Here is a 72,089-nt window from a genome sequence, read left to right as displayed (position 1 = left end):
TTCCTTGAACCAAAGTTTGTAAACTTTGATGATCAAGAGAAATGGAAGTGGCGTGAGCCAAGTCCGCGAACTGGCGGAAGTTCTCGACCCGAGAATTTCTGCTGGAGTTTGTGAACTCCTTCCATGAGCTTAAATCCGCGAACCCAGTCCGCGAACTTGAGCAGGTTATATCTAAAACCGGTTGTTCTTGAACTCATGTTTATTTAAACTAAGGAATGATTTTGCAAACCGTGGCTATAAAGTTCATGAATCGATTTGAGTGAATCAAACCGTTTTTGCTTTGATTGTGTCTTGTGTAGTTACATAAGATCTAAGCAATTGAACAACTCTCTAACTAGTTCATTTGAGTCATTTGAACTAGTTATGGTGAAGAAGAATATGGTTGATATGAAAGTAATCATATGGCTAACCATTTGGTTAACTATTGTTGAACCAACAAATGTTAATGTTTGGGAACAATTCGTAAACCCAAAATTGGACATTTCATTTGTGTGTAACAAGCTAAGTTTTCGATCCAACGGTTGAGAAATATTAGCTTGAATCTAATCAGGTTTTCATCTAACGGTGAATATTGAATGCTTTGTTACCAAGCTAGCATTGATTTCAAACCCTGATTTGAAAACTATATAAGGGAGAACTCTAGCAACTGGGAAACCTAATCCCCACACCTTACGTGTGATACTAGTTGCATAGCTAGAGTCGATTATCCTTTAACCTTTGGTTTCTTCTTCTAAACCAGGTTAACGACTTAAAGACTTCATTGGGATTGTGAAGCCAGACCGATACTACTTTTCTTGTAGTTGTGCGATCTGATCTTGCTGTTTCTATCGTACGAGTATAATTGAAATAATTGGCTTGAGATTTTATATCTCCGATAGGCAAGATAAAAAAGTAATAACAAACACTTCGTCTCATCGTTTGTGATTCCACAATATCTTTTTTCACTGCGTCGATTAAGATTATTGTGAGGTAATCAATAATACTAGGCCGTTCTTCGGGAATATAAGACCGGTTTATTGATTGGTTCCTATTCACCTTGATTTATCAAAATATGGAACAAAACTCGTAGGTATATTCGTGGGAGACGGATTTATCTATTACCGTAGACTTTTCTGTGTGATACGTATTTGTTTATTAAAGTCTTCGATTTTGGGTCATAGCAACTCTTAGTTGTGGGTGAGATCAGCTAAGGGAATCAAGTACGTAGCATCCTGCTGGGATCAGAGGCGTAGGAGCATAAATGTACCTTGGATCAGTGTGAGATTGATTGGGGTTCAACTACAGTCCAGACCGAAGTTAATTGGATTAGGCTAGTGTCTGTAGCGGCTTAATACAGTGTGTGTTCAATCTGGACTAGGTCCCGGGTTTTTTTTTGCATTTGCGGTTTCCTCGTTAACAAAATTATGGTGTCTGTGTTATTTCTATTCCGCACTATATTTGTTTGTATAATTGAAATATTACAGGTTGTGCGTTGTTCAATCAATTAGAGTATCCGACCTTTTGGTTATTGATTTAAATTGATTGACACTTAGATATTGGTCTTTGGTACCATCCAAGTTATCTCTCTTTGATAAAGACTTGCAGATTATATTTGCTTGAGTAAAGATCAAATCGAGAGATTGAGATATAAACCCTTTGATATAATTTTTATCTAGATTTGAGTCTGACTGTCTAGTTGATTCTGTAGAAAGTATATTGGAGTTTGTCCATACATATTGCTAAGCGAAATCTTGGGTGTGGTTGTTGTACCCCCGCTTTTTCAATTGGTATCAGAGCAGGCAAACACGTTTAAGACCTTACAAGTCTGTGTTTGTAGCGATCTGAGGATGGACGATAGTATCTCTGATAAACGCGTCACCAAAAATAAAGGCTCTGTCTTTTCTAATTCTATTAAAGAAAAGATTCCTCAATATCGAATATAGACGAACCATGTGTTCCAACAAGACAAACAGGCTCCGACATAAGTATTTCCGATTACCCTTCAAAAGAGTTTATTTCTCTAAATGAACGGGAAACAACTGAAGAGAGTGTCTTGATTCTAAGTCTTTCTAGAATCCAAGATGATAGATTTAATCGGTTAAAACATCATGTCGGTGTTCTACTTGGTGTAATTAGAGACTGCAATTTCATAGAAAATACTGAAGATCATTCTTCACGTATGACTCTTGAAGCTAGCCTCAAAAAGGATGCTTTGGAAACTGAACATCGGTTGAGTAAACTCTCTATTAAAGGATGCTCTAAGCAGTCTAATATACCAAGTACTTCTGTTAAGCCTAAAAACGTTCCAGCTCCAGAAGTAAAATTTGAATCCCTTCCTATTGCAAAGAATGTGTCTGAATTACCTATTGATCAAGGATGTTCCACGTCAAATGGAAGGAAGAAATCTCCTAACGAGGTTGTTAAGACTGCTTTGTCTAATCACTCTTGTGATCAGAAAGTATGCCTCTTTTGCAATGAAAAAGGCTCTGCTAAACAAAAGAGAAACTCTAGGTTGAATAAAACCTCCTTGGTTCAACTTCAACACACCTTAGATTTAATTCCCAAAGGTGTAACTGACATTCGTATGTCTAAACCAGTTGGTTTTCGTACTTACCCTGTGTATGTTACCAGGAAGGTCAGTTCAATGAGTTCCTCAAATGCTCTAAAGCAGAATAGTAGTCTTAACAAGAATCGTCCAAGGAAGGATCAAGTCGTTTCCTCTGGAAATAATATTTCCCTTAACGTGAGCGAAATTCCAGGAGAAAGAAGAAAAATTGATGATAACCTGATGGAGATAATTGAAGGATATAACGAAATTGTCGACAGGTTATCATCCTCCGCAAGTCAAAATTCTTCTGGTAAGAACTCCAACTATGTCTCGTATTTTGATGACAGTAAGTTTTATGATAATTTCTCACATAAAAGAGAATCTCTCTTTAGATTCAGAAGGAAAAAGAGACTCGATCATAAACACAATTATTTTAATGAGATCAGAGCTCATACTTGTGCTAATTAATCACAAGGGTTAAGAACTTGCTCATAAAAATATTGTTGAGCAAGATGTGTAAAAATCAGGTATACTATGGCAACTTGGTGTTCTGCTTAGTTGAGCTATCCTCTTATCGTTTATAGCTAAACTAGTGCATGCAGACAATATTGCCTAGAATGTATTTTTGTTTTATCGTTTCTCTCTTTGCATTTCTTTTGCATCTTTGTGAGATGCTACAAGTGTGCTCTAAGTTTCCCCTATGGTAAGGAATTTGTTGAGCCATTTCTCGTGTAGCAAAAGTTCTTTTGTTGTTTTAGTCTTTATGGGCCATGTTGTATTCGTATGTGTACACGGGTTACCATCACGAGTCAACGGTTTGCAAACCATAAAGGTATTCTTCCCTAAGAAACCATATAAACACCAAACCTATGAGTCACGTTTGCATACTCTAGGTTATTTTGGTTTATCAAGAATGTCATCCTCTTCACAAACGTGTGGTTTTGCTAAAGGCTTTCTTGATAAAGGTATTGGTTTTGAATCCGAAGGGAGGAAGAAAAGAACCCTTGTAGATGAAGATCATCCTAATGCCTCGTGTTACTATGCATATACTCATGACAATGTTGAGAAGGATGATATGATTTCTGCTGAAGTGGTCCATGACTTTCTTAAGTATTTTGAGGAAGCAAAACTGCAGCTCGTTGATACTCTGAAAAATCTTGATGTGTTGAAAATTGAGTTGAAAAAGGTTTCAACTGACCTTGGTCTCATAAAATCTCACATCAATGATCTTCGTAAAGAGAATATCCTCTCTGAAGATGCAACGGATGCTGCTAATCACAAGCTCAAAGACGCCAAGACTCGTGAGGATCCTGAACCGTCTATTTGATCTTAGTTCGTGTTCAGACATGACACTGGAGTCTGCTTTTGTTCCTTATCTTGTTGATTTCTAGTAAATCTTCTTTTTTTCTTGTTTTTATTAGAAGAATAACTAGAGTTTGGAATAGCCATTATTTTGATTACACATAGCTATGTCCAGCGTTTTCATCTTCATGTTTTTAGATTTATTGGTTTAAATTCTAAACTTGTTTGGAAGATGATTTTTGCAGTATTAATCTTTATGGTTTTATATATTGCAATATTTTTATGGGATTTGTGTGTTTACGTCCGTGAACTTGATCGTCCCATATCTTGTGAAAAGTACAGTCTTTCGTATGTCGATATGCATGTATTGATAAAAGAATGAATGGACTTTTGACAAATACAAAAGTTAAGCCTATATTGTCAATTATTGATGGAAGATAGGTTAAAATCTTTTGTTTCCAAGGATTATGTCTATTGTATGTCATTGTGCGAATAGTGATGGAAAATAAAATGATTCCTTGTGTATTCCGCAGTAATTGATCTTCCCTGATCCATATTTTATGTATTACTGTGAGGCTCTGTAAAGTGTCTTATGTTGAGCATTAAACAACCAAGTTGATTATTTTTTATTTGCTATGTTGTTGTTCCGTAAGGTACTTTATGTCGAGCATTTTCAACTAAGTTAATCATATTGTTTGGTTACTTAGTTGTTGCTCCGTAAGTTTTCTTATGTCGAGCATGACCAATTAAATTGATTACTTTTGTGATTAATTTGGTTGTGTATTTCAATTAGATTAATTATGGGTTCTCTTGTTATTAATCTAATTGTATTTTTTAAGTCCCATAAGTTCACTTATGTTTGAGCATTTTTCGATTAAATTAATCATGGGTTCTCTTGTGGTTAATTTAATTGAACTTTTTGGATTCAAATTCATATTTGTATGTGATTTGTTATGTCCAAAGAAATCCTTCTTTTCTTTCGAAATTAAGGTCGCTCTTGTTGTTCTTTCAGGAATGACATTTAATGGGGTAGAGTTCTTTTGAACTTGCGCTTAATTGCCATATCTTTGTAGGGAGTATGGATGTGGAATATTATAGAGGTTATCTTGTATCTTTATAAACTCCTTGATGAATGCATTTAGCTTCGGCTTTATGATTGCGTCTAAAGAACAAGTTGATATTTTTGCTTTCTTTTGGTCAAGAAATGTCTCTTTCGGAAATTTCATTAGGTTCACGTTCTTGTACCTTTGCCAATTTTATTGACAAAAAGGGGGAGAATTCACACTACAAATACATATGGTTTTCGGATCATTATGTAAGGGGGAGTGGTTTCCTTGTGAGATGGAGTATTGACTAAGGGGGAGCAATACATATCACCATAGTACTGTTGTTGAAGTTGTGATACAATTGAACTTTGACGTTGTGTAATGATACTATGACACTGTATAACAATAATTGAGAACTATTGTTTTCTTATTGTTATAGCTACGGATTTTCAACAACGATCATGCTAAACTTACAACCTTTGGGATCATTGGAGTACTTAGAAGTGATGAAGATTTCGAGTAATGTTCAAGATTAGGCATGTGGAATAGGAGCTACGAAAGTTAATTTATTTATTTTTTGTATTCCATATGTATTAATAGTTTTTCCACTAAAATTGACAAAGGGGGAGATTGTTAGAGCATTGCTCGGTCGAACTCGCATGCGTTGCTATCTCAAGCATGTTTGTCAATGTTAGTGATCAAAACTATAAGTCTTGATTTCTAACCTACATAGCTAAAGGTCCGGGACTAGGATAGAAAGTGTAGTTGAGCTCAACAACTCCATGGCAATCATCATACAAAATGAAGGACTACTCAAGGAACTTGTGGATCTTCATCGACTAAAAGGTATGTGGAGACTTGAACTTATATGTCACTCAAAAGTATATCTATTTTATCTCCTACTCTTGAGACAAAAGTCGTTTTGATATATAGACTTTCATCATGCACATTTGCTATTTCGAGCCGAGTTTATCTCGCCTATCTATTTCTCGAAATATGTGTTGGTAAGCATTCACTTTGGCTGAATTCATCTTTACCTAGTGACGAAATTCATGTTATGTTTCAATCACTTTGAAAATTGCTCTGACGAAAAATGGTATGTGAATAACGGCTATATCCGTCCTCTAAGAATGTTTCAATGATTGAAATGAGAGTTTAGATTACATAACCATTGGTAGGATATAAGCATTGTTGTGGAAACACATATATGTATAAGTCCTTATTCCTTGAACCAAAGTTTGTAAACTTTGATGATCAAGAGAAATGGAAGTGGCGTGAGCCAAGTCCGCGAACTGGCGGAAGTTCTCGACCCGAGAATTTCTGCTGGAGTTTGTGAACTCCTTCCATGAGCTTAAATCCGCGAACCCAGTCCGCGAACTTGAGCAGGTTATATCTAAAACCGGTTGTTCTTGAACTCATGTTTATTTAAACTAAGGAATGCTTTTGCAAACCGTGGCTATAAAGTTCATGAACCGATTTGAGTGAATCAAACCGTTTTTGCTTTGATTGTGTCTTGTGTAGTTACATAAGATCTAAGCAATTGAACAACTCTCTAACAAGTTCATTTGAACTAGTTATGGTGAAGAAGAATATGGTTGATATGAAAGTAATCATATGGCTAACCATTTGGTTAACTATTGTTGAACCAACAAATGTTAATGTTTGGGAACAGTTCGTAAACCCAAAATTGGACATTTCATTTGTGTGTAACAAGCTAAGTTTTCGATCCAACGGTTGAGAAATATTAGCTTGAATCTAATTAGGTTTTCATCTGATGGTGAATATTGAATGCTTTGTTACCAAGCTAACATTGATTGCGTACCCTGATTTGAAAACTATATAAGGGAGAACTCTAGCAACTTGGAAACCTAATCCCCACACCTTACGTGTGATACTAGTTGCATAGCTAGAGTCGATTCTCCTTTAACCTTTGGTTTCTTCTTCTAAACCAGGTTAACAACTTAAAGACTTCATTGGGATTGTGAAGCCAGACCGATACTACTTTTCTTGTAGTTGTGTGATATGATCTTGCTGTTTCTATCGTACGATTACAATTGAAATAATTGTCTTGAGATTTTATATATCCGATAGGCAAGATGGAAAAGTAATCACAAACACTTCGTCTTATCATTTGTGATTCCACAATATCTTTTTTCGCTGCGTCGATTAAGATTATTGTGAGGCGATCAATAATACTAGGCTGTTCGTCGGGAATATAAGACCGGTTTATTGATTGGTTCCTGTTCACCTTGATTTATCAAAAGACGGAACAAAACTCGTAGGTATATTCGTGGGATACGGATTTATCTATTACCGTAGACTTTTCTGTGTGATACAGATTTGTTTATTAAAGTCTTCGACTTTGGGTTGTAGCAACTCTTAGTTGTGGGTGAGATCAGCTAAGGGAATCAAGTACGTAGCATCCTGTTGGGATCAGAGGCGTAGGAGCATAACTGTACCTTGGATCAGTGTGAGATTGATTGGGGTTCAACTACAGTCCAGAACGAAGTTAATTTGGAGTATGCTAGTGTCTGTAGCGTCTTAATACAGTGTGTGTTCAATCTGGACTAGGTCCCGGGGTTTTTCTACATTTGCGGTTTTCTCGTTAACAAAATTCAGGTGTCTGTGTTATTTCTATTCTGCACTCTATTTGTTTATATAATTGAAATATTACAGGTTGTGCGTTGTTCAATCAATTAGAATATCCGACCTTTTGGTTGTTGATTTAAATTGATTGACACTTGGATATTGGTCTTTGGTACCATCCAAGTTATCTCTTTTTGATAAAGACTTGCAGATTTCTATTTGCTTGAGTAAAGATCAAATCGAGAGATTGAGATATAAACTCTTTGATATACTTTTATCTAGATTGAGTCTGACTGTCTAGTTGATTCTCTAGAAAGTATATTGGAGTTTGTCCATACAGATTGCTAATCGAATTGTTGGGTGTGGTTGTTGTACCCCCGCTTTTTCAGTTTGGAAAACAAGTGAAAACGTGAGGGTACCAAAATACACCACCAACTTTTTCTTAGGAAGTCTGTATGGACTAAACTCGAATACAATTCCGGGAGTTCAACTTAATGAATCTCAATCAAGGATTTATACTAAGAACGTAATATCTTTCTCTCAAAATCAGAAAGTTTACAGAACCAAGTCCGTGAACCTGACTATGTGTGAGAGTACTTGGACGATCTCAAAAATCAATATTCAAGAATCAATCAAGTCGTAGCCAACAAAAAAGGATGGATGTATCTACTTAGATTGTTATAACCTGTGATATGAACAAAGTGTTAAGGAATAATATTCAATAGTTGTGAATGCTTTGTATTGGTATATTATATTACTTGATAAAGCGGGGGTACCAAAATACACCACCAACTTTTTCTTAGGCAACCTGTATGGACTGAACTCAAATACAATTCCGATATTTCAACTTAATGAATCTCAATCAAGAATTATATGAAGAGATTATATATCTTTCTCTCACAATCAGAATGTAAACAGAGACAAGTTCGTGAACCTGATTATTCCTTGAGAGTACTTAGACGTTCCAAAGATCAATATCTGATATCAATCAAGTCGTATCCAACAATTGCGATGGACTTATCTACTTGAATTGATTTTACGTACAACCTGTGATAAACAATTGCGATGGACACCAGAAATTTTGTTAACGAGGAAACAGCAAATGCAGAAAAACCCGGGGACCTAGTCCAGATTTAAACACCAAACTGTATTAAGCTGCTACAGACTCTAGCCTATTATTAGAACTTCATACCAGAATGTAATTGATACCAAATCTACCGTCACATCGATTGAGTTACAATCACGCTCCTTACGCCTCTTGAATCCTAGCAGGACTCCGCGCAGTTGATTCCCTTAGCTGACTAATTTACAGCCTAAGAGTTGCTTCAACTCAATTGAAGACTTTAAACCAATCTACCTCCCATGGATAAGCCTATATGTGATTTCTGATCAAAGATCAAGGTGAGTTAGGAAATCGATTACAATAGACAAAGTTTAGCAAACCTCGAAATCCGGTCTTATGACTGCCGAAAAACAGCCTAGATTATTATTCATCTCACAAGTAGAAACTTGTGGAATCACAAAGTCTGAGACGAAGAAATTTTGTGATTTATATTTATATTATTTTTTGGAACAAATCTCAACAATCAAAGAAAAATCAAGATTTACACAAACTATCAAGATAAAGATAGTTAGACCTGGATTCACGAATCCCTAGGTGAAATCTTCTTAGTCGCTAAACCTAAAAAGGTTTAAAGGAGAGGACGACCCTAGTTTACTACTAGGACACACAAGAATAGTGTCAGGGATTCAAATATCCCAGTTGTTTGAGGTTTTCCTTATATAGACTTTCAAAATCAAGGTTGCTTTAGATTTAAGCTAAGGTAGCTTTGGAGTCAATCAATCAATAATCACCGTTAGATGAAAAACTTGACTTGAGATTAACATAACTAAATATTCACTCTGGTTAGGATGAACCGTAACCGAACCGTGTACGATGACATGTTCATGAAGGTTAGCCGAAACTAGCCAATTGAACGATAAGCTTAACCATTTGCATATAACACTTTAAGACTTTTACCTTGAGTCACAAATGTGATCAATCATGCCTAGATAGTTTTTTTAGAGAGTTGTTCAAATGTCGATATCTCATAGAAACAATTCTGATGCATCTGAAAATATTCGACAGGGTAAGTACGTGTACCTGGTATGTGTATTATACCTGTTCGTGAGTATTTTAGTCATGGTACGTGTACCAGGTATTATGCACTTAAGATAAAAACGGGTTCGGGAACCCAAAGATCTTTTATGGTTTGCATACTGGGTATGTGTACCTTTTCGGTTTAGAAACCAACAGTTCTTTTCCGGTTTTCATACTAGGTATGCGTACCTTCCTGGTTTACGAGTCAACATGCTTTTTATGGTATGGATACCGGGTATGCGTACCAAAAAGTCGCTGTCGAACTATAGCTACGCCGGTACGTGTACTGCGGCTCTGAACTTATAACAGTTCTCCCAGTAAGTGAATTGGTATGCATACTGTCTTGTATCCAGATTTACAGTAGTTTTATATCTCTCTAATTAACGATTTGAAACATTCCCGAATAACATCAATGACACATATCAAGGATATTTTCAAATGATTAAATCTTGAATCATAATTAGGTCATAAATAATAAAAAAAATTAACCAAATTCATCAACTATGAACAAATGTTCTTAAGCTTAGCATATTTCGAGAACGATTATCAAGATTGAAAAAGCGGGGGTATAACAACCACACCCAATAATTAGTTTGGCAATATGTATGGACTAAACTAAAATATAATTCCGAGAGCACCAACTTAAAAACGAGCTCTATCAAGAAATATATCAAAGAGCTTTATCTCTATTTCTCAATGCAATCAGCAAATCGAACAAATAAAAATCCGCGAGCCTGATTGATATGAGAAATAACTTAGACGGTAACAAAGACCAGTGCTCAAGTGTCAATCAAGTTATATCCAACAAACAAAGTCGGATTTATCAACTGATTGAACTGCGCACAACCTGTGATATTTCAATTATATAAACAAATATAATGCGGAAAAGAAATAACACAGACACCAGAAATTTTGTTAACGAGGAAACCATAAATGTATTAAGGCACTAGCATACTACAAGTTAACTTTGAACTGGAATGTAGTTGATCCCTAACCAAGTTTCACACCGATTAAGGTACAGTCGCTTCCTTATACCTCTAGAACCATGCCGGATTCTGCGCATTTGATTCCCTTAGATGATCTCACCACAACTAAGAGACCCAAAGTCGAATACTTATAAACAAATTTGTCTCACACATATATGTCTATTCTTTATTTGGTTTTTGTTCCTTCTTTTGATAAATCAAGGTGAATAAGAACCAATTGATAATCCGTTCTTATACTCCCGAAGAGCAGGCTAGAAATATCAATCACCTCATAATAACCTAACATATTAAAAAAAAATTATTACAGAATCATAAGAGTCTAAGATGAAGAACTGTTGTGATTACTTTTTATATCTTTCCTATCGGAGATAAATATCGAGCAACTCTTAGAGAAGATAGTACTCAACACAATAGCATAAGTGAGATCAGAATACACAACTATAGAAAAAATAGTTGGATCTGGCTTCACGAATCCCAAATGAAGTCTTCAAGTCGTTAACCTAATATGGTTTTGGAAAAACCTAGGTTAAAGGAGAATTGAGTCTAGTTTGCAACTAGGACACAGGAAAGTGCCGGGATTATGTAACACCCCGTGTTTTTAGCATGGCGCATGCTGAAAGATGCACCATGGCCTGAGATGAAGCTTCATCCAAAGCTTCCGTTGCTTGGTAAGAGGTAGATTGGCTTAAGAATATTGCGCCAAAATAGTGCATTATGTTTGGCATTTGGCTAAGGTCCAAATATCGCATCAAATGATGTATTAAGCCAATTGGGTAGGTGGTATCGAGTTTGCAGCGTAATCACTGCGGATTACGAAGGCTATTGGCCTAGAGCCAATATCGCACAATCATTGTGCATCAGGCCAGAGAGGGCTGGCCGGACGAATGTTGCGCAATTCATTATGCGTAATCATTGTACGCAATCATTGTGTGAAATCATAGTACGCAATCATTGCATACGAAATAAATCATTGCATAGGAAAGCAAACATTGCATATTAAAGCAATCATTGCATGTCAATTTGGTCCCCAATTCCAACTTGTAGAAATTGCAAGTTAACATATATAGGGAGGGGTAGTTGGTTGAAGGTGCATATGCGGACTATGTACAAAGTAAGCTTCATAGCTTAGCGAGAAGAGTATAAATGATGCCTAAGGCTCATTTATAGTTCCGTAGCCTTGCCAAGAGGGAATTTGATGCTTAGGCATCACTATGCCATATCGCGGACCCGATGATGCATAATCATTGTGCATCTTGACGGAAAAACCTATACAAACCAGGAAATTATCATTTTTCTAGGCCACGACCTTGCAAACGAGTTGGTTTAAGTTTCGATCACTTGAAAATTGCTTATAAGCTAATAGTTTGTGTGAGACAGTTATTGTCGTATTCTGAGAATGTTTCAATGATTGAAATGGGAGTTTAGAACAATTAATCATTGTCTGGGTATAACATAGTATGCATACCCGTATGCAAACTGTTGTAAGAATGATTCAGGTCCGGGAACCAAGTATGCATACCCGTATGCGAACGATTTTAACTGTCAAAGTCTGGGAACTAAGTTTGCGTACCTGTTTGCAAACTGCTTCACCTGAATGCGGTCAGGAACGACATTATGCGTACCGTTTGCGAACTGTCGGAAAATATCAAGTCCGGAATTTAGTTAGCGTACTCGTTTGTGAACTTATGTGGTTAAGTTTTAAAATCGGTTAAGTATGATTTCATACTCATGAATAAATACATTTATATATTAAAGAATTTCATCTTTGCAAACCGCGGCTAAAGTGTTCATGATCTGATTCTTTTGAATCAATCCGATTTTGCTTCAATTGTATCTTGTATACTTCTATGAGAATATAAACAATTGAAAAACTCTTTGAGTAACACAATTAGATTCATTTGATTATCATTTGATCTATAAATTTTAAGATGAACATGGTTAATACAAAAGTGTTCATATGGCTAACTTCGGTTAACTGTTATTGAGCCAACTCAATATACACGTTTAGGTATGGTTACCCATATCTAAATGAAGGTATATTTAATTTGTGTGTAACAAGCTAAGATCATCTAACAGTGGAGAGATATTGCTTTGGTTTTAATCAAACTTATCTTGAATCTTAGATCAGGTTTTCATCTAACGGTGAATGTTGATTACTTTGTTCCAAAGCTATCAAACCCTGATTTGAAGACTATATAAGGGAGAACTCTAGCAACTGGGAAACCTAATCCCCACACCTCCTGTGTGATACTAGTTGCGGCTAGAGTCGATTCTCCTTTAACCTAGGTTTTTCCTAAAACCATTATAGGTTAACGACTTAAAGACTTCATTGGGATTATGAAGCCAGACCCAACTATTTTCTTCGTAGTTGCGTGTTCTGATCTTACTTGTTCTATCGTATTGAGTACTATCTTCTCTAAGGTTTGCTCGAGATTTATCTCTGATAGGTAAGATATAAAAAGTAATCACAAAGCTCTTCGTCTCATTCTTTGTGATTCCACAATAACTTCTTCTACTACCATATAGTTAAGTTATTGTGAGGTGATTGATATTTCTAGGCTGTTCTTCGGTAATATAAGACCGGATTATCAATTGGTTCGTGTTCACCTTGATTTATCAAAAGACGAAACAAAAACTTCGTAGGTATTATTGTGGGAGACAGATTTATCTATCAGAATAGACTTTTCTGTGGGAGACATATTTGTTTATCAAGTCTTCGACTTTGGGTCGTAGCAACTCTTAGTCGTGGGTGAGATCAGCTTAGGGAATCAAGTGCGTAGAGTCCTGCTGGGATTCAGAGGCGTAAGGAACGCGATTGTACCTTGATCAGTATGAGATTGGTTAGGGCTCAACTACATTCCAGTCTAAAGTTAACTTGTAGTAGGCTAGTGTCTGCAGTGGATTAATACAGTGTGGTGTTCAAAACTGGACTAGGTCCCGAGGTTTTTCTGCATTTGCGGTTTCCTCGTAACAAAACTTCTGGTGTCTGTGTTATTTCTTTTCCGCATTATATTTATTTATATAATTGAAATATCATAGGTTATGCGTAGTTCAATCAATTGGTAAAATCCAACCTTTGGTTGGTTATTGAAATTGATTGACACTTGAACATTGGTCTTTGGTACCGTTCAAGTTATTTCTAAAAATAATCAGCCTCATAGATTCTATCTGTTTGATTTGCTGATTACATTTAGAAATAAAGATATAACTCTTGGATGTATTTCCTTGATTGAGTCTGACTGTCTAGTTGATTCTCTTAGAATTATATTGGAGTAAGTCCATACAAATTGCCTAACAAAATATTGGGTGGGGTTGTTAGACCTCTGTTTTTCACTCTCCCCACAAAGATATATGATTAACCACCAGTTCAATAAGAACTACCCCTGTTAGTTTTTATTCCCCTGCAAAACAGAACAACAACAACAACAACCTTTACCAGAGAAAGGTTGAAACCGGATTTTAGCTATTACGTGTTAATAGTAAAAGCATAAAACGGAAACGCATATGTTATGCTAAATATATAACTTATATAAACACAAATTGATAATAGCATCATTGTGACTTTCTCACATGAGTTTTGATCAGTATTTCTTCATGATCCTTTGATAAAAGCTACCTTAAAAGGCTAGAACTAAATCATGCTAAATCAAAAAGTCATACAAATCATAAGAGATCACCATAATATGAGATCGGAAATTAGGGTTAGTGAAAACCGAAATAACATCTCATAACCGAAAGCAGATCATAAAATATATTCATTCACATCAGCAATGCAATCGAAACCATTAAAAAGAATGACTCAAAAGATTTAAATACAAGCTTAATCATTTATATTATTCATAGTTTGAATATAATTTACACAAGCATTGAAATAAATCAACAATTGATTAGAATATTCTTAAGATTAAGTATTACATAAACTAACTTAATCCTTAGAGGTATTTTGCTTGATCACCGAAGATTCTTCAGTATTCAAACTTTTGGGCTTCCTTTTTTCTTTCAGTTGATTGAATCGCCTCTTCAAAAGATTGAGATCCACAATAATCTTCAGAAGTTTTAACTCAAGCATTCCTCATTCTTTACATAAGCTTCTAACTATTCACGAGCAATTTCGGAATTTCGCATAAGCATAAACATGAGTTCAAGAGATAGTTGATTTCTCTTATGTTTTCTTGAAAAGTAGAACTTAATATCGGTTGGAAGATAAGTTTCAAGCTTCTGTAGTTGAAATTTGATATCAATGGTATCTTCACCCATCTTGAACCGTAATCTTGTTTTCAAGAAATAAACGTTTTTCAAGTAGTCTTATATATCAAATAAAAACCTGGTTTCCAAGTTTTTCGAAATACCAAAACAAGTCAGTATTTTATTTGATATCAAAATCGGTGAGGACATGCTTAAGTTCAGAAATAAAATCAATGAATATTTTTCTGAAACAATGATATCTAGAAAGTCCGAAGATATCACGAACTTTCTTACATGGACCGTCAGGAAGTTACTCCAAATAAAGAAAACACTTCCATTTTAGAAAATAATCAGAATATTCATGATGTAGATAGATCGTTTAAGGATTTCAAATAAATATTTGATATTCCTTTATGCTCATTGAGAACTTCTTTATTTATCCGAGATTGAGCACAATTATGAGGAAGTTCCAATCAACAATGTTAGTTGTTGAAATGAGCTTTCAATAGCTTAATATTGCAAACAGAACAAGATTTATCAAATCAATCAATAGCTTTTACAAGATATGATTGATATTTTCGAACATTCCTTTTTCTAGAACGATTTCAAGAATAGGTTTCACAATCTTGTAGATCACAACTTGATGAATCTGGCTTAACAAATAATTTTATTCGAATAGGAATAAAGTTGTAAGTGTGATTTGTAAACCTTTGAGTAGTGGATCCAGTAGAACTCTTAGGTTGACTCTGCTTCTTCTTGGAATATGACGACATCATTTGATGAGATTGTTTCCTTGATCTTGAATTAGACAGACGATCAATAATAAAGCTGAATGTCCTGAAATCATTAGTTTGTCTGCTTTTAAGTTGATCTTTGTATTTTCCAGAAAAAAAATTCCTTTTTGCTTTTGTTAAGAACAGTTTCAAGGAAGACTATTAGTCAATGGATTAAGTTTTGAAACAAAACTTTCTTGATTCTTGCAGGTGGTTAGGCTATTTGAATCAGGATGTAGTTTATCAATCAAGAGATTCTGGACACAAGAATCACATACTCTTGTCTTATATTTAGATGTTTTGACTAATAATTCTTTTCTGACATTTGAACAGCTGTCAGAAGTCTCAGATTCAGATTCAAGAAGAGAAATACATGAAAACTCATCTTGAAATTGACTGGTTGACATAGATGAGGTTATCATCCTTTTGGAAGATTCATGAATTTCAAGAACTTCTTGAAGCAAAGTTTTTTCATGAAACATGGATTTTATCAATGAATCTTTGATAAACTTATTGACTAATGGATAACAAACTTTATCTCTTAGATTATATTTTTCAGTAAGCTTTATGAAAAATTTAATCTCATCAATGTCATCCATATCTGAATCGTGCACCACATGTGTTTTTTTTTTAAAACGCGGGGGGTACAATAACCACACCCAACTATTTCGTTCGACAATCTGTATGGACTAAACTCCAACATAATTCAAAGAGCACCAAATTATTGAGTCTCAATCAAGAAAGATATCAAAGAGCTTTATCTCTTTCTCAACACAATCAGTAAATCAAAAAGATAGAAATCCGTGAACCTGATTGTTATGAGAATAACTCGGATGGTACCAAAGACCAATGTACGAGTGTCAATCAAGTTCTATCCAACAAACAAGGTCGGATTTATCAACTGTGATTGAACAACGCACAAAATGTGATATTTTATTTATATATAGAAATTATAATGCGGAAAAGAAGTAACACAGATAATAGAAATTTTGTTAACGAGGAAACCACAAATGCAGAAAAACCCCGGGACCTAGTCCATACTTGAACACCACACTGCATTAAGCCACTACAGACTCTAGCCTACTACAAGTTAACTTCGGACTGTAATGTAGTTGAGCCCTAACCAAGTCTCACACCGATTAAGGTATAGTCGCGTTCCTTATGCCTCTTGAATCTCGCAAGACTCGATGCACATGATTCCCTTAGATGACGTCCTTTACAGGCTAGAAGTTGCTACAACCCAAAGTCGAAGACCTATAAACAAATCTGTCTCCCACAGATAAGTATATTCTATTTGTTTTTTCCGCCTAAAGATAAAGATCAAGGTGAACAGGAAACTTAACTAATAATCTGGTCTTCTACTCCCAAAGAGCAGCTTAGAAATATTAGTCACCTCACAATAACCTAACTGATTAACTGAAGAAGTTATTGCGGAATCACAAGAGTCCGAGACAAAGAAACTGTTGTGATTAATTTTTATATCTTACCTATCGGAGATAAATCTCGAGAAAACCTTAAAGAAGATTAAACTCAAAACGATTGAAAAAGTAAGATCAGGATATACAACTAAAAAGAAAATAGTTGGACCTGGCTTCGCGAATTCCAAGCGAAGTCTTTAAGTCGTTAAACCTAGTAATGGTTTTCATAAGAACTGGAAACCTAGGTTAATGGAGAATCGACTCTAGTTTGCGGCTAGGACACACAAAAGTGTGGGAATTAGGTTTCCCAGATGCTAGAGTTCCTCCTTATATAGTATTTCAAATCAGGGTTGCTTACAGTCAAAGCTAAGGTAGATTTTTAACAAAGCAATTAATATTCACCGTTAAATGAAAACCTGATTTAAGATTCAAGCTAAGTTTTCTTAGAAAATAAACAATAGTTCCGGACCCAACAGGTAAACATGTCCGCAAACACAGTTCGCAAACAAGAGTTCCAAACTCAACTAGTATTTCACAGTTCGCATACTGGGTACGCATATTGTGTTGTATCCGGACATTGGTAGTAGTTCTAAAATTCTCGTTAATCAATTTGAAACATCCTTAGAAGACAACACTAGTAATATTACACATACCAATAGCTTCAAGTAATTTTCAAATGATTATTTGATTAATACGAAACATCCCAAGTTAACATCAAATGATTGTCTCACACAGATCATGTAAGATGTTCAAGGTAATTTTCGCATGACCATCTTGACGCAATATTTAGTTTCCAACAAATGAATTGTTTACAACTAAAGTTGTCAAGTAGATGATGAAGCATTCTAAGCTTTAAACTTGTATTTGGAGAATTATATAAAAGAGATAAACTCGACTCCAAATTTCAAATGTGAATAGTACAAAGACTATATAGCTATACGACTTAGTCTCATTAGAAGATAAAATTGAATAAACTTCTGAGTGATAGATAGTTTTAGTATTCACATTCATTTTGTCGTCGAAGTTCCTCCAAGGTCTTCAGTAGATCTTCTTCTTCAATTGGTGAACGCCATGAAGTCTAATGCTCAAGTACACACTTTTATCCTAATCCGAGACATATCTATAAGTAGACTAGAAATCAAGATATAGTTTTGATCAACTAAACTTGACAAATATCTTGAGATAACAACGCTTGCGAGTTCGACCGATCAGTGCTCTAACAATTTTTTTATTAACTCATCATGGTTAATATTCCCTGAGGTGCGTTCAACGAATGACTAACAGTGTTGAGTTGTTTAAAATGGATTGAAAATAAATCGGTTTTCTTTTGAGTATATTATGAATATAATATATCAACATCTTGTGGTACGTTAACTGAATCAGTCATTTGATTCAAATCTTATAGGTTGTATTACACCAAACACAAATTGTTAGATCTTTTCGTGTTTGTCTGCTCTGATACCAATTGAAACGACGAGGGTACCTAAGTATACCACAATCTTTTCGTTTCAACCTATAAGTTTGATACCTTGTGTGACCATCTATGGACAAAGTCGAGACAATACAACACCAAGATACTCACTTGATAATAGTTACGCTACAAGACCGATTTACTATGGGATCAAGATCAATTGATTTGGATTAACGTACTAGTGTATTTACTTTTGATTATAATAAAATAATTATAATTACGAAAAGTAAAAGTAAATCACAAAATAAGATTTTGTTAACGAGGAAACCGCAAATGCATAAAAACCCCGGGACCTAGTCCAGTTTTGAATACTCTCAGAATTAAGCCGTTATAAAAAGAACAAAGCCAACTCCGTATAGTTGAGACCAAGTAATCTACCCCTAGTTACTTAGTTCCCCTAGTATCCCTGCACTTACAACCGTTTGGCCAACGCACGTGAATCCCAATCCAAAAATCATTATCTTGAGTTGCTTTACCGATGTAAAGTCTTAAGCACTCAACTCTTTTTGATCGTCTTCTAAACAGTAAAGGAACAAAGTTGTTTGGTAACTACTCCAATAATCTTTTAAGAAAAAATTTGTTGAGTTTTGACAAAGGCTCTTCCGTTTAAACAAGTAAACTTCTTTTGTCGGGTAAGATCAATCCAAGTATGAAATAATTAGATCTAGATTCACAACTGTCAAATACGAATACTGAAGAATACCACCAAATGGTAGTTGTCGATCTACACGACTACTTGACCAAATCTATCAAAGATAAATCAGATCTTAGTCGGATACCAACCGATCAAGATGTGTGCCCAAATATCACGAGATGCGAAAACGAATAAGATTAATCTTTTTGTCTTCAAATCTTCAATTGCCTTCAATTGTACCTGCACACACAAACTTGATTCCACTTATCATCGATCACGCACGAAACAGAGTCTGTTAACAATGGATGATCACAAGTTGTCTTCATATCTAAAAACCGTTTTGAATATCCCGTCAATACTTTGATCTAGTTTGAGTGACTTTATGTCAGAAGAGAATGCTCTCAAGAATAATCAAACTAGGTGCAACCGAAGATTCAACAACCGTTAGTCAATCAAATCAATAACTGAAAACTAAAATAACAATGCAATTATCTAGTTTCCCGCCAACGGTACTCATAGAGCTTATTGATCCCCATGGAAGTCTTTAAACGAGCGGACGTAAGAGATTTCACCTAATTAGGCTCCTTTTCTCTCCGGATAGTCGGCTCCACTAGAAACAACACGAATGAAGTTTGCCTGGCTCTTAGGATAGTTTGCAAGAAATGCAAACTTAATTATTTATAGACTAAGGTTGTTTGGACAACAAGTGAAAACGTGAGGGTACTAAAATACACCACCAACTTTTTCTTAGGAAACGTGTATGGGCTAAACTCGAATACAATTCCGAGAGATCAACTTAATGAATCTCAATCAAGGAATTATACGAAGAACTTAATCTCTTTCTCTCAAAATCAGAAAGTTTACAGAAACAAGTCCGTGAACCTGACTATGTGTGAGAGTACTTGGACGATCTCAAAAATCAATATACAAGAATCAATCAAGTCGTAGCCAACAAACAAGAATGGATGTATCTACTTAGATTGTTACAACCTGTGATATGAACAAAGTGTTAAGGAATAATATTCAATAGTTGTGAATGCTTTGTATTGGTATATTATATTATTTGATAAAGCGGGGGTACCAAAATACACCACCAACTTTTTCTTAGGCAACCTGTATGGACTGAACTCAAATACAACTCCGAGATTTCAACTTAATGAATCTCAATCAAGAATTATATGAAGAGATTATATCTATTTCTCTCACAATCAGAATGTAAACAGAGACAAGTCCGTGAACCTGATTATTCCTTGAGAGTACTTAGACGTTCCAAAGATCAATATCCAAGATCAATCAAGTCGTATTCAACAATTGCGACGGACTTATCTACTTGAATTGATTTTACGTACAACCTGTGATAAACAATTGCGAATGACGTATCCAACAATTTCAATTATAAAGATAAAACAATGTAATACGGAAAAGAAATAATACAAACACCAGAAATTTTGTTAACGAGGAAACCGCAAATGCAGAAAAACCCCGGGACCTAGTCCAGATTTAAACACCAAAATGTATTAGGCCGCTACAGACTCTAGCCTATTATTTAGAACTTTGGAACGGAATGTAATTGAGACCAAATCTACCGTCACATTGATTGAGTTACAATCGCGCTCCTTACGCCTCTTGAATCCCAGCAGAACTCCGCGTAATTGATTCCCTTAGCTGACGTACTTTACATCCTAAGAGTTGCTTCAACTCAATTGAAGACTTTAGACCAATCTACCTCCCATGGATAATCCTATATGTGATTTCTTATCAAAGATCAAGGTGAGGTAGGAAATCGATTACAGTAAACAAAATTTGGAAAATCTCAAAATCCGGTCTTATGACTCCCGAAAAGCAGCCTAGAATATTATTCATATCACAAGTAGAAACTTGTGGAACCACAAAGTCTGAGACGAAGAAATTTTGTGATTTATATCTATATTGTTTTTTGGAGCAAATCTCAACAATCAAAGCAAAATCAAGATACAGAAACTATCAAGATAAATATAGTTGGACTTGGCTTCACGAATCCCTAGGTGAAATCTTCTTAGTCGCTAAACCTAAAAAGGTTTAAAGGAGATGACGACCATAGTTTACAACTAGGACACACAAGAATAGTGTCAGGGATTCAAATATCCCAGTTGTTTGAGGTTTTCCTTATATAGACTTTCAAGATCAAAGTTGCTTTAGATTTAAGCTAAGGTAGCTTTGGAGTCAAACAATCAATAATCACTGTTAGATGAAAAACTTGACTTGAGATTAACATAACAAAATATACACTCTGGTTAGGATAAACTGTAACCGAACCGTGTACGATGACATGTTAATGAAGGTTAGCTGAAACTAGCCATTTGAACGATAAGCTTAACCATTTTCATATAACACTTTAGGACTTTTACCTTGAGTCACAAATGTGATCAATCATGCCTAGACAGTTTTTCTAGAGAGTTGTTCAAATGTCGATTATCTCATAGAAACAATTTTGATGCATCTGAAAATATTCGACAGGGTAAGTACGTGTATTATACCTGTTTGTGAGTATTTTTGTCATGGTACATGTACCGGGTATTATGCACTTAAGACAAAAACGGGTTCAGGAACCCATACATCTTTTATGGTTTGCATACTGGGTATGCGTACCTTTTCGGTTTGGAAACCAATAGATCTTTTCCGATTTTCATACTAGGTATGCGTACCTTCCTGGTTTACGAGTCAACATGATTTTTATGGTATGGATACCGGGTATGCGTACCAAAAAGTCGTTGTCGAACTATAGCTACGCCGGTACGTGTACTGCGGCTCTGGACTTATAACAGTTCTCCCAGTATGTGAACTGGTATGCATACTGTCTTGTATCCATATTTACAGTAGTTTTATATCTCCCTAATTAACGATTTGAAACATTCCCGAATAATATCAATGACACATATCACTGTTCCGAGATATTTTGAAATTATTAAATCTTGAATCATAATTAGGTCATAAATAATAAAAAAAATTTAACCAAATTCATCAAGTATGAACAAATGTTCTTAAGCTTAGCGTATTTCGAGAACGATTATCAAGATTGAAAAAGCGGGGGTATAACAACCACACCCAATAATTTGTTCGGCAATCTGTATGGACTAAACTCCAATATAATCTGAGAGCACCAACTTAAAAGCGAGCTTTATCAAGAAATACATCAAAGAGATGTATCTCTATTTCTCAATGCAATCAGCAAATCGAACAGATAAAAATCCGCGAGCCTGATTGATATGAGAAATAACTTGGACAGTACAAAAAAGCAGTGCTCAAGTGTCAATCTAATTATATCCAACAAACAAGGTCGGGTTTATCAACTGATTGAACTGCGCACAACCTGTGATATATCAATTATATAAACAAATATAATGCAGAAAAGAAATAACACAGACACCAAAAATTTTGTTAACGAGGAAACCGCAAATGTATTAAGGCGCTACAGACACTAGCCTACTACAAGTTAACTTCGAACTGGAATGTAGTTGATTCCTAACCAAGTCTCACACCGATTAAGGTACAGTCGCGTTTCTTACGCCTCTAGAACCACGCTGGATTCTGCGCATTTGATTCCCTTATCTGATCTCACCCACAACTAAGAGACCAAAATTCGAATACTTATAAACAAATATGTCTATTCTTTATTTGGTTTTTGTTCCTTCTTTTGATAAATCAAGGTGAACAGGAACCAATTTATAATCTGTTCTTATACTCTCGAAGAGCAGCCTAGAAATATCAATCACCTCATAATAACCTAACTGATTAACAAAAAAAGTTATTACGGAATCATAAGAGTCTGAGATGAAGAACTGTTGTGATTACTTTTTATATCTTACATATCGGAGATAAATATCGAGCAAATCTTAGAGATCATAGTACTCAACACGATAGAACAAGTGAGATCAGAATACGCAACTACAGAGAAAATAGTTGGATATGGCTTCACGAATCCCAAATGAAGTCTTCAAGTCGTTAACCTAATATGGTTTTTGAAAAACCTAGGTTAAAGGAGAATCAAATCTAGTTTGCAACTATAACACAGGAAAGTTCCGGGATTATGTAACACCCCTTGTTTTTAGCATGGCGCATGCTTAAAGATGCACCATGGCCTGAGATGAAGCTTCATCCAAAGCTTTCGTTGCTTGTTAAGAGGTAGATTGGCTTAAGGCCAATATTGCGCCAAAATAGCGCATTATGTTTGGCATTTGGCTAAGGTCCAAATCTCGCATCAAATGATGTATTAGGCCAATTGGGTAGGTGGTCTCGAGTTTGCAGCGTAATCACTGCGCATTACGAAGGTTATTGGCCTAAAGCCAATATCGCACAATCATTGCACATCAGGCCAGAGAGGGCTGGCCGGACGAATGTTGTGCAATCATTATGAGTAACCATTGTACGCAATCATTGTGTGCAATCATAGTACGCAATCATTGCGTACGAAAGAAATCATTGCATAGGAAATCAAACATTGCATATTAAAGAAATCATTGCATGTTAATTTGGTCCCTAATTCCAACTTGTAGAAATTGCAAGTTAACATATATAGGGAGGGGTAGTTGGTTGAAGGTGCATATGCGGACTATGTACCAAGTAAGCTTCATAGCTTAGCCGGAAGAGTATAAATGATGCCTAAGGCTCATTTATAGTTGCGTAGCATTGCGAAGAGGGCATTTGATGCTTAGGCATCAGTATGCCATATCGCGGACCCGATGATGCATAATCATTGTGCATCTTGACGGAAAGACCTATACGGACTAGGCCATTATTATTTTTGCTAGGCCACGACCTTGCAAACGAGTTGGTTTAAGTTTCGATCACTTGAAAATTGCTTATAAGATAATAGTTTGTGTGAGACAGCTATTGTCGTCTTCTGAGAATGTTTCAATGATTGTAATGGAAGTTTAGAATAATTAATCATTGTCTGGATATAACACAGTATACATACCCTTATACAAACTGTTGTAAGAATGATTCAGGTCCGGGAACCAAGTATTCATACCCGTATGCGAACGGTTTTAACTGTCAAAGTCCGGGAACTAAGTTTGCGTACCCGTTTGCAAATTGTTTCACCTGAATGCGGTCTGGAACGACATTATGCGTACCCATTTACGAACTGTCGGAAAGATCAAGTCCGGAATTTAGTTTGCGTACTCGTTTGCGAACTTATGTGTTTAAGTTTTAAAATCGGTTAAGTATGATCTAATACTCATGAATAAATACATTTATATATATTAAAGAATTTAATCTTTGCAAATCGCGGCTAAAGTGTTCATGATCTGATCCTTTTGAATATAAACAATTGAACAACTCTATGAGTAACACAATTAGATTCATTTGATTATCATTTGATCTAGAAGTGTTAAGATGAAAATGGTTAATACAAAAGTGTACATATGGATAACTTTTGTTAACTGTTATTGATCCAACTCAATATACACGTTTAGGTATGGTTACCCATATCTAAATGAAGGTATATCTCATTTGTGTGTAACAAGCTAAGACCATCTAACAGTGGAGAGATATTGCTTTGGTTTTAAGCAAACTTAGCTTGAATCTTAAATCAGGTTTTCATCTAACGGTGAATATTGATTGCTTTGTTCCAAGGCTATCAAACCCTGGTTTGAAGACTATATAAGGGATAACTCTAGCAACTGGGAAACCTAATCCCCACACCTCCTGTGTGATACTAGTTGCGACTAGAGTCGATTCTCCTTTAACCTATGTTTTTCCTAAAACCATTATAGGTGTTTGTGGGTGAAAACGGTTTCTGCTGTTTTTGGTAATTTCGTGTGTGTGGATGAGAAACGAGTCTAAACCCCAAAAAAATGTACCGCATGGGATTACTTTTGATTCAAGAGATCAATCTGTACAATCCTGGCCTAAACCAAGAAATGGCCGTTACAGGCTTGCTTCGGTCACAAAGTGAAGAAGAAGGGCTGGTCTTAAGGAGGGAAGCGAAGAAAGTGTTGAGACCAGAATAGTTGATTCTGAAGGTGTGGTTGTTTATGACTTGTATCTGAAAGTAGAACTGGGTAGCAGAATGGAAATCTACCAGATGATTTCTATATACTGTGTTGTTGCCGACCAAAACTTGTTGTTTGGTGAAAATAGGTGAAGCCTATTTATACAAGTCACATTGAAACGTACCCTGGTCTCGTAGGAAGTGGAAACGATTAAGTGGTGGAAGAATAAAGTAACGTGTAACCGTCAGACGTTATGCTTCCATGATGAGGGAAGTGAATTCGTGTAGCCGTCATTCATTACGCTTCCATGATGAAGGAAATGAATTGTTTACACCGTTACTTTTCACCACCACTAATTGTCCTACTCCATGACACTTTCTTGTAATGGGCGCATTGCACGCCGCACGCTGTAAACCAACATACCAATACCCTGATGAATATCCCCCAGTTTGTGACATGTTTGATGTCTCGAGTGTTTTCGTGGAAAACGTGTAGCAGGTTGCTATGTGTGGCAAGTCAAAGTCAAGAGACTTTGCAATAGGAAAATAGCATATGATGTTATTAGGCTTTCCTTGGTCGGCCGCCTAAAACTTGCCACAAGTCCGTCAGTTTGGTGGCGAACTTGAATGGTTGAGATTACATCTCATGAAGAAGGGTAGCCGTTCATTATGGTCACATCTTTGTTGTGTGACAAAGTGGCGCCATTAGCATAGTGGCGCCTGATGTAGCCTTGGCGTAGCGGGTTGCCTGGGACTTGCCGCAAGTCCGTAATTTCAGTGGCGAACTTGGATGGCCGAGATTGCATCTCAAGAGGAAGAGTGGCCATTGATTATGGCTGCATCTTGTTGTATAGCGAAGTGGTGCCATTGGCATAGTAGCGCATGGTAGATCCATGACATAGCGGCATGCTAGTAGCATGCCAGTGGTGTAGCCATGGTATAACGGCATGTTAATGGCGTAGCCGCGGGATAGCGGCATGCTAGTAGCCGTGGCATAGCGGCATGATAGTATCCGTGACATAGCGGCATGCCAGTGGCGTTGTGGCATGGCCACACTTGTGGCGTTGTAGCATGGCCAAAGCTAAGGTTTGGCTCCGTGGTCAAAATTAGGGCTTGGCGGCGTGGCAAACGCTAGGATTTGGCGTGGTGGTAAGAATAAGGGATTGGCGGCGTGGCCAAGGCTAGGATTTGGCGTTGTGGTAAGAATTAGGGATTGACGGCGTGGTCAAGGATAGGTTTTGGCGCCGTGGTAAGAATTAGGGCTTGGCGGCGTAGCCAAAGCTAGGTTTTGGCGCCGTGGTAGGAATTAGGGCTTGACGGTGTGTCCAAGGCTAGGTTTTGGCATCGTGGTAGGAATTAGGGCTTGGCGGCGTGGCCAAGGCTAGGTTTTGGCGCCGTGGTAGGAATTAGGGCTTGGCGGCGTGGCCAAGGCTAGGTTTTTGGCGCCGTGGTAAGAATTAGGGCTTGGTGGCGCGACCAAGGATAGGTTTTGGTGTTGTGGTAAGAATTAGGGCTTGGCGGCGTGTCCAAGGCTAGGTTTTGGCTCCGTGGTAAGAATTAGGGCTTGGCGGCGTGGCCAAGGCTAGGTTTTGGCGTCGTGGTAAGAATTAGGGCTTTGCGGCGTGGCCAAGGCTAGGTTTTGGCGTCGTGGTAAGAATTAGGGCTTGGCGGCGTGGCCAAGGCTAAAGTGGCATGCTACCGGGCAGAGTGGCATGTTGGCATGCCGATCAATATGTTGTTGTGGTAAGGCGCGTTTGGCTTGCCAGTTAGTATGGTGGCGCGACAGGGTGCGTTTGGCCTTTAATGTATGGTGGAAAGTTTGGAGCGATTTGATTGGCCGAGGAAAGGGGACGGCCAAACATAAGGCGCGGATACACTTCTGGTGAAAGTGTGGTTGCTTTAGAGCGACCTGATTGGTCGATTAAAAGAGGGCCGGCGAAGCATGGGCGTGGCTACACTTCTGGTGAGAGTGTGGTGGCTTTAGAGCGACCTGATTGTTCGATGGGAGGTGGGGCCGGCAAGTATGGGCCCAGCCACAACTTCTGTGCGCATGGATAATTTGAGGCGACACGATTGGTCGAGAGAAATATGGCCGGTTTAGGAAGGGGCGTGGCCAACGACAAGTGGCGCCAGTTGGCCTAAGGCATGCCCACACTCTCCCTTTGCTGTTGCGTCTCCTTGTTTTCTGATTCTGGGCATGGTTTTGCACCTGCTAATCCATGACGGATTGATTACCTAGTTCGCCTAGGCTTAATTTCGACAAGCAAGGTCTAATATACTGCGCGAGGCACAAAACCCTAACTTCTGCAAGTTAGTCATGGCAATTGATTAAACTCTATGTGCTGACACAGAGTTCTTTTAAGTTCATTGCCAGAGAGCAGCATGCTTTTATGATTGAATACCTTATGCAAAGACCCTATCCTTGATATTTGGAAATTCGTGCTACTCAGCTGCGAGCGAACACAAATTGATAGGTGTCATAAACACCTTGATATTTATCTATTGTTTATGCTTTCTTTGCGAGTTTTCTTGTTAATTATGTATCTTATGGTTACTTTTGAGTTTATTAGGTGCAACGGAGTCAACGAGAGAAAAAAGAAGAGGAAATAGGCGCAAAATGAGTATTATGGTCATTTCACAGGCCGGTGTTATCTAGATCTGGTCACTGGTTAAGGGGCTACTACTGGGTGGTCCATATCCATCAGTGCGTGCAAATAGCCATCCCAGTTCACTACACAACACTGTATCGAGAATTCTCTTCTCATTACAACTCACCTGAAACCAAGAGATGTGTGAAGAAATGGCTGCACGTTTTTGTCTGAGAATCGAGAGAGAAAAGAGGCGAAACAACATCTCAGTTGCTGAAACAACTCGAGAATGAAATGGAGGAGATGATTGTGGTGGTTAGATCGAGAAGTCAGAGATGTTGATATCTAGGGTTTCGTGGGAAGATTTGGAAGCTGATTCAGAGTTTAAATGGAGAATTGTGGATGAATAACATATGGGTAATGGTCAAAACTCGAATTCAGAGAGAAGAAAGAAGAATTGAAGCCGAGAAACACACACAGTTGTGGTTTGATGCCGTTACAGGTGGTTTGTGCTTGGGGTTAGTGAAACAGATGGTGAAGAACAAATCCATTGAAGAAATGTTTGAGGGTTTGTGAAATTAGAAGATGGGTTTTGCAGTATGAGCTCGAATTTATAGGGAAGAAGATCAATGCAGTTAAAGGTTGATTAGATGGAGGAGATTAAGGTGTTGATGTTCATTAATGGGTCGAGACTACAGTTCCCGAGCTGAGAAGGAAATGAAGAAGTTATAGCCTGTTTGGGTTTGATTTGAAGATGCTGCTATTATCAAAGTTGCAATGGTTATGAAGTCAGTGGTTAAGCTGCGGAATGTATTTGGTGGTGAGTTTAGATGACTGCTTAGGTTCAGGTACCAAATGCAGTGGCTTGAGATGGTGGGTTGAGGCATTGCAGGCATGAAGCTACAAGTGCTGTTGGGAGCTGAGAACGAAATACAACTGCATTTTAGCTTGGTTTCAATCTGAAATTGGTGGATGAACTGGTGGTGGTAGCTGGTGTCAGTGTGGGTGCAACAGAAGATGAACTGTTTGCTCAGATTAAGCAGGTGATGCTCTTGTTAGTGGTATGACTGAGATGGTGAATGAAGCTGATTAGATGTATGCCTGAGATTCTGCAAGGATGAACCGAAGGAAGTTGCGGCTGAGCTGAAAAGGGCAGTGGAGCTTGACTTGGTGGAAATGGAATTACAGCTGAAGCGGCAGAAATGATGGTGTTGTAAGCAGCTGAGAACACAAAGGAAATGGTACTCCTATCGAAGTAGTGAACCAAGGAAGTGCATACAAGGGGATTTGAGCTCTTGTTACAGGTGGTGATGGACTGAATTGGTAGATGTTGGTCATGTTAATGAGATGTACTTGTGAATCTGGTGGCAGTGATGAGTATATGGGTAAAAGACTACACAAGCAACTGGTGGTGTTGTAATGATGGCTTATGCTGTGAAGAAGGCTGTTGCTGGCGTTGGTATTGAACTGCAGATGGAGTTACAAGGAGATGGCTATGAGAGTTGGAGGATTACAGGTTATGCTGATGCTGTTGAAGTGTGTGTGCTATAGCTAGGATGCTGGCAAGTTGAACTGCAAGTAGCTGGATGAGACAGTGAGTAGAGATGATGTTGCCGGAATCTGTTGTAAATGAGATTGTGTATGTGGTTGCAGTTGGATAACTGCACCACAGCTGCAACATTGGTATTACAGAGAATAGTTGAAATGATGGGGAAGAAGGGTTATCGTGTTGGTTAATGACCAGATGGTTATGAACTTGAACTGAAATTGGAGTGAGCTAGAAGGCCGGCAGTTCGAGGAACTGAAGATGTGTTGTCAGTTCCAGAGAACTGACAAGACAAATACTAATTGGGCTGGACTTCTACAACAGCTGTGTGACCCATTGGAATGTTAGAGAATCTCTTTTCACAACCAGATTATGGACGGGATTTTTACTATTTGGGTCTTGGACGCATATAAAAGAGGAGTTTTCTCATTTATCTTATCTTATCTCTTCTTCTACTTTTGTTCTAGGGTTTAGAAACATGAAAACTTTCCTTTTTCTTCTTGTTATGAACTCCATGAACATGAGCTAGATTATTATTTTTGGTTATGGATAAAGTTGATTTCACATAACATGAATCCTTGTTTGATATATTAGTTTTGTCTCAGTATTATCGTTTATGATTCACCATTAATATTGTTACATGATTTGAATGTTTGTTTAGTCGAGTCGCGAATCGATTGAATTTGCTTTCATATTTATTGCTAGATTAGAGTTTATTATACGCAAAAGTGATAAATTTCTGATTGCAAGTAGCATAATTGTGGATATTTCTTGTAGTGATACATCCTAGTAGTCACAAGTGAATCATAACCTTCGTTAAATTGGATTAGTGCTTTTACACGTTCGATTGCTTGGATTGGCCTGATTTCTTAGAACTTAATGCATCTAGGGAATTAAACTTGATTAGTGCTTTTACACGTTAGGTTGTTCTCTTAGATAGAATTCATATTCGCATCTTTTAATGTGTTTGTTGATGATAAGAGGAGATTTGCGGGATAAACTTGCGATCAAGGTATCCTAGGGCCTTTGATAATGAGAGATTAAATATCAATTCTAGTTATTAAAACAAGAACATGTTTGTGACTGAAAATGAAATCCTTAACCAATATCTTCATATCTTGATTTGCTTGTTTATTTCTTTATTTGCTTTTATTTTAGTTTACTTTATAAAAATTAGAAAAATCCCCCCTTTGTTTATATAAGAAATCGAAACAACGACAACCTAGACCTTTCTGTGGGAACGATATTCTTACCCTTGTTATATTATATATTTTGAGTAGTGAGAAAGTGTAATTTATTTTTGACACATACGACAGCGATCACAAATCGTCATGCCATATCAACATTAAAGGTTCATCCGGAGAACATAGCATAGAAGGCATTCAAAGGAACTTATAATAAGTGAATATAGGCGAGGCGCCCAAATTTACAGAATATCTGGGATGGTTGCTACATTCGCCAGTCTGGATAAATTTCATGTTAGTATATTGAACGGCTCAATAAATATGTCGGTGGAGAGGTTAGCACTCACGGAACCGTTTCCTTACAGAGTGACGTCACATCAAATGCAAGGTTTTACGATTTAAACCCTAAGCTAAAAACCACCATCAACATTAAGTCCCCTGCTTAGCACGTAACAGTGGCATTGTTGCGGGGTAAGCATGAGATGGTGACAGGCAAGAGTAAAATCGAAAGGGCAAGACGTGAAGAGATTTCCGAGGAAATTCAACTAACCTTTAGTGGAATCCGTGATCCCTGTATTGGTGGTCTTGCATAAATTCGGCTTGGCCATGGGGTATTGGCATCAGCGATGTAGCTTTGGCTATTGATTGGAAGAGATGGCACTGCAATTTGTTCCGCGGAACGGGCGCTGGTTGGATAGGAAAGGTAGATGGCGCTGTTGGCTTTGAATGATGGATGAATGATGAACGGTGCTGCTTGCTTGGCTACATCCATAGAATGGTGCTGCTGGCTAGATCCGTGGAGCAGCGCTGTTGGCTAGGTCTGTGGAGCAGTGTTGTTGGATAGGTCCATGAAGCGGTGGATGGCACTTGGTTGGCTAGATCACGGAGAAGCAGAGATGGAACGGTTGGCTCCTGATTCGTGGAACGGTGGATGGCGCTGCTTTGAACGGCCAAGATGGCGCTTCATTGGCTGGTGGAGATGGCGCTGCTTTGAATGGCTAAGATGGCGCTATATAGGTAATGGAATGGTGGAAACTGGCTTCAGTCCATGGAATGGTGGAAATTGGCTTCAGTCCATGGAGTGGTGGAAACTTGCTTCAGTCTGTGGAATTGTGAAACTATGGCGCTGGAACTTTGGCTACCAAACGGTGATGATAGCGCTGGAACTTTGACTACCAAGCGGTGATCATGCCACTGGAACTTTGGCTACTAAGCGGTGATGATAGCGTTGGAACTTTGGATTCAAATGGTGATGGTGGCGCTGATGGCTTCAGTCTGTGGAACGGTGGAAATGGCACTTGGAAGGCTTGTTGTCTGGATCACGGAATGCTGGAGCGCTGGCGCTAACTTAACCATAGAGTGATGGAGTCATGGAGAGTTGGCTTGACCACGGAGTGCTGGATCCATGGAGAGTTGGCGTGACCACGGAGTGCTGGAGTCATGGAGAGTTGGCTTGACCACGGAGTGCTGGAGCCATGGAGAGTTGGCTTGAACACGGAGTGCTGGATCCATGGAGCTAGGTTGAGCGACTGGTGTTCCTCGTGCTGGCGCGCTGCTGGTTCGTCATGGAGCGGAGATATTCGCACACTACTTGTTCGGCTATGGAGCATGAGTGTGGTGCGCCTAGTCATTTATTCCCATTTCATGGAGAAATAAGGAATTCTTATTCTATTCAAACTCTAGAAACTGCGTTCGTATGAAAAGGGGTATCGACCCTCTCCTGTTTTTGTTGTTCGTTCGGCTCCGCGCTTTCATCTGCAGCATCTGGCTCATCTTCGTCATTTGTCAGCGGCGGTAGAGCGAGTATTAATGGAAACAAAGCAATCTCCAATAGTTATTAATCAACGACAGGGCAAGTCAGGATAACTCAAAGGTAGGTGCTCTCGCATGTATCCACCCAACAGTACCATCAATCTTCTACAGAATGTGTAATAAGGCTCTGACTCCATAAGAATAGGTATCTAACCTCTCCAGCGGATTTCAAAATTTACCAAACTCCATTGCGATCTTGGGATAGATGGATGAAATATATGCTCGAAAATGATCATGTCAGGGCTAATCTTGGAGATTGTGGTTGCGTTGTTGGTCAATCCTTTATTTTAGGTTATTTGGTGCCTGGAATTTCTGATTGTGACGATGATATGATGTGGATGCTTGCATGGTCGATATCTTCTAGAGCCATTGGGTGAAGTAGACGAGCTGAGAGTGTTCCGTTGCCGACGTGCCGCTATCAAGTCTTTAAATACTTCGTTCCAAGCGACATCCTTTGAACCATCTTATGAATCTTGGACTGTTGCATGGAACGAGATGCGGTGAGCGTCTCCATTTATATTTCTGTTATATTCGATGGCGTGGCCGTATATGTGAATGTATCTCTGTGGCGTACTTTTGGGGTCTTTGTTGCGAGTGTACGACATCATGTTGAGAAATTCTTGCGGCTCGTAAAACTTCGACAGTGATGATATTGAAGTCAGAAATAACCTGGTTGAGTGCAGTGAAGGCATCCCATTCTGGTAGTCCCAATGTGTAATTGTCCTGAAACTATTTTCTCTTGGAAGATGTGCTTCTGCTGCACTCACTGGTAAGGTGGTGACTGCGTTTAAGCTTCTAAACATGAAGGAGGCTTCAGTCCCCAAATGTAGCCTACTTTAATTGCATCGCCTTGAATCCACGCCTATGGGATTTGATACAATCTTATCATACTCTCCTGGATGTGATGTTGGGATGCTTGGAATATCACATGGACAAAACATTCTGGATAACGAAGAGGTAGAAGTGAGGGAGTTATGTCGTTAATCGTGGCTCCCTCTGTCTCTTCAAGAAAAATGTTTCATCCGCGTCTCTGGAGTTATCTCATGAATGTTTGATTGTTGTCGGGGATGGATCGTGATGAGCAGTCCCCAGTCGCACTTCTCTTTGGTTACTGAAGTTGTTTTCTCTGAGTAGGCTTGGGATCCACCGCGGCCTCGTAAAGTGTTGCAGGCGCCTTCTAGATAGAGAGGTGATGATATTCTTACGCTACATCTTTGAAGGGTGGGTGACCATTTCGTGGCTATGATTTTTGGTTGGTCGTGTCTTCTGATCTTTGACAGTGAAGGTATCCCGTGTAGAGCCTCAGTCCCCAAGTGTGGTTTACATGTTTATATCTTGTATGGTCGGTGAGTTGACGATGATAAAGACATCATCTTGCATCCGTAATGGTGACTCTATTACTTCTTCCACGTGAAACTAAAACATGGAGAAGTATGGATTACTTTTGTAGTGGTTGTTGCTATGGTAAAGCTTTGACAAACGAGCAACAACATTTCTTGGCAGCAGATGTGATCGGAAGAGACTACATCGTCGTGGGAACCAAAATAGGTTGGATGAAATTGCATGGGAGTCCATAGGAGCAAAGGGATTGGCTGGATGCGTAAGCGAGTAAACTGCCCAGGGCCACGAGGTTTGGCGGGATGGATCAAAAAGTGGCCACAACTACGAACCTTGGATGGCTGTGATCACGATCCTTGACAGGGAGGAGTGTCGACTTCTGGAGAAAATGTTGAAGCGGAGCGGCTCTTGGAGAGAACGTTGAATCGGCTTCTGGAGCGAAACGTTGAAGAGGAGCGGCTTCTGGAGGTGAGACGTTGAAGCGGCTCTTGGAGCGAAACGTTGAAGCGGAGCGGCTTCTGGAGAGAACGTTGAAGCGGCTTCTGGAGCGAAACGTTGAAGAGGAGCGGCTTCTGGAGGTGAGACGTTGAAGCGGCTCTTGGAGCGAAACGTTGAAGTGGAGAGGCTTCTGGAGAGAACGTTGAAGCGGCTCCTAGAGCGAAACGTTAAAGCGGAGCGGCTTATGGAGAGAACGTTGAAGCGGAACGGCTTCTGGAGCGAATAGTAGAAGCGGCTCCTGGAGCAAATTTCGAAGTGCCAACGCAACACGGCTGAGAGCTTGAAAATATATCTCGGCGCTGCAACTTGGAGAAATAAAAAGTCTTACACACATGCTCTGTTATAGATTACATGGTTTTGTGAACAGAGTCCCCATAAAGCATTAATGCATAACTCCACCAATTGATGCTCGGTCACATTTGGTTTATGACAATCTAACGCCCGAATTCTAAATCCCTTGACTAATCGTTCGGATGTTCATTGTTTCGCTTTTTCTGAGTTGTGGCCATGTCTGTCTGAGCCTTAGCAAAAACTTCTTGTATTTCCATCAAATAAGCAATGGTAATAAGGGATCGGCTCCCCCAGTCTCTCGTCCTGATGGTGGAGTAGCATCGTCCCTGGTGACTGTTGGAGGTGTCACACTTGAAGAAATATTGGGGGTGGCGGCAGCGGCTCTGGCGACTGGAGGTGTAACGCCTGAAGGAATGTTTTCCGGCGCCGCTGGTGTTGGAAGGTGGTATATTAATGCCACAGGAAGAAACGTTAATACCAAGAGCAATCTCAGCGCTAGTGTTTTCAGGGTTTGTTGCTGATCCGGACCTGAGTTTTACCATCTTAAGATCGGGATTGAAAAAATGAAATTGGAAATTGGAAATTGGTATTGCAACCGAGAGATTAATCTCCCACTGTGGTCGCCAATTGTTTTTGGGTGAAAACGGTTTCTGCTGTTTTTGGTAATTTCGTCTGTGTGGATAAGAAACGAGTCTAAACCCCAAACAATGTACTGCACGGGAGTAATTTTGATTCGAGAGATCAATCTGTACAATCCTGGCCTAAACCAAGAAATGGTCGTTCCAGGCTTGCTTCGGTCATAAAGTGAAGGAGAAGGGCTGGTCTTAGGGAGGGAAGCGAAGAGAGTGTTGAGACCAGAATAGTTGATTCTGAAGGTGTGGTTGTTTATGACTTGTATCTGAAAGTAGAACTGGCTAGCAGAATGGAAAGCTACCAGGTGATTTCTAGATACTGTGTTGTTGCCGATCAAAACTTGTTGTTTGGTGAAAATAGGTGAAGCCTATTTATACAAGTCACATTGAAATGTACCCTGGTCTCGTAGGAAGTGGAAACGATTGAGTGGTGGAAGAATAGAGTAACGTGTAACCGTCAGACGTTATGCTTCCATGATGAGGGAAGTGAATTCGTGTAGCCGTCATTCATTACGCTTCCATGATGAAGGAAATGAATTGTTTACACCGTTACTTTTCACCACCACTAATTGTCCTACTCCATGACACTTTCTTGTAATGGGCGCATTGCACGCCGCACGCTGTAAACCAACATACCAATACCCTGATGAATATCCCCCAGTTTGTGACATGTTTGATGTCTCGAGTGTTTTCGTGGAAAACGTGTAGCAGGTTGCTATGTGTGGCAAGTCAAAGTCAAGAGACTTTGCAATAGGAAAATAACATGTGATGCTATTAGTCTTGCCTTGGTCGGAGGCCTAAAACTTGCCACAAGTCCGTCAGTGTGGTGGTGAACTTGAATGGTTGAGATTACATCTCATGAGGAAGGGTATCCGTTGATTATGGCCACATCTTTGTTGTGTGACAAAGTGGCGCCATTAGCATAGTGGCGCCTGGCGTAGCAGTGGCGTAGCGGGTTGCTTGGGACTTGCCGTAAGTCCGTCAGTTCAGTGGCGAACTTGGATGGCCGAGATTGCATCTCAAGAGGAAGAGTGGCCATTGATTATGGTCGCATCTTGTCGTATAGCGAAGTGGTGTCATTGGCATAGTAGCGCCTGGTGGAGCCATGGCATAGCGGCATGCTAATGGCGTAGCCGCGGCATAGCGGCATACCAGTGGCATTGTGGCATGGCCACGCTTGTGGCGTTGTAGCATGGCCAAATCTAAGGTTTGGATCCGTGGCCAAAATTTGGGCTTGGCGGCGTGCCCAAGGCAAGGATTTGGCGTCGTGGTAAGAATTAGGGATTGGCGGCGTGGCCAAGGCTAGGATTTGGCGCCGTGGTAAGAATTAGGGCTTGGCTCAGTGGCTAAGGCTAGGTTTTGGCGTTGTGGTAAGAATTAGGGTTTGGCGGCGTGGCCAAGGCTAGGTTTTGGCGTCGTGGTAGGAATTAGGTCTTGGCGGCGTGGCCAAGGCTAGGTTTTGGCGCCATGGTAGGAAACCTAGACTTGGCGGCGTGGCCAAGTCTAGGTTTTTGGCGCCGTGGTAAGAATTAGGGCTTGACGGCGCGACCAAGGCTAGGTTTTGGCGTCGTGGTAAGAATTAAGGCTTGGCAGCGTGGCCAAGGCTAGGTTTTGGCGTCATGGTAAGAATTAGGGCTTGGCGGCGTGGCCAAGGCTAGGTTTTGGCGCCATGGTAAGTATTAGGTGTTGGAGGCGTGGCCAAGGTTAAAGTGGCATGCTACCGTGGCAGAGTGGCATGTTGGCATGCCGATCAATATGTTGTTGTGGTAAGGCGCGTTTGGCTTGCCAGTTAGTATGGTGGCGCGGCAAGGTGCGTTTGGCCTTTAATGTATGGTGGCAAGTTTGGAGCGACTTGATTGGCCGAGGAAAGGAGCCGGCCAAACATTAGGCGCGGCTGCACTTATGGTGAAAGTGTGGCGAGATTTAGAGCGACCTGATTGGTTGATTAAAAGACGGCCGACCAAGCATGGGCGTGGCTACACTTCTGGTGAGAGTGTAGCGGCTTTAGAACGACCTGATTGGAAGATGGGAAGTGGGGTCGTTAAGTATGGGCAGAGCCACAACTTATGTGCGTGTGGCTAATTTGAGGCGACACGATTGGTCGAGAGAAATATGGCCGGTTTAGGAAGGGGCGTGGCTAATGGCAAGTGGCGCCAGTTGGCCTAAGGCATGGCCACTCCTCCCTTTGCTGCCGCGGCTCCTTGTTTTCTGATTCTGGGCAAGGTTTTGCGCCTGCTAATCCATGACGGATTGATTACCTAGTTCGCCTAGGCTTAATTTCGAAAAGCAATGTCTGATATACTGCGCGAGGCGCAAAACCCTAACTTCTGCCAGGGCAATTTATTGAACTCTATGTGCTGACATAGAGTTCTTTTAAGTTCAATTCCAGAGAGCAGCATGCTTTTCTGATTGAATACCTTATGAAAAGACCTTATCTTTGATATTTGGAAATTCGTGCTACTCTGCTGCGAGCGAACACAAATCGTCATGCAATATCAACATTAAGGGTTCAGCCGGAGAACATAGCATAAAAGGCATTCAAAGGAACTTATATTAAGTGAATATAGGCGAGGCGCCGAAATTTCAAGAACATCTGGGATGGTTGCTACATTCGCTAGTCTGGATAAATTTCATGTAAGTATATTGAACGGATCAATAAATATGCCGGTGGAGAGGTTCGCACTCACGACACCGTTTCCTTACAAAGTGACGTCACATCAGATGCAAGGTTTTACGATTTCAACCCTAAGCTAAAAACCACCATCAACAATAGGTTAACGACTTAAAGACTTCATTGGGATTATGAAGCCAGGCCCAAATATTTTCTTTGTGGTTGCGTGTTCTGATCTTACTTGTTCTATCGTATTGAGTACTATCTTGTCTAAGATTTGCTCGAGATTTATCTCCGAAAGGTAAGATATAAAAATTAATCACAAAGCTCTACGTCTCATTCTTTGTGATTCCACAATAACTTGTTCTACTACCATATAATTAAGTTATTGTGTGGTGATTGATATTTCTAGATGTTCTTCGGGAATATAAGACTGGATTATCAATTGGTTAGTGTTCACCTTGATTTATCAAAAGACGGAACAAAAAATTCGTAGGTATTTCTGTGGGAGACAGATTTATCTATCAGAATAGACTTTTCTGTGGGAGATAGATTTGTTTATCAAGTCTGCGACTTTGGGTCGTAGCAACTCTTAGTTGTGGGTGAGATCAGCTTAGGGAATCAAGTGCATAGAGTCCTGCTGGGATTCATAGGCATAAGGAACGCGATTGTACCTTGATAAGTGTGAGATTGGTTAGGGCTCAACTACATTCCAGTCCGAAGTTAACTTGTAGTAGGCTAGTGTCTGTAGTGGATTAATATTGTGTGGTGTTCAAAACTGGATTACGTCCCGAGGTTTTTATGCATTTGCGGTTTCCTCGTTAATAAAACTTCTGGTGTATGTGTTATTTCTTTTCCGCATTATATCTGTTTATATAATTGAAATATCACAGTTGTGCGTAGTTCAATCAATTGGTAAATCCAACCTTTGGTTGTTAATTGAAATTGATTGATTCTTGAACATTGGTCTTTGGTATCGTTCAAGTTGTTTCTCATAATAATCAGGCTCAAGGATTCTATCTGTTTGATTTGCTGATTACATTTAGAAACAAAGATATAACTCTTGGATGTATTTCCTTGATTGAGTCTGACTGTCTAGTTGATTCTCTTGGAATTATATTGGAGTTAGTCCATACAGATTGCCTAACGAAATATTGGGTGGGGTTGTTAGACCCCTGTTTTTCACTCTCCCCACAAAGATATATCATTAACCACCAGTTCAATAAGAACTCTCCACCTGTTAGTTGTTATTCCCCTGCAAAACAGAACAACAACAACAACAACCTTTACCAGAGAAATGTTGAAACCAGATTTTAGCTATTACGTGCTAATAGTAAAAGCATAAAACCGAAACGCATATGTTATGCTAAATATAGAACTTCTATAAACACAAATTGATAATAGCATCATTGTGACTTTCACACATGAGTTTTGATCAGTATTTCTTCATGATCCTTTGATAAAGGCTACCTAAAAAGGCTAGAACTTAATCATGCTAAATCAAAAAGTCATACAAATCATAAGAGATCACGATAATATGAGATCGGAAATTAGGGTTAGTGAAAACCGAAATAACATCTCATAACCGAAAGCAGATCATAAAAGATATTCATTCACATCAGCAATCCGATCGAAACCATTAAAAAGAATGACTCAAAAGGTTTAAATACAAGCTTAATCATTTATATTATTCATAGTTTGAATATAATTTACACCAGCATTGAAATAAATCAACAATTGATTAGACTATTCTTAAGATTAACTATTACATAAACTAACTTAATCCTTAGAGGTGTTTTGCTTGATCACCGAAGATTCTTCAGTATTCAAACTTTTGGGCTTCCTCTTTTCTTTCAGTTTATTGAATCGTCTCTTCAAAAGATTGAGATCCACGATCATCTTCAGAAGTTTTGACTCAAGCATTCCTCATTCTTTATATAAGCTTCTAACTGTTCACGAGCAATTTCTGAATCTCGCATAAGCATAAACATGAGTTCAAGAGATAGTTGATTTCTCTTATGTTTTCTTGAAAAGTAGCACTTAATATCGGTTGGAAGATAAGTTTCAAGCTTCTGTAGTTGAAAGTTGATATCAATGGTAATATTGTTGTGAAGAAATAAACGTTTTTCAAGTAGTCTTATATATCAAATAAAAACCTGGTTTCCAAGTTTTTCGAAATACCAAAATAAGTCAGTATTTTATTTGATATCAAAATCGGTGAGTACATGCTTAAGTTCAGAAATAAAATCAATGAAGATTTTTCTGAAACAATGATATCTAGAAAGTCCGAAGATATCACGAACTTTCTTAACATGGACCGAAAATATCAGGAAGTTACTCCAAATAAAGAAAACACTTTCATTTTAGAAAATAATCATACTATTCATGATGTACATAGATCGTTTAAGGATTCCAAATAAAGCTTTGATATTCCTTTATGCTCATTAAGAACTTCTTTATTTATCCGAGATTGAGCACAATTATGAGGAAGTTCCAATCAACAATGTTAGTTGTTGAAATGAGCTTTCAATAGCTTAATATTGCAAACAGAACAAGATTTATCAAATCAATCAATAGCAAGGATATGATTTGAACTGTTTCATTCCCTAACGTATCTTAGGATATGATACATTACGAGTATTGCGAAGTCTTGAAGATGTGAAGAAGCAAGGAACTACAACGACAACAATCATCCTTCCTTAACGTATCTTTCAAGTCGTGCATATTGAAAACAAAACTGCGAAGCATATTTGAACTCTAGATAGACATAATATTAAGGAATACAATACGAGGTTTATTGCTTAACCATTAAACTTTATAGATAAGACATTGCCATAATCATTTGAATGTTATTATGATTATATATGGGTATGAGGTGAGGATTTCATCCTAGGGAATAATGTTTTACATGTGTTCTAAGGAAGTAAGTTCATAAACTTGTTTGTGAACCGAAAAGGAAATTGCCAGGCGTTATTGGTTTTGTTATTTATTGCATATCTTATGAAAAACCAATATGTATGATTGAGTATAACCGTCCGCGACTTGTTTGTGTTCTTGGTATAACTATTCACAAAGGCCTGACTTATGTATTGGTATGACTTTTATTAGTGAAACCGATCTTAAGTAATCACCTGAGATGGTATGATCGGATTTGTGATTTTATGTCTGACCAAATATGGGAAAGGGGAACCAATCCTAGTAAGAGGTGCAGTACATTACAAAGGGGAACCGATCCTTGTATGAGGTGCAACAAGGTTTATAGCAGAAAGGGGAACCCATCCTATGAACATGTGCAACACGTTTTTAGGCAAAGGGGAATCGATCCTATGGACATGTGCAACACATATAAGTTAGATACCATACATATGTGGGGAACCGATCCTACTACCTAGTCAACAGATTTTGGAAAGCTAGTGTGACTATTGACAATACTCACATGGAAAGTAGAACTGAAACTTGTTTTGGTAGAACCGATAAACCCATTATTGTGATTGAATGTTATTTGATCAATCACATAGTTCTTCAAAGTCAGATGAACCAATTTTAAACTTGTTGGGAAGTGTGGCAAATCGGTTTCAAGGTTGTAAGTGTGAAAGAGAACTTACAAAGTAAGGATGTCGACATACTTTGAACACGTGCTATGAATGTTTATTATTTAATTGTTCAAAGTTATTCCTTAATAGCTAAGGGAAGAGAATCCCAGGATCGAAACATAAATAAGTTAAGAATCTTTTAATTAAGGTATTTAACTTCATTTTGTAGGGAAATAAGAATTAGTAATGTGCATTTACTAATTAGAGATTTTCCGAGAGATTTCGATCATTATTTTTGGACAGAGCATTTCCAGTATATATGAAAACCGAATTTGTGCTTTAATGAATATCTTGAGAATATTTTCGGTTTTGGAAATTCCTTGGTGTCCAAACTCCCTTGTCTATAAATACTTGAAGTTTGCCTTTCTAGCAAACTAATCCTTCGTAACAACAAGCTTCTTATTTGTTGTGTTGTTACTGGTGTAGCCGCCTATTCGGAGAGGAGAGTAACCTAATTAGGCGAAATCTCTTACGGCCGCTGAGTTTAAAGTCTTCTTTGGGATTGAGAAGCACTAGCGTGTACCGTCGGTGGGAAACTAGATAATTGCGGTTTATCTTTTGTTTTCATTGATTTGATTGACAAACAGTGGTTGAACTTTGATTGCACCTAATTTGTTTATGCTTGAGAATCTTCTCTTCTGATATAACATTCACTCAAACTAGTTCAGAGTTTCAACAGGGATCTTTAGACTGTTGTTAGTTCTAAAGACGATCTTGTGATAATCCATTGTTAACAGACTCCATTCTGTGCGTGATTGATCACAAGAGATTCAAGTGATTGTGTGCAGGTTATTATTGAAGATCTAAGAAGATTTGAAGACGAAGAAGATATTGAAGATTTATGATTTGTGGGTTCATAATCTTTGGTGTGCGCAATACTTGTTTCGGTAAAAGAGGATCCAATTAATAATCGGTTTATCCTTGTGATAGATTGGATTGATTAATTAAGTAGATCGACATCAACACAATTCTTTGGATTTATACTGTTGTTGGCTTAATATTAAACGATTACTTCGATAATTGAATATAAGATAGATCTAAGGACCTGACGAATGAGTTTATGTTAAGATAAACAGAAGAGCCTTTGTCCAACTCACATCACTTGGTTGAATAGAGTTGATACCAAACAGATTTGTTGTTCCTTTACTGTTTGGAATACGCACCAAAGGAATTTTTCCAAGTACGTGACTAAGGTCGGAGGCGTGGGAATACAGACGGAACTAGGTGAACTATATGTTTAGTTTCTTGGTCTCAACTATACGAAGTTAAGTGTAATTCTGTGTAGCGGCTTAATCTTGAGAGTATTCAATTCTGGACAAGGTCTCGGGGTTTTTCTGCATTTGCGGTTTCCTCGTTAACGAAATCTTGTTGTGTCATTTACTTTATATTTCCGCATTATAATTGTTTTATTATAATTAAAGTAAATTACACGAACGTTAATTCCTATTTACTTGATAAGTGAATCCTATTGTGTTTGCTTAAGTCCGAACCTTTTTATCAAGTAATATACTTCGTTGTTGTATTGTCTCGATCTCGTATCCATAGACGATCACACGAAGTGTGAACCGATTAGTTGTATTGTCTCGACTCAGTCCATAGACAATCACTTTTGGAGAAAAGACTTATAGGTAGGAAAAGTTTTAGCTTGAGGTATATTTGGGTACCCTCGCCTTTTCAATTGGTATCAGAGCAGGAAAAAACGAAAAGACCTAACAATCTGTGTTTGGTACGATCCAACCTATAAGAATGAATCTAATGAGTGATTCAGTTAACGTACCACCAAGATTTAATGGGACAAATTACCCATTATGGAAACCGGCTATGAAAGCTTTTCTTCAATCCCGAGATTTTAACACATAGTTATTACTCGAAGAGGGATACCAACGTCCGGTGGATTATTCGGAGTCTGAGTTTAAAATCTTAGCGTCTTATACTCTTGAAGAAAGAGCTCTTGCAAAGCAGAATTCTGATGGTCTGAATGCCATCATACATGCAGTTAGTCATGATCTTCTACATCATGTGCTGCCTTGTAAAACTTCTAAAGAATCATGGGATATTCTTGAGACTGTATTCGAAGGAGATGAATCTGAAAAAGAAGCTAGAATTCTCACCCTTTCATCTGAATGGGAACATCTCAATATGGATGATAACGATACTTTCGAGGAGTTTAACTCTAAACTTTCTGAGATTGTTAATGCATCTTTTTTCCTTGGAAAGGCCATACCTGAAAAGGAAATAGTATGCAAAATTCTCAGATCGTTACCATCCAGATACGAGTCTAAGAAACATGCCATAATAGAAGGAAATGATATTTCTACACTTACTCGAAGCTCTCTTGTAGGAAAGCTAAAGATCTTTGATAGAGAAATTCTGCTGAAGAATCAAACTGAGAAACGTTGCCAAGAGGTTAAGGCACCCGTTGAAAAAGATCTTGACTCAACCATTGTGTTTTTAGCGCAACGAATTAAGAACATTTTATCTATTGATAAAGGTGTTCCTGATACACTATCAGTTTGCCGTAAAAAGGATAATGATGAAATACAATGCTTCAAGTGCCGTAAAATCAGACATATGGCAAAACATTGTCCAGCAGAAGAACTAGGAAGTGCAATAAGGAATATATCTCCACTCTTGTTGATATTCTGGAGGAAGAATCCAATGAAGAAATATCTAATTGCAATGCACTTCTTGCCAACTCTAATTGTGATGATTCCAGTGAGTCTAATCAACTCCTAGAAAACGTGAGTTGGAGATTAAGGAAAATAAAAGGTTAAGCCCGGTACTTGAAAACCTTTTGAAATTCCTCTCAGATAAGACCTGTATGGTAGAATCTGAATAAGAAAAATTGGGTGAAATACCAACAGAATCGGAAACTAGTTTTTTTGATGACACGACAAGTTCTTCATGTGAAGAAAATAATCTCACTGCAATCCTTTGCGAAATCAAACTTATCAATGCTCTTCGAAAGGGGATAAAGAAGACTGGTAAATTTCTGGGTTTTCAAAAGGAAATTGCAAACTCTTGCAATTACAAGAGAGAGAGAAAGAACAGAAGGGAACACATTCCATTGTGTTTATGAGTCATCCTAATGATGTCTTCACTAAATGTGGTGAGAATAATTCTCACCTCAACACACACTGATTGTGTTGAGTTATGCATCCTCACTTGTTGCCCAAAAGTTCTGATTGTGAGGAAGCATAAAATCTGGGCAAGCTAGTCATGACTGTTTCTTTAGTAAAAAATAATGAATATTTCTTATTTTTGGGAAAAAATAGTTTCCGTTTCCTTAAACCAAATATTTTTATATTCCTTGATTTTCTCCCATCTTATATATCTTCCTCCTGTCCGAAAGAAGACTGTCATTTGTCAATGGAGAAATCGGTGCAAGAAGAGTCATTTGTTGATGATCTTGCACTTTGTGCATCAGTTATGACTGAAACTCATGTTGTTTCACTTCATGATAACTCTCAAGACTCTCTAAGAAAACAGATTCACTATGTTAAAGGTTGTATTAGATATCATGAGCTGATGATAAATGATTCAAAAGAAGTACTAGCTAATCTTCATTCTCAACTGCTGGAGATGAACAAATCTACTGAAAGGGAAAGTGCTCAGAGGAATTTGAATCCAGTTTTTGAAGGCAATCTTCACAAGAACCGAGAGAGAGAGAAATAGACATCAATTTTTGATTTGTTTCAATGATTGTATTGGTCTATTATGAATAAAACTATTATGAATAAAATTATTTGATTTATAATTTTTCTTGTGATAGTTTTCGGTTTTACATAGCCTTTGCTTGAATGCTTTTATCCTATTGGCATGTATGTTTATGAGATGTCTGATTTCGGTTTTACTACCTTAATATTCGATCTCATATTTTGTGAACCCTTGTGGTTTGGGTGAATTTTTGATTTAGCAGGATTAAGTTGTAGCCCATGTTGGTAGGCTTTATCAAAGAATCATGAGGGGTTCTGGTAGAAACAATATATAAAAAAGTCACAATATGTTGAATCGGTTTTGGTTTAGCATAAAAGCATATGTGTTTCGACGGTTTTCAACTTTTGCTTGCCATTGTTAAAACCGATTTTCAACCTTTCTCTGGTAAAGGTTGGTTGTTGTTACTCTTTTGTTTTTGCATAAGGATGACAACATGATGATATTTCGATATCAATTCTCCCTGGAAGAAGATGCAATCATATTGGAGAAGTGGATGCGAAATTTGAGGTAACAATATTGTTAGTTAATTGTTTTCCTGTTTAAGAAAAGCCTGAGTTTATATCATATATATTTATTTCTTTTGCTTAACAAAATTTCGGTTCAATTGATGTTTATTCCATGATGTATGTGTGTGGATGTGTGTGTGTGATTCAATTGGTTCCGGTTAAGAAAAACTATTTTTATCTTGCTTTATTGTGTGGCATCAATTTTTAGGCTTACAAAATTTCGGTGCAATTGCGGTGTTTTAATGCTTATGGTGTTTTAATTGCTTCCGGTTGGGTGAATAATTATGCAAGTTGATTTATATTGGTTTTGTATGAATTATTTATGGCGTAACGAAATAAAAATATTATGGGATGAGTTGTTTAGTCCAATTCGATTCCGTATAAGAGAAACTAAGCTAATTCTGATCTTAGTTAGACTTATCGAAGTGAGGTTTCGGTATTCAAGTCTAATCGAATGCCTTAACAAGAAATACTAGTTAACTAACCTAGTACTTTTCTTGTTTAAAATTAAAAGGTCTAAGTTTATGGATAATTAGAAGCTGATGAGAAAATTAGAGTTTTCTTTATTTTGGTCTTATCGAATTAAGCGGTTGTTTTTGAACAATCGGTTTAGCAAAGGGACTAAGGTGCTTAGTTGATTTTTGTTTTGCTAAAATAAATTGGAGAAATTGTTTCGACAATTGTTTCCTTGGTAACATATCAAAATAAAACTACTTGTAGTTTCGGTTTTGATATTGGTTATCAGAACTTGATGTGTGGAACCCTCATGCCTAACTCTACAGGTTGCAAGTCTATTTTGAGAATTGTAAGATTGTTTTCGTGTTATCCTTTATTTTTCCGTTTCTTTGTCTTTTTGTGACAAAAAGGGGGAGAAATATATGGAGTAAACAAGTGATACTGGCATTGATTTTATATTGATTGGTATCGCTAAGGAAAAAAACATTGGCGCTTAAACGTTTTATCTAAACGAAAGAGTGAAAGCACAGACTAAGGGGGAGTAACATGTCATATAAAGTGGTATAACAAAGACGTGCGGGCTGAATATCTACCTATCTTCCTTAGGGGGAGTATTAGCTTTGTTATTATAATGACGTTGTTGCATTTTCAAGGATTGAATGTAAGCAGTTTACTGTGTTGTTGAATCGGGAATCAAGTGTATGTGTAATGAATTCTTGTAATTTGTTTATCCATATGATGTAAGAGTTTTCACACTAAAATTGACAAAGGGGGAGATTGTTAGAGCATTGCTCGGTTGAACCCACCAAGCGTTGGTATGTCAAGTTTGGTTGTCATATTTTAGTGAATCGAAACTCATGTTAAGAGTCGCTTGATTATGTACTAGAGTCAACCTCGTATAGGTTAGCTTGAAAGTATTAGGATATCAGACATTACAAGTATTACGAAGTCTTGAAGATGTGAAGAAGCAAGGAGCTACAACGACAACAATCATCTTTCCACTTGAGGTTAGTGATATTTGATTTGAACTGTTTCATTCCCTAACGTATCTTTCAAGTCGTGCATATTGAAAACAAAACTGCGAAGCAGATTTGAACTCTAGATAGACATAATATTAAGGAATACAATACGAGGTTTATTGCTTAACCATTAAACTTTGTAGATAAGACATCGTCATAATCATTTGAATGCTATTGTGATTATCTATGGGTATGAGGTGAGGATTTCATCCTAGGGAACAATGTTTTACATGTGTTCTAAGGAAGTAAGTTCATAAACTTGTTTGTGAACCGAAAAGGAAATTTTCAGGCATTATTGGTTTTGTTATTCATTGCATATCTTATGAACAACCGATATGTGTGATTGAGTATAACCATTCACGAGTTGTTTGTGTTCTTGGTAGAACTATTCACAAAGGCCTGACTTATGTATTGGTATGACTTTTAAGTCCGGTTTATCAATTGGTTCATTTCACCTTGATTTATCAAAAGACGGAACAAAAAATCGTAGGTATTTCTGTGGGAGACAGATTTATCTATTCAATAGACTTTTCTGTGTAAGACAAATTTGTTTATCAAGTCTTCGACTTTGGGTCGTAGAAACTCTTAGTTGTCGGTGAGATCAGCTAAGGGAATCAAGTGCGCAGAATCCGGCGTGGTTCAAGAGGCGTATGGAACGTAACTGTACCTTGATCAGTGTGAGATTGGTTAGGGCTCAACTACATTCCAGCTTGAAGTTAACTCGGAGTATATGATAGTGTATGTAGCGGTTTAATACATCGTGGTGTTCAAATCAGGACTAGGTCCCGGGGTTTTTCTGCATTTGCGGTTTCCTCGTTAACAAAATTTCTGGTGTCTGTGTTATTTTTTTTCCGCATTATGTTTTGCTATATAACGTAAATATCACAGGTTGTGCGTAGTTCAATAAATTGGAGAATCCAACCTTTGGTTGTTGATTATATTGATTGACACTTGAACATTGGTCTTTGGTACCGTTCAAGTTGTTTCACATAATAATTAGGCTCATGGATTTCTATCTGTTTGATTTGCTGATTACATTGTGAAACAGAGATACAACTCTTGGATATACTTTTCATGAGATTGAGTCTGACTGTCTAGTTGATTATCTCGAAAGTATATTGGAGTTTGTCCATACAGATTGCTAAGCGAAATATTGGGTGTGGTTGTTAGACCCCCGCTTTTTCAATTGGTATCAGAGCATGCAAACACGTTTAAGACCCCATAAGTCTGTGTTTGTAGCGATCTAACTCTATGGACAATTGCGCTATCTCTGACAACGCAACACCGGTTCAAAATCACACTGATTTGGTTCAAAGTCTTGAGTCTTCTGAGAAATCTCCCATATCTTCTCCTTTGGCTAAAACTGTGTTCAACTGGGAAAAATGCCTATATGAATAGTTGGATCTTTCAGATGAAAGTGATTCAGAAGAGGGACAAAGTGTACATGAGGAAGTCTCTCAATATATCAAGCTCTTTGGCCATATCTTAAAAAGAAAAAAGTCAACAACTTGCTGGGCTGAATATCTGACACCTCTCTGTAAAGAAAACAGGAAATTGAGAATACTTTTTAAGGGTTATGATTTTGGTTACAAACTCTTACAATCTACTGTTAAAGATCGTGAAGAAGATGTACGTTCAAAAAGGTCTGAATGTAATCTTCGTCGAAATATCTTTGTGTTGAAAGAAAGACTTGCAGAATCTGAAGCAAGATATGACTCTCAACAAAAATGTATTAACAACAGAGAAATCAGTCTTCTCGCCAGAGAAAAATAATTGGAGGCTGATCTAGCTGCTGCTCGTGATAAGGTCAATTCACTGGAAGAGAATCTAAAAAGATTCAATGCTAGCTCTACAAATTATCCTCTATGCTGGGAGCATGTAAAGAACATCGTGATACATGTGGTCTGGGCTACAAAGGAATAAACGCTCCAAGTACTAGTAAGATCAATTTTGTCTGTGCTAATAAAAAACTCACTGACATCAAAAGTGAAAAACCTCATTCAACATCCGATGTTCCTAGGAATAAGGATTGTCCATCTTCGAAAACATCTCATATGAGAACGGTCAAGAACATTCCCTACGACTGTTATTATTGCGGAAATAAAGGTCACCTTGAAAGGAGATGTCGTTTCCTACTGTGGAATGGAAAACTTCATAACATTCTTGTATGGATGCCTAAAGAAGTAATTAAACTTGTTTCTCATTTTGCTAGAGTAAAAGGTTTTGTCTGGAATCAAGAAAAGTGTTGTGATGAGCCAATTTTTGATTATAAATATGACACAAAACCTACCTACAATTGTAAAGGGAAGAATGTCATATGGACAACTGACTCTTCAAATTACTCTGTGAAGAGAAAAAGTCATCGGAGGAAGAAGAAATGTTCAAGCTCCTTTCCTCTATCTGAACAAAGTCTTGAATCTAAAATGTCTGCTCCAGACTACATTCACATCAATAATCGAGTCTCGGAGCTCAATACGTGTATAAACAAACTTAAACGCAGCATTAAGAAGGCAAGGAAGGCGGCAGTTTCAGGTATCTCTTGTCCTCCTCTTTTTAATTCTCGTTCGACTAACCCTATTGTTTTTTCTGAAAATCTTCATGAAGGAAAAATGGAAGAAGTGAAAATCCTTGATGAGAAAAATGCTCATCAAAATACAACTTGACTACTCAAAATAACATCCTCCTTGTAACTGTAGGAGGATGCTCATAATTCTCAAGAAGTTCTTTTGTCTTGAGAAAGTAGTCTTTGTTGTATTATTATCATTGTTTTTTATTTATAATGATGATCATACTACTGTTGAGCCCTGCTCCAGTGTATTATTACATATTGTAATATATTTGATCAATAACTCTTGAGAATTGTTTTTCTTTGTTGTGTGCCTTGAAAAATTTGTGTTTTATTCCCATTGACGGGTGAGTTGTTGTTTATCAACAATTATCTTATGTTCTTTTGAGCTAAGACTGTCTGTCAATTTGTTAAGAATGTGTCTTTAATTTTATCAAAAACTACTTCTAAATTTGTCTTCACCACTCTCTTGGTCTTGGACCTGGTTTGTAACCATAAGTGCACGTACACCTGACACTTACCGAAGTATACGAGTAACCCTAGGGTTTCCCTATGATGCACTCATATATATATATATGTATCATGTTTTTCATCCTCTTCTGATACATACACGTTTCGTAACGTCAAAAGTTCTCCTGAATTTTTGTGGTGTGCACAATGGATGGATGCAACAAGGAAGACGAAGTTGAGAAGGCCAAGACTATTGAGTTTCAAAAGAACCCTGTTTTCATAACCTGCTACCATGTTGTTGATCATGAAAACAAACTGCCAGTTCAGATGTCATCTCAACTGGTAGGAAATCTTCTTCGATATTTTAATGTCGTATGTGAACAACTTGGAATTGCAACAAAGAATCTTGAATTTCTGAAAAACGAACTGAAGAAAGCAACTGATGAACTTGTCTATGTTCGATCTCTGGTTGCTGGTCATGTCTGACGATTTTCGGTTGCGTTCTTCCTAGGAGTTATATTTCTTAATGTCTAGGAAACTTCTTATGAGAATTTATTCTTGTGTTTTAAGAAGGATAAATAGGGTTTGGAATAGCCATTATTGTGAGTATACATAGCTATTTCCAACGATTTTCATCTTGCAATGTTTTTAGATTTATTTATTTAAATTCTAAAGTTTATTTGGAAGATGATTTTGAAGTATTAATCTTTATGGTTTCATATATTGTAACTTGTTATGGGATATGTGTGTTTGCGTCCGTGAACTACGATTGTCCCATACGTGGTCAAAAGTTTAGTCTTTCATATGTCATTATGCAAATATTGATAAAAGATTGAATGAACTTTTGAAAAACAAAAGTTAAGCCTATTATGTCATTATGCAAATATTGATATAAGATAGGATGAACTTTTGTTTACAAAAATTAAGTCTATCATATTTCTCTATGCAAATATTGATGAAAAATAGAATGAATCTTTGAATATTCCGCAATATTGGTTTTCTAATCCACATCCTTGTGTAAATGTTGTGCGGCTCCGTAAATTTTCTTATGTTGAGAATTTCCGATTAAATTAGTTATGGGTTCTCTTGTGGTTAATTTAATTGAGTATTTTGGATACAAATTCATATTTCATGTGATTTGTTAATGTCCAAAGAAATCCTTCTTTTCTTGTGAAAGTAAGGTCGCTCTTGTTGTTCTTTCTGGAATGCCATTTTATGGGGGAGAGTTCTTATTTGAACTTGTGCTTAATTGCCTTATCTTTATGGGGAGTGCGGCTGTGGAATACTATAGGGGTTATCTTGTATCTTTATAAGATCCTTGATGAATGCATTTAGCTTCGTCTATATGATTGCATCTAAACAAAGTTGATATGTGGTTCTCTTTTGGTCATGAAGTATCTCTATGGAAATTTCATTAGGATCCCACTAGTTTTCGTACCTTTGTCAATTTATATTGACAAAAAGGAGGAGAATTAATGTGTATTTCACACTACAAATACATATGGTTTACAGATCATTATGTAAGGGGGAGTGGTTTTCATGTGAGATGAAGTATTGACTAAGGGGGAGTGATACATATCACCATAGTATTGTTGTTAAGGTTGTGATACAACTGAACTTTGATGCTGTGTAATAATATTATGACACTGTATAACAATGATTGAGAGTTATTGTTTTCTCATTGTTATAGCTACGGATCTTCAACAACTATGATGTTGAGTTGAACACATTTAGAATCATTGGGGTACTTGGAGGTGACGAAAATTTTCGAGTAATGTTGAAGAACCAAGGATATCAAGCATTTGGATGAGAAGCTACAAAGTTTATTTATTTTGTAATCCATATGTAATGATAGTTTTGTCACTAAAATTGACAAAGGGGGGAGATTGTTAGAGCAGTGCTCGGTCGAACTCGCAAGCGTTGCTATCTCAAGCTTGTTTGTCAAGTTTATTTGCCAAAACAATAAGTCATGATTTCCAGTCTACTTATAGCTAAGTCTCGGATTGGATAGTAAGTGTAGTTGAGCTTTAGACTTCACGGCGTTCATCGAATAAAGACGAAGAACTACTCAAGGGAACTTGTGGAACTTCATCAACAAAAGGTATGTGGAGACTTGAACGCATCTATCACTCAAAAGTCTATCTACTCTATCTTCCATTTGAGACAAAAAAGTCGTATTGCTATATAGACTTCAATTATACACATTTGGTATTTCAAGCCGAGTTTATCTCGCTTATCTATTTCGCGAAATATGTGTTGGTAAGCTTTCGCGTTAACCAAGTTCATCTTTTATTCTTGACGAAAGTCAAAAGATGATCATGTGAAAATCTCCTTGTAACATCTTACATGATTTGTGTGAGACAGTCATTTGATGTAGACTCATAATATTTTGTATTGATCATTCGATCACTTGAAAATTGCTTTGAAGCTAATAGTTTTTGTGAGACAGCTATTGTCATCTTCCAAGAATGTTTAAATGATTGAAATGAGGGTTTAGAACATTAACCATGATTGGATATAAACATAGTGTGTATTCACATTTATGTAAAGTCCAAAACCGGGAACCATGGTATGCGTACCCGTACGCGTACTGGTTGGTTGTTGGAAGTCCGGAAACTAAGTATGCGTACCTGTACTGGCGAAAGTTCAAATTTCGTCTATTTCTGCGAGTTTGGAAGTGTAAAATGGTATGTGTACCCGTACGCGTACTGGCGTTACCAAAGTCAGTCTGGCTACTTAGGTATGCGTACCCGTTTGCATACTTGAGTAGGTTATGTTCTAAAATCGGTTTGTTCATGAATTAATACATATATATAATAAGGAATGCAGTCTTTTGCAAACCGTGGCTATAATGTTCATGAAATGATTCGAGTGAATCAAAATTGATTTTGCTTCAATTGTGTCTTGTATACTTCTATGAGAATATAAACAATTGAACAATTCTCTAACTAGTTTCATTTGAGTCATTTGAACTAGTTATGATAAAGATGAATAAGGTTGATGAAAATGCGGGGGTCAAACAACCACACCCAACAATTCGTTTGGCAATCTGAGAGGACTTACTCCAATATACTTTCTAGAGAATCAACTAGACAGTCAGACTCAATCTAGAATAAAGTATATCAAAGAGTTTAATATCTTTGTTTCACAATGTAATCAACAAATAAAACAAATAGAAATCCGCGAGCCTGATTATTATGTGAAACAACTTGAACGGTACCAAAGACCAATGTTCAAGTATCAATCAATTTAAATCAACAACCAAAGGTTGGATATTCTAATTGATTGATCTAAACGTACAACCTGTGATATTTCAATTATATAACAAAATATAATGCGAAAAAGAAATCACACAAACACCAGAAGTTTTGTTAACGAGGAAAAAGCAAATGCAGAAAAACCCCGGGACCTAGTCCATATTGAACACCACACTATATTAAGCCGCTACAGACTCTATCCTACTACCAATTAATTTCGGGTTGGACTGTAGTTGAACCCTAATCAATGTCACACTGATTCAAGGTACAGTTGCGTTCCTTACGTCTCTGATCCCAGTAGGATACTACGCACTTGATTCCCTTAGATGATCTCACCCACAACTAAGAGTTGCTACGACCCAAAGTCGAAGACTTGATAAACAAATTTGTCTCACACAAAAAAGTTTATAGATTGAATAAATCTATCTCCCACAGAAATACCTAAGAGTTTTATTTCCGTATTTTGATAAATCAAGGTGAAGAGGAACCAATTGATAAATCGATCTTATATTTCCGAAGAACAACCTAGTATTATCAATCACCTCACAATAATCTTAATCGACTAGCGAAACAAGATATTGTGGAATCACAAACGATGAGACGAAGACGTTTGTGATTTCTTTTATCTTTCCTATCAGAGAAATTAATCGCTAGTACAAAAATGTGATAACACACTATGTTTATTCTCCGATAGGCAAGATTGAAAAGTAGTCACAAACATCTTCGTCTCATCATTTGTGATTCCACAATATCTTGTTTCGTTAATCGATTAAGATTATTGTGAGGTGATTGATAATACTAGGCTGTTCTTCGGGAATATAAGTCCGCTTTGTCAATTGGTTCCTGCTCACCTTGATTTATCAAAAGACGGAACAAAACTCATAGGTTTATCCGTGGGAGACAGATTTATCTATTCAATAGATTTTTATGAGTGAGATAGATTTGTTTATTAAGTCTTCGACTTTGGGTCGTAGCAACTCTTAGTTGTGGGTGAGATCAGCTAAGGGAATCAAGTGCGCAGAATCCGGCGTGGTTCAAGAGGTGTAAGGAACGCAATTGTACCTTGATCAGTGCGAGATTGGTTAGGGATCAACTGCATTCCAGTCCGAAGTTAAGTTGGATTAGGATAGTGTCTATGGCGCCTTAATACAGTGTGGTGTTCAAATCTGGACTAGGTCCCGGGGTTTTTCTACATTTTTGGTTTCCTCGTTAACAAAATTTCTGGTGTCTGTGTTATTTCTTTTCCGCATTATATTTTGTTATATAATAGAAATATCACAGGTTGTGCGTAGTTCAATCAATTAGAGAATCCAACCTTTGGTTGTTGATTATATTGATTGACACTTGAATATTGGTCTTTGGTACCATTCAAGTTGTTTCACATAATAATCAGGCTCATGGATTTCTATCTGTTTGATTTGATGATTACATTGTGAAACAAAGATACAACTCTTGGATATACTTTTCATGAGATTGAGTCTGGATGTCTAGTTGATTCTCTCGAAAGTATATTGGAGTTTGTCTATACATATTGCTAAGCGAAATATTGGGTGTGGTTGTTAGACCTCCTCTTTTTTAATTAGGTTTTCCAGTTGTTAGAGTTCTCCCTTATATAGTGTTTCAAATCAGGGTTGCTTACAATCAAAACTAAGATATCTTAGTAACAAAGCATTCAATATTCACCATTAGATGAACTCCTGATTTAAGATTCAAGCTAAGTCTGGTTAGAAACTACGCAATCAATCTACACCGTTAGATAGTCTTAGCTTGTTACACACAAATGAAATATACTTATATTATGATATGGGTAACCGTACCTAAACGTGTATATATACTGAGTTGGCTCAATAACAGTTAACCGAAGTTAGCCATATGAACACTTTTAACTTAACCATATTCATCTAACACTACTAGATCAAATATGATGATCAGTCAATCCTGAAAGATAATCAAATGAATCTAATTGTGTCTCAAATAGAGTTGTTCAATTGTTAAATATCTCACATAAATATAAAAAATTGAAACGAAATCGGTTTGATTCATGATCGTACAAAGTACTTATACAAGAATCAATTCATGAACATTAAGCCACGTGTAGATGGTGGATTTTCAACAAAGGTCAAAATCGTAAAATCATGATACTACATGTTTCTGACACGGCTTCAGGCATGTGAAGATTCATATTTTACGAGCCATGATAAATATGTTTCTCGAAAAGCCTCTACTAGCTGAGCGTTCGATGCCTCGCATTTCATCATGCCCTCTATGTGGAATAACATAATTGCGCGGTTCTCGGTATGATTGAGAACTTAAAGCCTTCAAGACGTCGGTGATACTCATTGTTCCCTGACTACATAGAGAGACCCCCCCTTTATATAGAAGAACGATTGGGCGGTTCTCCGTAAGATTGAGAGATTTAACGCCTTCAGAACGTCGGTGACACTCACTGTTCCCTGACTATGTAGAGATACCGTGTACAGATTCAGGCGGTTCTCCATACATGATTGTTGAAAACGCCTTCAGGACGTCGACAACACTCGCTGTTTCCTGACTATGCACCTTTCAAAACGGGTATGACGCTTTAGATGGCTAATATTCCTTTTGCAATAGATTAATTCTACTGTGACATTCACCACTGAATTCCTAGAAGATAATCTATTTTATCTCATTACTCCAATTTCATGATTGAATCCACGGCTGATTTCATGGAATGGTAATAGATAATATCATTACTCCGATTTCATGATCGAATCCACGGCTGATCTCATGGAATGGTAATAAACAATTTTATTGTTTCCGTTCTGTAGTCGAATCCACGATCCTATGGGATGGTAATGCTCATTTTATTATTCCGCGTCTGTAATCGAATCCACAGCTGATCTTATGGATTGATAATAAATAATTACTCACCTTTATTACTCAGTTTCATGAATCATTCTCCACTGAACTTCATAAATTAGTAATAAATAATTACTCAACAAGAATTTCAGTCAAAAATCGAACTCTTCTGAAAATTCGAAATATTGCTCAAACGCACATCAGAAAATACTGAAACTCTCAGGACTGAGACACAGACATTATGGTGACACGGTCATGCTTCCTTGACCGCCCAAGGCCGTCCCTAAGGTTTGCAAAGAGCATGTCCCACACATTTTTTATAATTTTGACCTAGTTTGCTCAATTGCTCATATTGGGTCCAAACTCTTTCCAACCAACTTGGAATTTGCTCAAACGACCATTCACTGGTCCCATGACCACCAAGGGCCGGTTTCATGCCATCTTGGTCGGTCCCTCAATTTTCCATAATTAGGTTTTATCATCTAATGCTCAATCAAGCACTATTTCAACAACTGATGAAACCGGCATTTAATCATCATTCTTTCACCAACTGGTCAACTCAGAACCCTGGTGCATGCTCACTCTAGCAATTGGGCATCACATGGTCTTCCATTATCCCAAGTGGTCGGTCCCTCCCTCACTCATTACTTATTTTCAGCAATTCATCAATTGGCGAACAATTGACCAAAAATTAGGGTTTTGAACAAACGCTCCACAAATCATCATTCTGAGCAAGTTCAAACACTAATAAATTTATGTTGATCCAGCAATCAACATCTAAATTAATTATATAATATTCGGTAGTCTACCAATATTTTAATTAATATTTTATTGGGTCACGTCAATAATAAATAATTTGTCGAATTGAGCAATACTTGCTCAGTTGCTCGAATATTGACCCAACTATCAATATTCAGTAATTTATCAGTAATTCGTCGAAATGAGCAATACTTGATCAGTTGCTCGAATATTGATCCAACTATGAATATTCAGTAATTCATCGAATCAATGCTCAGTCGACGAATTTACCATCTTTGCTAATACGCGCAATGTCAACATCATTCAAAGAACTATACGTCTCAACATACAAGTTCGATCCATGAATCACTGAGCGTTCGTCACTCATTCTCAATCAACAAAACCTAGACTCATTGTCTAAACAGTCAACAACTGATTAATTAAATACACGTATGTCATGCAGACTCCACGATTCGTGAGACATTAATCACGTCACATGGGGGGATATCAATTAGGGTTTTGGTCTGGCGGCCTACGACACGTGGATTCATCCACAATGAGAAACGTGAGTAAGTCGTGTAAACGGTTGAGGGAGTTAGCAAAGTAGTGGGTGGACGGTTAAGCAAGTCTCCGCACAACCTGGAACTGGTTTCACCATGATCTCCCACTTTCCCACTCTTTCACTCAAGAAACCGTCACACTTACAGGGATCAGTGTGTTCATCATTCTGGCAATATAAATAAGTCAAAGATCGAGGACAAAAGACATCAATATTCGTCTACCCAACAACTCAATTGAAAGTTATTCACAGAACTCAACATTCAGCAGTTCATCAATTTTGCAGAAACCTTCAACACATCCACAATCATTGATCATCATTGATCCCACATAATTCTCAGCTTCCCTCCTACATATCAACCCATCTCCCTCTTTGTGATCGAATTGACTCTGTAACGGCCATTGACTTGGTTTAGGCCAGAGTCTTACAGATTGATCTCTCGAATCTAAGCACTCCCTTTGCAGTGCATCTGTGTGAGGTTCAGCAGTTTTCTCGGTTGAGGAGTCTCGTCCGCACGCTCGACTCTTCGCTTCCCTAAAAGCCAGCAAATCGTTTTCCCCATCTACAGATTGGCGACCACAGTGGGAGATTAATCTCTCGGTTACAATCTCAACTTTCACAAAATAGCTAGTCTTAGGTATGGGTTAGTGACAAACACAAACGATGCTAGCACTAGCAACACTGATGGTACTCCAAAAACTGCGCTTGCTCACAACAACGACACTGGTAATACCACTCCTCCTCATCAAACCAATGTTGAAAATCATCCTCTCGTCGGCCGGCATCCTGAGGAAGTTAGAGAAAATCCGCCCACCATAGATGATCTCATAAAAGTCCAGGAAGTTCTCGCCAAAAATCAAACTGATATGGCTGCTACTCAGAAGGAATTATGCAATTACCTCAAAACCCTTACTGAAAAAATGAAGAAAACTCAGGAGAAGGGAAAAGACAAGGAAACATCTCTAACCACTGATCCTGAAGTTATCCCAGTCCATGACGATGATGAAATCCGCAAAACTGCAGAACCTGCTGGTTTCATTACTCGTGAAGACCTGGAACGTTTTATGGAGAATCGAGGGAAGGGCCAATTATCTATGCACCGTCATCAACCTCCATACCTGCTGTTATGCAAAGAATCCCTCCCCCAAAAGGCTACACTTCTCCAACATTCACACTCTACAATGGAACGCGGAATGCCCGAGAACACGTTTCTCGATTCTTGTAAGCATTAGGAGAGCATGAACACAACCATGTTGTCCGTTTGAAGGAGTTCTCGAAATCTTTGACAGTCCGAGCATATACTTGGTACAAAAACATTGCACCAGGAAGCATAGCTAATTGGGGATAAATGATTAATGCTTTCTACAGGAAATACTTATTTGTTTCTGGGCAGATTACTCTTTCCGACTTAGGAAGGATGGCTCAGAAGAATACTGAAAATACGAACGACTACGGGAAGAGGTTCAGTATTCAAGCTTTGGATTGTCATGATCCTAATGTTACTGAAAAACAACTGGTGGACTTGTGCATCAACGAGATGATCCTAGTCTACAGAGCCTTGATAGAAAATCTCTGCTTTCATACTTTCTCAGAGCTTCATGAAGCAGCCAAGCGATCAACAACTACTTCTCCGGCCTTGCTAGAGAGAACGAAAACCGTCAAAGTTGAAGAGCCAAGAAACAGCACCACCAGGAGTTTAATCAACAAGCAGTACAATTTTGAGGCTTCCATGAATGTTGCTGAAGGGAGCAAGAGAAAAGATGAAGCACAACAACATAAAAATGCTCCTCCAACGTCTCATCCTCTAAAAGTGCCAAGGAAGGACAATCAGGCTAGAAATGCACAACCAGCGATTCAGCATCAACAGAATGATCAGGAAGAGCCTGACTTCCCTTTTCCCATGGAAGAAGTGATTGAGTTATTGGAAGTCTGGATTCAAGATGGTGCGATCAAACTACCTCATGTCAAAAGGGAACCAACTGAGGAACAAATGGAAAATCCACGCTATTTCCATTTCCATAGATATGTCAGCCATCCAACAAGTGATTGCAGAATTTTGAAGCGCATATTCAAAGAAAAGGCTGATTCAGGAGAACTGAGGACTGAAGGAGTGCACAAAAATCCTCTCCCAATCAGAACATTTACACTCTCCAAGCATCCGGTCAAAGAAGCAGTTCACCTTGATTGAGCATGTTTGTGAATTGTTGTACTTGTCGAAAGCTCAAAGAAACGATATGTTTGCTGCATTGAAACACATTGTGTCAGGGAAATGATTAGCAATTCAGGAGGCACTCCCCGAACCTCCAGCAACAGACAAAGAGATGTACGACTGGGGACTTCTCACCACGTTCCACCTCAAAGGAAATGAATTCAAGCGAGCGTTGGTCGATGTTGGCACCGCTGTTAATATTATTCCTTTGAAGACTCTCAGAGCCGCGGGCATCACTCGACAAGAAGCCACTCATGCTCCTGTCTCAGTCAGAGATCACGAAGGAATCCCCAGAGATGCTTATGGTTACATTATTTTCAAGATGAAAACTGGTTCAACATGGTCAGAAACCAAGTTTCACATAATCATAGAAGATCCAGGATATGATATGATCCTTGGACGGACATGGATTCATGCCAAGAAGGTAACTACAACACCTTCAATTGCACATTTCTCCATTGAAGAAAGCTCCGACTCAGACGAAATAGAGGACAGTTCACCACTCAAGCATGTAGAGAAAGTCAAAGCCTTGATAGGACTTACGCAAAAACCTGGAGAGAGCGCACATGAATTCATCAGAAGATTCCGCACTCAGGAAAGTCTTTTTCCCCCTCATGCGTCCATATTATCAACTTTCAAATATGCTACCTTTGTCCGGGGACTCAATTTTACTCATAACCAAGCTACCACCAAACGTTATGAGTGGTTAGTCTCGCCTCAACAATATTTCACCAAGTGGTTGGACGCAAAGCCTCTCCAAATTCAGCGTCTTACTAACACGGTCATTGCTAGAATAATGACCGAGCATGATAATCAATATCCTAGGTACTCTCCCTTGCGTGAGTGCCCACATGTGCCGCAGGATTGGAAAGCTCCATCAACATGGAATCCCACTATGCGAGGAATTCCAAATGAACAGAAGATTTTCAGGGCACGAGCAACCAAACCTAACAAATTTCATGAAAGGTATTTAGTTCTCAAGGCAACTAAGCGTAATCTTCATTCCACAAGAAGTTCCAACTGGGAAGGACCTTTTATGTTTGCTAAGTCAGTAATTGGAGGATATTACAAATTTGTTGATATGAAGGGCAAGAAAAGTGTGCCAGTGATTCACGAAAATTGGCTAAAGTCTTTTGACACATGAAACATTCAGCATTCCAAGACGTTTTGTGTTCAAGGCATGAATTCTCAAAACACCTAACATTTTCATTTTAGGATTTTCTTTCACATGTATTTTCAATTTCTCTAGGAGTTTGAAATTCTTGCATTCAGTATTTGAATTCAGCAATTTATCAAAGTTCTTTATTTTAAGAAAAATATCTATCAATTCCAAAAAGAAAATCCTCAATCACTCACTAATTCAAAACCAATCAAAAAATTCAAAACCAAAATAAAACCTCACATCTCTCGGAAATTCAAGGTTCAAGAGATTATGGAAAGAAAATTAAAGGAAGCCGGCAAAGTAAGATCTTTGTTTCTCTGCATTCTCCAACACTTGCAAAGCCGCTTTCTCCAACTCCAGTTTTTCAGTCAATTCAGCAATCTTAGCCCTTTTCTCCAACACATCATCACTGGTGAAGGTTCTATTGTTCTCTACTGCATCCTTGATGATGTTGATCTTCTGACGAAGCCACTTCAAGTTAAAGCCCAACTCTTCAGATTTCCCAAAATTGTACTCTCAATCAAAGAGTACGTCTGGAGTAACAGTGCTTGTCACCATGTTCCATATATCGTCTATGACACGCAAGATAGTTCCTACTTGCATTACCAAGAAGTAACTGCATTTTGGATCCTTGGTGACAACAATGTGACTATACATTTTCCACAATTTCTCATACATGTCAACATACCCTATGGGAACGCTAAACCCACCAACTGATGTGTGATATGGGAGCGAACCACCAAATGGAGGATCACAAATAACGCCTGCAGTAGGGTATTCATGCACTATTATGCGGTTCTCAATTGTTGGAGCGGCTTTAGCAATTGTGGGAGCAGTTTCTTGGGCGGTTTCTTTCATTCTGGGTCTGGTTTCTTCTATCTCTGAAGTGACGGTAGTTTGAACTTCATTCTACCAGATGACTTCAGTGGAAATATTCTCACGGCATTGAGGTGCATAGATCGTAACATCATCAACTTGATTCACCATACGATTCAAATCATCATTTTCTCTATTATTCTCAACTTCGGTATTTGGTACCTAATACGAAGATTACATGAGATTAGAGCAATTCGAGCATGGAAGCCAAAAGAAATCATAAAATACAGCATGTAAGTGAACTAACATTATCTAAGAACTTTATTATGCATCCAAGACATGAGCAAATAGTGTGGAAGTCGTTAAAACATGTTTTTCAACAAACTTGTCTGGAGAGATTTTATACTTCCCTGTATAAGACGGAGAACTGGGAGCAATTAGTAAGGAATCTAAGGCTGAGTCATATACCATTATCTTCGTATAGATTTTTTCTATAACATATCAAAATTTCATAGCAATTGGATAAACGAGTAAGGAGTTGTGGCCAAAATATTGGACTACATGCCAGCTGAAAAATTCTTGAAGATCTCCTGGAAGTTTACTGTTTCGCTGATTTTGGCCCCTAAACGTGCTCAAAACTTAAAAATATTCTTTGTTAAAGCTTGGAAATTTCCTGGGTATACATAGGTAGATTGCGAAAATCTGACATCGTATGAAGATTTTATGGCGTTTTTTCTAAAAGGCTGAGTTCTGAATTTTCTGACGACGTATTTCACTAAAGTTTATTCATTCATTCATGTGGATTCTCATTCATTCAATCTTAAATCAGCGATATTATACTTATATGAAGAGAACATGAGGTGGATACTTACTTGAGGGATTTCCAAGTCATTCGAAGGGTTAATATGGTAGGCGTCAATATTGGGAACACCATTACCTCCATTCGGTCCCAATTCTTGAAGATTCTCTTTCTCACCACTATTCGAAGACGAATGAGTAACCTGGCCATGTTGTCTTTCCACAACAATCTCCTCCTGGATGCGTCAACAACAATTATCATTACTTCATTCAAGGAAATTCCATAATCACTTACACAAAAGGGTACTCACATCAACCTCTCCATCGATGCTGGATTCCTGGATTGTTCGTATAGAGGAAAGACGAAGACCGTCAATAACCTATGGAGCAAAATTCTGAAATTAACAATATTCTTTTGGGATCCTAATTACATGCACAAGAAAATCGCAACGATAAGGGAAGTGCTAACAACTCACCAAAGAAGCGGCTGGGGACTGCACATTATTCGGTATCATCCTATAAGATGTCTTGCTCCTGCCTTCTCCACCCTGAGGACTTTCTTGAAGGTCTGAGAAGTCTACATGGATTCGAGATCTCACAGCACGACCATCCTATCACAAAATCAATAAATAATTAATGCGCGATTATCATGATTTTGTCAAAATCATGAGGGAAATACTTACCTGTACACATTCTGGAGGCGTTTTCCTTTTGTCACCACGGGAAAGATATCTCAACCTTGGTCGATCAGAAATCATGTCAGGGGAAGGAAACTCTCATGACAGAGACTTAAGATCCATTGCAAACTTATACAAACGCTCAAGTTGTTGACACCAAAAGTCTATGTAACCCGGAGTTACGTAGGTAGCTCGGTCAAAGCATGGGAACAAATAATCATTTCCTTCCACATGGGTGCAATCTAAGTGAGCTTTCAGATGCTCAACTGATGGCTTGTTCATTCGATGACCTGTAATACACTGATCGACACCCATTTGTCGAGCTGCCCTATCGATTTTATATTCTTCTACCTGGAATTCTCCATGCATTATTGATACTAAGTAACCAGGAGTGCAACTCAATATAAAAGATCTCTCTCCATCACTCAAACCGGCACCAGTTTTCAACATGACATTTTCTTCAGCAGTATTGAAAGTGATCAATTGTGAGAAAAGAGGAGGGACCGACACCCAGGGGCGAAAGTTAAACTCATACTCGATATATAAGATGTCAGTGAGGCGTATCTTGTATTGTGGCTGCTTTGTAGACCAACGCATAATCCTAACATTATTTTTCTCGAGGAAAGCATGACGAGTATCAACATTGCGTCCTTGAAAGACTCTACGAGGAATTGGAGAATAACTCTCAAGGTGCTCCCACATCAAAGCTTGGAGGAACATAGAATTAGAATATGGTTCGACTTTCATGAAGCCGTTGGAAACACTGGAGTCTATAACTAAGGATTCTAAATTGGCAAACAGTGAACCCAAGAATAGACTACCAATGGGAAGTTTCTCACCTTTAGCTATCTTTATGGCGAAAGGAATCAAAATGGTTTCAAAAAATGTCCACTATCTTCAAGAATGTCTCTAGAGAGCCACAAGCATAAGAAAGCTGCAATGGTTAAGGTACCATCAACGGGTTCTTCAGGAACTCCGTCTCTCGGCCACCGATATTTCAACCATTGAGCATAGCAAACTTTGGGCGACTCGTTGAATTCATGCATTTTAGCTTTCAATACGTCAGATATCACATTCTCCTCTGGTGAGAGCTCTTCAGGGAAATTGCCAGTGATTGGAAGATGCAACAAAGCGACTACATCTTCTAAAGTAACGGTGAATTCTCCCCATCTGCATATGAAAGTATGAGTAGGAACACACCAACGAGCAAGTAAGACACAATACCTGGTATATCATGATGAATGATTAAATCCCCAGCAACTTGAATAGCTCGTGTCACCTGTGCATGATCCAACAAGGTCCTTACAAGACTACGACCCAACATATGTCTTGCTCATCCAGAGAAACGTGTCAGAGGCTTCCGGGAAAGTTTGAGCTCCACATGTGAAGCCAAATAGTGTCTACCTTTCAAACAGAACCGAGTTATTGCTGGAGGAGATACCAAATTGTTCTGAGTAGTGCTCCTGGGATTTATAAGTAGCCGAAACGAGGAGCCTAAGGGATGTTTTTCAAGCCTATACAGATACACAAAGAATTTGTCCCCAGTATTTGGAATGTTCTTAGTTTTGGGAGTTTCCTCTTTCTCCTGAGAAGTCCCAGAATCATCGTTTCTGGAGGAATCATCATCTCTGGAAGACGCGTCTGTAGAAACATCCTCTCTGGAAGTGTCCTCTCTAGAAACATCATCTTCAGAAGCGTTATCACGGAACTGATTCATCTTTGCAAAGTTGTTGTGACATCCATACGCGAATTTCATCAACACAATAGAATTAAAGCAACATAATAATTATGATGCTCACATCGACATCTAAAAAAACGGTAATCCTTAATTCTTGCCTATTTACAATTTCACGAACTTAGTGATAATAGCGTAAAACTTTGAAAATCTTGCTCACTCCTTCAAAACTGCGAAGACGAGCAAAATCTATCATTCAAGATTCGACACTGACTTTTCGCAAAACTATGAATAATTCACATAACCCTTTATGTGAACATACACTGATTTTCTGGGTGCATACACTACGAATTCACGAATTCATGAAAATATTGTTTGCTTCTAACAATTATTCATAAACCAAAATTTGATTTTTCAAACAAAGCGTGAATAAGTCATGTAATTTTTAAAAAAAAAAATTTCGTGAGCTGACAATTCACATAAATTTTATATAAAAAAAACTTATTTTTGCTCAAACGAGCGTTTGTCTATGAAACGAGGGTCTTTTCTATTTTTGTAAAAGTCCACATATTCCCAAGTAAAATTTTGAAAGTTCGCATGCAAAATTTTATCATGAAGTACAGGTCTATTTCAAAAAATATCTTAGGATTATTGTTTATTATTTTAATTACGAGCGAGTATACGATTCCTAAAGGTATTTGTGTGAAAGTTCATGCTTTGAAAACAAAGTTGGATTTTCATGAAACCTCATAAACAAAATTTTCTCTACTACAACTTGACCATATCTATTCAATAATAAAAGTTCTCTTTCATATTAGGGATTATTGCTTGTTTCTTAAACTAACGATTGAGCATACGTTTTCTAAAATAATTCCTTCATGAAACCTACACATGCATGCATACATAAAATTTTGTTTTGAACAACTCATGGAAAGCTCATGAACTCACAGCAAAAAAAAAAAGAAAAAAAAAGGGTCAGACTTACCTGATCGGCGCCGGCCGGAATTGTGATCGGCGACGGGAGGCGGTGACTGAAATCCGGCGAAAATCTTTTCCCCTCCTGCTGCTCGCATGAAAGTGCTGAAGAGGGAGAGTGGTCGTTTAATCAAAAAAAAAATTAGGGCTACTTCCCTTTAAACCAATTTTATTTCCAAAACCTAATAAAACATAGGATCTTAAACGCTAAACTGACCAAAACTGGACGTCCGACTGACCAAATCAGCAGTGCTTCATCTCTCCATGCTTACGGGATGACGCTCTATCATAGGATCCTTACTTGAGCATTTGCTTGTACATGAAACTATTGGAGCAAATCGAGGATTCTGGAAATACCTTTGTACAACTGAGTTCAACCACTGATCTCGTCGACTGAAAATCACCATTTAATGCTTACCGCGGAACATGACTGTCCCTCACTAAGCAAGGGACTTAATGTAGATGGTGGATTTTCAACAAAGGTCAAAATCGTAAAATCATGATACTGCATGTTTCTGACACGGCTTCAGGCATGTGACGATTCATATTTTACGAGCCATGATGAATATGTTTCTCGAAAAGCCTCCACTAGCTGAGCGTTCGATGCCTCACATTTCATCATGCCCTCTATGTAGAATAACATAATTGCGCGGTTCTCCGTATGATTGAGAACTTAACGCCTTCAGGACGTCGGTGATACTCATTGTTCCCTGACTACATAGAGAGACCCCCTCTACATAGAAGAACGATTGGGCGGTTCTCCGTAAGATTGAGAGCATTAACGCCTTCAGGACGTTGGTGACACTCACTGTTCCTTGACTATATAGAGAGACCGTGTATAGATTCAAGCGGTTCTCCATACATGATTGTTGAGAGGGCGAAACGCCTTCAGGACATCGACAACACTCGTTGATTCCTGACTATGCACCTTTCAGAACGGGTATGACGCTTTAACTGGCTAATATTCCTTCTGCAATAGATTAATTATATCGTGACATTCACCACTGAATTCCTAGAAGATAATCTATTTTATCTCATTACTCTGATTTCATGATCGAATCCACGGCTGATCTCATGGAATGGTAATAGATAATCTCATTACTCCGATTTCATGATCGAATCCACGGCTGATCTCATGGAATGGTAATAAACAATTTTATTACTTCGATTCTGTAGTCGAATCCACGATCCTATGGGATGGTAATGCTCATGTTATTATTCTGAGTCCATAATCGAATCCACGACTGATCTTATGGATTGATAATAAATAATTACTCACCTTTATTACTCAGTTTCATGAATCATTCTCCACTGAACTTCATAAATTAGTGATAAATACTCAACAACCGGGCATGTGGACTATCACTGAGTAAGCCCCGTAAAATGGTGCAAGTGTATTCAACAACGATGCACGAACGAGCACCCAAATGCACGAATGAGCATTCAAAAATATGGACAAATGAAGAATCCCACACAAAACAGGAGAGAGAAAATAATATAAAAATAATAAAAGAGACGCCTAGGGACCGGGCCCACCGGCCGGCCGGTCATGCCACCATGGCCGGTCCCCACCCGAAGCTCATGTAGAGGCACCTACGGCAGGATCCGTTATCTTGGTAGGAATTCTTTTAAAATTGGGAACCTACGGCTTTTCCTTTGTGTATTGGTACACAGGTAAGGAGGTTTACCCCCACTTGCCTTTTAAGGTAAGGAATGGATGATCATTGATCCGATGCTTCGGGCGAAACCAATTCCCAGGGTGTGACGGGCGGTATGTACCTTGCATTTGCTTTCAATCTTCTTAGACCTGAGATAGATGCTGCTAATTCAACAAGAAGCTGATCTATTTGTTTACTTCTCTCCAATTGGCACACCAAGGGGGTAGAGTGGCCGAATAACTGAAAGGCAACAGTCATGACCGAGCTATCTTCCATGTCACTACTTCCTGATAGATATGAAATAGACAAGTATTATCTTTTCAGTACACCTAGGAAAGCAGCATCCAACTTCTGGTCCCCACGCCTTATTATTATTATTATTATTATTATTATTATTATTTTCTTATTTTCATGAACTCATGAAAACTCCTTCATCCAAACAACTTTCCTTGTTTGAGCAAAACTCTTGGTTTCTCCATATTTTCACGGTTTCATGAAAAATAATAAAATAGGGAAAGGTGTTGCGGGATCGGGCTACCTAGCCGGTCATCCATGCCCTAGCCGTGGCCGGTCCCACACCTTACAATCCCTAATCTTTCATAATTATTATTTCCCTCATCTCATGAAACTCCTCCGTTTGAGCAAAAAATCATGGTTTCTTCATATTTTCTCAAATATTGCTCAAACCATGAAAAAGGCCAAAAACTGAAATGGGCACATGACCGACTAGGCTGCTCACGCCAAATATTAAAATATCATTATTTTAATATTTTCCAAATTTTGATCAAATGAGCAAAGTTCTACTTGCTCATCCGGGCAAAAACAAGAATTTCAATCAAAGATCGAATTCTTCTGAAAATTCGAAATATTGCTCAAACGCACATCAGAAAGTACTGAAACTCTCAGGACTGAGACACAGACATTATGGTGACACGATCATGCTTCCTTGACCGACCAAGGCCAGCCCTAAGGCTTGCAAAGAGCCTGTCCCACACATTTTTATAATTTTGACCTAATTTGCTCAATTGCTCATATTAGGTCCAAACTCTTTCCAACCAACTTGGAATTTGCTCAAATGACCATCCGCTGGTCCCACGACCACCAAGGGCTGGTTTCATGCCATCTTGGTCGGTCCCTCACTTTTCCATAATTAGGTTTTATCACCTAATGCTCAATCGAGCACCATTTCAATAAATGATGAAACCGACATTTAATCATCATTCTTTCACCAACTGGTCAACTCAGAACCCTAGTGCACGTTCACTCTAGCAATTGGGTATCACTTGGTCGTCCGTTATCCTATGTGGTCGGTCCCTCCCTCACTCATGACCTATTTTCAGTAATTCATCAATTGACGAACAATTGACCAAAAATTAGGGTTTTGAACAAACGCTCCACAAATCATCATTCTGAGCAAGTTCAAACACAAATAAATCAATGTTGATCCAGCAATCAACATCTGAATTAATTATATAATATTCGTTAGTCTACCAATATTTTAATTAATATTTTATTGGGTTATGTCACCAATAAATAATTCTTCGAATTGAGCAATACTTGCTCAGTTGCTCGAATATTGATCCAACTATCAATATTCAGTAATTTATCAGTAATTCGTCGAATTAAGCAATACTTGCTCAGTTGCTCGAATATTGATCCAACTATCAATATTCAGTAATTCATCGAATCGATGCTCATTCGTCGAATTTACCATCTTTGCTAATACGCGCAATGTCAACATCATTCAAAGAACTATACATCCCAACAGACAAGTTCGATCCATGAATCACTGAGCATTCGTCACTCATGCTCAATTCAACAAAACCTAGACTCATTGTCTAAACAGTCAACAACTGACTAATTAAATACACGTTTGTCATGCAGACTCCACGATTCGTGAGACATCAATCACGTCACATGGGGGAATATCAATTAGGATTTTGGTCTGGCGGCCTACGGCACGTGGATTCATCCACAATGAGAAACGTGAGTAAGTCGTGTAAGCGGTTGAGGGAGTTAGCAAAGTAGTGGGTGGACGGTTAACCAAGTCTCTGCACGACCTGGAACTGGTTTCACCACGATCTCCCACTTTCCTACTATTTCACTCAAGAAACCGTCATACTTACAGGGATCAGTGTGTTCATAATTATGGCAATATAAATAAGTCAAAGATCGAGGACAAAAGACATCAATATTCGTCTACCCAACAACTCGATTGAAAGTTATTCACAGAAATCAACATTCAGCAGTTCATCAATTTTGCAGAAACCTTCAACACATCCACAATCATTGATCATCATTGATCCCACATAATTTTCAGCTTCCCTCATACAGATCAACCCATCTCCCTCTTTGTGACCGAATTGACTCTGGAACGGCCATTGACTTGGTTTAGGCCGGAGTCTTACAGATTGATCTTTCGAATCTAAGCACTCCCTTTGCAGTGTATCTGTGTGAGTTTCAGCAGTTTGCTCGGTTGAGGAGTCTCGTCCGCACGTTCGACTCTTCGCTTCCCTAAAAGCCAGCAAATCTTTTTCCCCCATCTACACCACGGTTTGCAAAGTTAATTTGCATTCCTTAAATCATAAATGTTTTAGTTCATGAGTATGATAATCATACATTACCGATTTTATAACTTAACCAATGTGTTCGCAAACTAGCTACGCGAACAAAGCTCCGGACCTTGTCAAGACGTTCGCAAACCCGGTTCGCGAACAACCGTTCTGGACCCAACTCAGGTAAACCCGTTCGCATACTAGGTACGCAAAAAAGATTTCCAGACTTTCTTAGGTAAATCCGTTCGCATAATAGGTACGCAAACAAAAGTTCCTGATCTGAATCATCACAATACAGTTCGCATACTAGTTATGCATACCGTGTTGTATCCAGACATGGGTAATCGTTCTAAACTTTTATTTCAATCATTGAAACATACCTAGAAGACGACAATGGTAATCTAACATATACCATTAACTTCAAGTAATTTTCAAGTGATCGAATGATCAATACGAAACTTCCCGAGTTAACATCAAATGAGTGTCTCCCACAAATCATATAAGATGTTCAATGTAATTTTCACATGATCATTTTTTGACTTAATATTTAATTTCCAACAAATAAATTGATTCCAACTAAACTCGTCAAGAATACGATGAACATAGCTAAAGCAAAAATCTTTCAACATGTATTTCGAGAAATAGATAAGCGTGATAAAATCAACTCGAAATATCAAATATGTATAATGTAAAAGTCTATATAGCTATACGACTTGGTCTCATTAGAAGATGGAATAGAATAGACTTCTGAGTGATAGATAAATTTTAGTCTCCACATACCTTTTTTGATGAAGTTCCTCCAAGCTCCTCAATAGATCTTCTTCTTCAATTGGTGAACGTCATGAAGTCTAAAGCTCAACTACACATTCTATCATAATCCGAGACCCAGCTATAAGTAGACAAGAAATCAAGTATGTAGTTTTGATAACCTAAACTCGACAAACAAGCATGAGATAACAATGCTTGCGAGTTCGACTGAGCAGTGCTCTAACAAGACGTAGAAGACCTAAACCAGATGTCCATTGACCAAGCCATATGCGATCAAACAAGGAAGAGACACGAAGTTGGGTGCGGAAGACCTGAGTCCAGATGCGAAGCTAAAGAAGATTCCCAATGTTGTCAGTTAAGAGAGGACCTGGAAACCAACCCCAGGTCGGTACAAGCACAAGGCATGAAACTCTCGAAGTCCAGGCTGTCACGTGCTTAGTAATCTACATGTAATTGTCGTGTTCATGTAATCTATAATTTGTCAGAAAGGTTGATGATGTAAACGAGTTGATTCTGATAATAAAACATTATTTTCAGATAATTTTCTCTCCTCTCTCTCTGATTATCTTCTAACCTCCATTAAACCTAACCGACTTAGAAATAATCACGAAATACAGATACGACACGACGGAATCTCGATTAGAGATTAGAGAACAGAGCAGCTACCGTGATCATATCCCAAACATATGACAATTATAAAGGAATTTGTGAAGGAACGAACTTTGACATATCTTCATAAAGATTTTAACATCTCTCTTGATGTTGTTGTATATGATAAATTCACTCTTGAGAATGATGCTTCGTTGTCAAGTGACTGATGCTGAGCTAAGGAGGTTGCATGATGAAATTGATAGACTTTTAGGTCTCCGATCTGAGACTTCCGAGGCTCCCAAACTGACTATCCCGCGACTATGCTTTCTAATAGTAGAGTTAGTGCCAGTCTCTTGACGAAGAACCATGATACAACGATTGTTGGGAATGATTTATCGATCCTTTCCTTGGACACCGAAAGAAAATTTTTGACCAATATTTTATCGGACCTCCAAAAAGTTGAATCATGCATTCCCGATCATGTTCCTTCGAGCTCGATTGAGCAATGGAGAAGGAATTGGAAACTTCTATACTGACTAAGATCAATTCAGAGAATGAGTCTCTGGAAGAGATTATCTCCACTCTCAAGTTATCTTTAGTGTCAGCTCGATTACGAGCATCCAATTCTTTTGCCGCTATAGCTCCTAATTCCGGGATTAAACCCGCCGTAATTTTTTAATATCTGGATTGAGGAAATTTATTGTATTTTATATTAACATTTTGCACTCTTTTTGCTAATTCCTCTCCTTTTTAAATTTTAAAAGAGTTTTGTGCTTGTACGCTAATTTTCCGATCAATTATTTTTTGTACGAGACTATGATCAAAGCTTGAGTTGTTTGATCTCAAAATAGATCTTTACTATGATGTAGTTGTGATATTTTGTGCCTTAGATTTTTACCTGTAATCGGACTTAAGCTCGACGAGATCTATCACGTTACCATGATTTTTGCCTTTTCTTTTTCTGAGT

This window comes from Papaver somniferum, chromosome 10 (genome assembly GCF_003573695.1).
Source record: "Papaver somniferum cultivar HN1 chromosome 10, ASM357369v1, whole genome shotgun sequence".
NCBI lineage: Eukaryota > Viridiplantae > Streptophyta > Magnoliopsida > Ranunculales > Papaveraceae > Papaver > Papaver somniferum.
Note: the sequence above shows the minus strand (reverse complement) of the source record.